Source organism: Neoarius graeffei, chromosome 14 (assembly GCF_027579695.1).
Source record: "Neoarius graeffei isolate fNeoGra1 chromosome 14, fNeoGra1.pri, whole genome shotgun sequence".
Lineage (NCBI taxonomy): Eukaryota > Metazoa > Chordata > Actinopteri > Siluriformes > Ariidae > Neoarius > Neoarius graeffei.
In genome coordinates this window covers 17,137,704-17,209,792 of record NC_083582.1, presented here as the reverse complement: position 1 = coordinate 17,209,792, position 72,089 = coordinate 17,137,704, and the positions used below count along the sequence as shown (strand labels likewise).

Genomic DNA, 72,089 nt, shown 5'->3' with positions numbered 1-72,089 from the left:
CGCCTTGCTGAGGAGGCAGTGTGTGTCAGGGTGGTGGGGCAGACTCCAGGTCAGGGTCCGTCTGAAATTTCAAACACTGAGAAGAGGGTGAGAGCCCTGCCTGTCATTTCTCTCTTTTGTACTCTCTCTTAAGTGTTTCTTCTTTCCATGCAGAAAATGCCCTCCAGTCCACTAAGAACTTAACATTATCTGCAGACTCTTCTTTTTCCTTCCGTTTCAACTTTTCTTCTAACTGTTCTATCTGCCTGGGACTAAAACTGCCCTTCTCAGGGAATCCCAAGTCCTTTACCCATATGTCAAACTGTGCCAAATAATAACCTCTCTATCCCGGTCCTCCGACGGGCCAGTTGTTCACACAGAACAAAGGGAGCAAGAGTCAATTCCTACGACTCGTTGAATGTGAATCCGTCGAAACACGCACCCGTACTTCCCCTCCTCAAGTAGGCGAGCGATTACCCAATCATCACTTAGGCGGATAATTCTCTTACACAACCCAATAAACTACTCACGGTTTATTGTCTCAAAATTGTGTTTTATCCATTTCGGCAAACATATTGATGGTACCACAGCTTAGCAGTCCTCCTGGGCTCGGACAAACTTCTGTTTATCTCTTATATTCTTTAAATACTAGGACAAATCTCTGTCCATTTCTTGTATCATTCTTTAAATACTGTTTCCACTAATTTCTTTACACAAGAATGCAAAGTTATCACTGACTGGTTCGGTGAGCCCTGATGGCCTGGTCTGTCGTCCGAGTTCTCAGCTCCGCACCGTAGCCTTGGGAGTGTTCCGTCGTCCGAGGATCAGATGCATAGGGCCCACCCAGTGACGCCAAATTGTAATGGAAATTTCTAATAAACACTTCAGAACACTTAGCAGTCATCTTTTCAGTTATTTATTATAGTAGATCATATAAAACAGATATATAAAATAGGAAAGGAAAGAGGAAGAAGAGAGAAGAAGACGACATCACTTCAATGATGCTGAGAGTATGCGCACTCTGAGTTGTGTTTTAGTGGCTGTTATCTATTATACTCTAAAGGCATTTGCTTACTGCTTGCATCTTCACATGACTGGCTCAAGATTTTCTATAAAGCTTTGTTAAAGCGTGCACCTGGCGTGCTCCAGTATGTGCAGGCGGATGCATGGAGAACTCAGGCACCCTGCTTGTCACCAAGGCCACAGAAAGGCGATTACAGCATGTGGAAAAACATCTTTCTCAGTTCACTAAGTCACTTGAGCTCAACATACAGAAACACAGAGAATAATAATGTTCATCCATTAAGTCACTTGAGCTCAGCATACAGAAGCAGAGAATAATAATGTTCATCCATTAAATTTCCCTCACACTGCAGAGTCTTGCAGCAGGACATGGTGCAGGCACCGTACGACACGGTGATGCAACTGGTCAGGATGTTCTCGATGGTGCCTCTGTAGAAATGTGTGCATGATGGGGGCCAGGACTCTTGCTCTCCTCAGTTTGCGGAGGAAGTACAGACGCTGTTGGGCTTTTTTGGCCAGTGATGCAGTGTTGTTGCTCCAGGACAAGTCTTCAGAAACTTGGTGCTGCTCACCCTCTCCACTGCAGCACCATCGATAGATAGTGGAGCATGCTGGGTGTGCGCTCTCCTGAAGTCCACAACAATCTCCATCTTCTCCACGTTCAGGTGGAGATTGTTGTCCTTGCACCACATGGCCAAGTGCCTCACCTCACTCCTGTAGATTGTCTCATTGCCATTGTTGATGAGACCCACCACAGTTGTGTCATCCACAAACTTAATGAAGAGATTAGAGCTGGATGTTGGTGTGCAGTCGTGGGTCAGCAGGGTGAGGAGGAGGGGCCTCAGCACACATCCTTGGGGGGCCCCCGTGTTCAATGTGATGGTGCTGGAGGAGTTGCTGCCAACCCATACAGCCTGTGGTCTCCCCGTCAGGAAGTCCAGCAGCCAGTTGCACAGGGAGGTGTTGAGTCCCAGCTGGTCCAGTTTATGAATGGGCTGCTGAGGAATGATTGTGTTGAATGCTGAGCTAAAGTCTATGAACAGCATTCTGACATATGAGTCTTTTGTCTCCAGGTGGGTGAGGGCTGAGTGGAGGGCAGTGGAGATGATGTCATTAGTCGAACGGTTGGACCGATATGCAAATTGGAAAGGGTCCGGGGAGGGGGGGGGCAAGGCAAGGCAAGGCAAGTTTATTTATATAGCACATTTCATACACAGTGGCAGTTCAATGTGCTTTACAGAAGTAAAAGCAGAACAGTAAACAATAGAAAATAAAATTACATAAAATAATTGGGGAAGAAAAATAAGAATTAAACAATAGTAGAAATAAAATAATAAAATGAAATAAAGTTCAAAAAAGGAATCAACCTTGAGATTAATTATTATTATGGGTTTAACTCATAAAGCGCGCTCTTCCCGTGGCTCTTCCACAAGGATCACCAAAAATCGTCCTGCAGACAAAATCTACGAGGATCACCAAATAAAATCGTCCCGCAGACAAAATCTACGAGGATCACCAAAAATCGTCCCGCTGACAAAATCTACGAGGATCACATAAAGCACGCTCTTCCCGTGGCTCTTCCACGAGGATCACCAAAAATCGTCCCGCAGACACAATCTACGAGGATCAGACTTGATATGCTGCATGACTAGCTGCTCGAAGCACTTCATGAGAATGGGAGTGAGTGCAACAGGGCGGTAGTCATTGAAGCAGGAGGGAGACAGCTTCTTCGGGACCGGGATGATGGTGGTGGCTTTGAGGCACGTGGGGACAATATCCTGGCTCAACAAGATGTTGAAGATGTCTGTAAAGACATCTGTGAGCTCCTCGGCACAGTCTCTCAGGACACGACCAGGAATGTTATCAGGACCCGGGGCTTTCCGTGCATTTGTTGTCCTGAGAGCTCTCCTCATGCTGTCTGGGGACAGCATCAACACCTGGTCGCTGGGAGGTAGTGGGGTCTTCTGTGCCGTGGTGCTGTTGTCTGCCTCAAAGCAAGCGAAGAAGTCGTTCAACTGATTCAGCAGAAACGTGGAGTTGTCACAGGTCTGCGGCGAGGGCTTGTACCGTAGTCTGTGATGGTCTGAATCCCCCGCCACAGTTTTCCTGGTGTCTCTGCTGTCGTTGAAATAGTCAGCAATGTACCTGGAATACTGTCTCTTGGCCACCCTGATGCCTCGTGACAGGTTGGCCCTAGCTGTCCTCAGGCCCACCTCGTCCCCAGCTCTGAAGGTGGCATTCCGAGCCCACAGGAGCCTGTGGACTTCCCATCAGCCAAGGTTTCTGATCGGCCCGAATGGAGATGGTTCTGGTGACTGTAACGTCATCCATGCACTTCCTCATGTAGGCAGTGACGGTCTCTGTGTACTCTTAGAGATCTGTGGAGTTGTTGTAGGTGGCTGCCTGTCTGAACATGCTCCAGTCAGTGGTGGAAAAACAGTCCTGGAGTGCCTCTGAGGACCCCTCTGGCCACACACGTATCTGCTTTGTAGCTGGTTTGGTGACTTTAACCAGCGGCCTATATGCTTGCATTAGCATAACAGTGGAGTGATCTGAGGCCCCAAGGTGGGGGGGGGGGGGGGGGGGGGGCACTAAGAGCATAAGGTACGCCAAGAAACGTTCCGAGATCGCATTTTTCAAGTGTTCGGTATATATTTTATCCGTTCCCATGCATTTCCCCATTCTTGAGTCTCTTCATTCCTACTTTAATTTCCGGGCTGTCTGGGACCGACGTGTCAATGTCAGGAAGATCATCTGGTGGTAGTATATATGGATGGTTCTCTGGGTATTCTAATTCCAGTTGGGGCTCATATGTTCGTGGACCAAAGTGTTCAGAGAAGTGATCTAGCTTGGATAGTGGTATCAGCAGCTTATTGGATCTTTCCATCAGTGTGTGTTGTTTCATTAGTCTGAATTCCTCCCCGACATTACGGTGCTTGCCAAGTTGATCTTCTCTGCCTTGGTTTTAAATTAGGCGGTTTTAAGCTGGATACAGAGTTTCTTTACGTCATTTCCAAGGGCTCTTCTTTTAATTGGGTCTTTCTCGTGACATCAACACGCCGCCACCACCACGCTTGTCAACAGGGCAGTCTTTACAAATAATATTAGTTCTGAAATTCTCCCATATGGCTATAATATTATTTGTAAAGACCGCCCTGTTGACAAGCGTGGTGGTGGCGGTGGCATGTTGATAGTTCTACGCAGCGATATTCGTTTTACAACTTTAAATATAGGAAGCTGGAGTGATCACTTGGAGATTATTGCTATTGAAGTGGAACTTATCAACTTGAAAAGGAGCCTGCTGCATGTTTGTTACCCATCTCAAAGCTGGAATCTTGACAAATGGTTGGGTTTGTTTATTTCATTCCTAGAAACCATTTCCAGCTATGACAGAATACTAATTACCAGTGACTTTAACTTCCCGAACCTGACTTGGAATTCTGAGCTTGTTCCTGTGAGGGATGCTTCCCCTGGGTCAATTGAGTTTAGAGAAAAGTGACTACGGATTTTTATTTAGAGCAAATGAATATGTACCTGACCAGACCGAATAATATTCTTGACCTTGTGTTCACCAACTCCCCTGAGGCGGTCACTAACCTGTCGTGCATACCACCTCAATCACTAGGTCTTTTTAGTGACCACAGCCTATTGTTTTTGACTGGGAAGTTTTCGTAAAGTCTCCCGCATGTGACACGTGTACAGTTTTTGATTATTGCCTCGCTGATTGGGACGGTCTGGCCGAAACCTTGTCACACGTCGACCTTTCTCCCGCAGGTATAACAAATGAAAACATGGATTCAGATTGGCAACGATGGAATGATACTTTTCTTGGTGCTGCAGCTACTCATGTTCCTTTAAAATTTTTTGAGAGAAGTAACACCCCTCCTTGGATTGACAGTGATGTCAAGTATTTCTTAAAGGGAGAGAGCCTGCCAGACACAAGGCTAAGCTTAGCCTTAGCCTGCAGGAAAAGTTTTGCAATCTCCGGCACGAATGTAAAACACTTTTTTTCCTCTCTCTCTCTCCAAAATAAGAAAGTTTACAAGTCCTTGCCACATTTGCTCAAATTCAGCCCTAAGAAGTTCTGGTCAGTTTTCAAATGTTTCCAGCCTTTCAAGTGCCCCTAATAAAATGACATGGACACAAGATGGTACTACTACACTGGCGCGTAATTTGCACGGGGGTTACACAAAAATCAGATCCAGCCAATATACCCCCCATATAATCACACACACACACACACACACACACACACACACACACACACACTTGAGTGGAAGCTGCCACAGTCTTGCTAGCTAGTGCTTAAACACTAAATTAACTACTGTGTCATTGTGGTATAAATAGTCAAGTGCACAGCTGCAACTATGTTAAGTAAATCAGAGTAAAAGTATCACAATGTATTTCTAATACAGGAATGCCAAATTAGCATAATTCCTTTTATGCAAGTAAATGATTCAATAAATAAATAAAATGAGTTTAACCCCCCCAGTGGTAGACCCAAAGTTACACCCTTGCTACTACAACAACTGATAATCCTGCCGACATCACTGCACTACTGTATAATTACTTTTATTTGGTATTCAAAAACCCCCTTTTGAGTGAGGAGTATCTACGACAGTTTCCACCTTTATCATCGGATAGGGAAACTGTTGCCAATCAATTTAGTACCATCTCCTTCTCCCCTACTGAAGTGTGAGACGTTTTACTATCATTGGATGTGAATAAAGCAACTGGCCCTGATAAGATTCCAGCCAGGCTGTTAAGGGGCTCTGCACTTTATATCTGACTCTTTATGCTCCTTGTTCAACAAATGTCTCAGCTTGGGGAAAGTCCAGTCCTCATGGAAATTGGCAAAATATCATCCCTATTCACAAGTGCGGGGCTACGAAGGAAGTGACAAATTATAGGCCTATTGCACTATTGCCAGTGGCATCAAAAGTAATGGAACAGTGTTTACAACAAAAATCAAATCATCAACCACATTGCCGCCCAACCGTACAAACTTCAGTATGGTTTTTTTTTTTTTGAAGGGGTTATCTATTTTAATGATCAGCTATTAAAAGGTTCTACATGAGATAACTTGAATTCTGGGGTCAATAAGTTGACCTGACGTAGTATACCTAAACTTTGCCAAGGCTTTTGATAGAGTCGATCACCACCTACTCCTCATGAAGCTGCGGTGGTTTGGTATTATGGGTAAACTTTTGGACTGGTTCAAGGACTACCTCTCTGATCGCTATCAGAGTGATGGTCTTGGGCAAAACGTCAGTCACTTCCAGTACTCTCTGGAGTGCCACAGGGCTCTATACTTGTGGCCCTTGTTGTTCGTCAGTGATTTACCCTGCATGGTCATGTAATCGTCTGTTGCATTATACACCGACACTGTTAGCGCACAATTAACACCTCTGAGGACAGTGCATGCCTGTAAAATGATCTTGACAGCATACGCAGTTGGTGTGATCTCTGGAGGATGGACCTCCATCTGTCTAAGTGTGGGCTTCTGTCATTCACGAGAAGCTCCAAGCCTCTGCTGTCCACGTACCAACTGAAGGATGGGCCTGTCAAAATGACTGAGGTCACAGAAGGACCTCGGTGTTACAGTCACGCCATATCTCAAGTGGAACCCTCATGTCCAATTGGTTTTAGCTAAAGCAAGTAAAATGTTGGGCTTTGTTAGAAGATCTACTTTTGAGGTTAGAGATCTCAAGGTGCAAAAGTCACTTTACATCTCTCTGGTCAGAAGTAGGGATGGCAAAAACTAAAAAAAAATCTTGACCGACCACCGAGCCTCATTAGCCGGTTAACCTACGAGTTTAAATCAGGGATGCAAACGGCGCGCCTTTTGGCGGATGCCGCCTTTTTCACGGCTGAATCGTGCAGATCCGATTTTTTTTTTTTAGGGGGGGCGTTGGAGTGTCTGAATAATTTCATCAGAGTAAATTCTGTATTAAAATTACTAAATAAGCAAATGCCGTTACAGTCCATGAAACATAGGAAGTATGAGAAGAAAACAGTAAATCAGAAAGCTGCGCACATTTGCGCAGCTTTCTGATTTACTGTTCTCATACTTATACTTCCTATGTTTCATGGACTGTAAAAGTATGAGAAGAAAACAGTAAGTCAGAAAGCTGCGCAAATGTGCGCAGCTTTCTGATTTACTGTTTTCTTCTCATACTTCCCATGTTTCATGGACTGTAACGGCATTTGCTTATTTAGTAATTTTAATACAGAATTTACTCTGATGAAATTATTCAGACACTCCAACGCCCCCCCTAAAAAAAAAACGGATCTGCATGATTCAGCCGTGAAAAAGGCGGCATCCGCCAAAAGGCGCGCCGTTTGCATCCCTGTTTAAAATTCTAGAATTGGAATTATTAGAATCTATTCTAAATCTAACCACGAGCATCCACACATTCAGTCCCAGTCGCTGCCCTCCATTACCTTTTCTACAGCGCGAAACATTTAGTCAAACGCAGCACTGATGTCGAGGGGTTTGTATTGGAGCGGAGGACAAATGGCTCCAGCTTAGAGACAGTTTCAGTTGGCCATGATGGCGTTGAAAATAAAGTCAAGTGCTAGAAGAAGTACATAATATTCAGTGATGGGAATAACGGCGTTAAAATAAAGGCTGTTATAACGCCGGGTAATCTAATTAATTAGCTACAATCGTTATAACGCCATTACCAATATCAAAACGCCATTACTGCATGGTATTGAAGTTGCTCTGAAGCCGTCACCGACTTGGCTCACAGACATAAAAGCTGCGTTTGTCACTCCCCCTCCAGACACCGCTGTCATTTAATTCTTTCCCCTTCCCTCCAAAAGTCGGCATCTGCGCCTTTAGTTTGTGTGGAGAGATATGATCTGCAATAACATGCATTGTTGGCTACAGACCGAAACATACTTTCAGAATGCACTGGCCAAGGCAGGACTAAACTCAATGTGCCTTCTAATAATAATTAAAAAAAAAAAACAGAATAGTAATTTGTAAGCTAAAAAGCCTGTGTCTACACTTTTCTTTCGCTGAGTGGCAGCTGTCTTCAACTGGGGCGGGAGGGCGGGACATGACTGAATGGGTGTTTCTGATTTGTCAGCTGTCATCCTTACACCGCATGGCATGCCCCAAGCATTTACAAACACAGAATTCCAGGTTCTCCGCTCCAAAATCGGCAGCTTCAAAACGATTGATTTTTTTTTTAACCGACAACCAAAAAAAAAAATTAACCGGTTGACGTTTATTCGGTCAACCATCGGTCAAACGGTCATCGGTTAACATCCCTAGTCAGAAGCTGTTTGGCATACTGCTCTCAGGTCTGGGCTCCGCAATCAGTTATCCTGCCCGACTCAGTTGAGAGAATCCAGAGGCGCGCAACTAAGCATATATTATTTTTTTTGTTTAGATCAGACGTTAACTACAAGGACAGAACTCCTTCCTTTGTGTTACTGGCATTTGTATCTGGATCTTGTTCATCTTTTTAAATCTATGTCAACAGACCATAATATTTCTATTAGTGTACCTAGAAGGTTTACTAGGCGATTAGATTTGTCTAGGGGAACCATGTTAAATACAACCCCGATTCCAAAAAAGTTAGGACAAAGAACAAATTGTAAATAAAAACGGAATGCAATAATTTACAAATCTCAAAAACTGATATTGTATTCACAACAAAACATAGACAACATATCAAATGTCGAAAGTGAGACATTTTGAAATTTCATGCCAAATATTGGCTCATTTGAAATTTCATGACAGCAACACATCTCAAAAAAGTTGGGACAGGGGCAATAAGAGGCTGGAAAAGTTAAAGGTACAAAAAAGGAACAGCTGGAGGAGCAAATTGCAACTCATTAGGTCAATTGGCAATAGGTCATTAACATGACTGGGTATAAAAAGAGCATCTTGGAGTTGCAGCGGCTCTCAGAAGTAAAGATGGGAAGAGGATCACCAATCCCCCTAATTCTGCGCCGACAAATAGTGGAGCAATATCAGAAAGGAGTTCGACCGTGTAAAATTGCAAAGAGTTTGAACATATCATCATCTACAGTGCATAATATCATCAAAAGATTCAGAGAATCTGGAAGAATCTCTGTGCGTAAGGGTCAAGGCCGGAAAACCATACTGGGTGCCTGTGATCTTCGGGCCCTTAGACGGCACTGCATCACATACAGGCATGCTTCTGTATTGGAAATCACAAAATGGGCTCAGGAATATTTCCAGAGAACATTATCTGTGAACACAATTCACTGTGCCATCCGCCGTTGCCAGCTAAAACTCTATAGTTCAAAGAAGAAGCCATATCTAAACATGATCCAGAAGCGCAGACGTCTTCTCTGGGCCAAGGCTCATTTAAAATGGACTGTGGCAAAGTGGAAAACTGTTCTGTGGTCAGACGAATCAAAATGTGAAGTTCTTTATGGAAATCAGGGACGCCGTGCCATTCGGACTAAAGAGGAGAAGGATGACCCAAGTTGTTATCAGCGCTCAGTTCAGAAGCCTGCATCTCTGATGGTATGGGGTTGCATTAGTGTGTGTGGCATGGGCAGCTTACACATCTGGAAAGACACCATCAATGCTGAAAGGTATATCCAGGTTCTAGAGCAACACATGCTCCCATCCAGATGACGTCTCTTTCAGGGAAGACCTTGCATTTTCCAACATAACAATGCCAAACCACATACTGCATCAATTACAGCATCATGGCTGCATAGAAGAAGGGTCCGGGTACTGAACTGGCCAGCCTGCAGTCCAGATCTTTCACCATAGAAAACATTTGGCGCATCATAAAATGGAAGATACGACAAAAAAGACCTAAGACAGTTGAGCAACTAGAATCCTACATTAGACAAGAATGGGTTAACATTCCTATCCCTAAACTTGAGCAACTTGTCTCCTCAGTCCCCAGACATTTACAGACTGTTGTAAAGAGAAAAGGGGATGTCTCACAGTGGTAAACATGGCCTTGTCCCAACTTTTTTGAGATGTGTTGTTGTCATGAAATTTAAAAATCACCTAATTTTTCCCTTTAAATGATACATTTTCTCAGTTTAAACATTTGATATGTCATCTATGTTCTATTCTGAATAAAATATGGAATTTTGAAACTTCCACATCATTGCATTCCGTTTTTATTTACAATTTGTACTTTGTCCCAACATTTTTGGAATCGGAGTTGTATACCCAAGGCTAATACTGTAACTTGTCAGACCAGTTTTTATATTCAGGGTCCTAGAATCTGGAACATTTTACCCCTGCATTTAAGGAATTTGAATCAATCACTTTCACAGTTTAAGAAGAGCCTTTTTTACATTATAGTAATTTAACTAGGCTTTATTTTGATATTGATAGACCACAGACCTTTAAATCTGCATGTGTAAAATGTTATCCATGTCGACCAGTCTCCACTCTCGGCCCCAGTTCGTGCTGCTTTTACAGTTTGTATACTTTTAGGCTGTTTTTTCCCCCTCTTCTGTTTTATTTATTGTACCATTTACATTTTTGTAATTTTGCAGGGCCTCACGTATTGGAGCTTATTGCTCTGTTGATTGATTCCCTGCTGTTTAATCGGCGAAGTTTATAAATAAAAAACATAACTTTAGCAAGAGCTCTTGATATTCTTGGTTTACCCATGGTTTTTCAGTTTGGCCCTTTTCTAATGAGGGAACTGTTTCCTTGGAGGCTTGTCTGACCATATTGATTTCCTCCACGTCATCCATGTTCCGCAAGTCTGGTTCATGCTCCATGAGTTGGTCAAGTTTGGCACTGTATGCAGCTTGTATGAATGGGTCATCTCTGAGGTATCGAATGTCCTGGTTGACTTCACATGAGGATTTATTAGAGAATATTTGCTTCGCCTTCCTTTTTGTTGGAAAACAGGCTTGCATTACGGCCACACGATGGTCAGACTCAAAAGGCTGGCTCTGCACGGGAAAGACCCTGCAGTTTTTAGGTGCCCGTTTCACATACCACTCTGCTATGATGTTGTCTAGTCTCCATTTGTAACCCAGGTTGAACACAGATGGTCATTTGTGTCAATCAGACTTTGTAGCAAACATCGTGTTTAGCAAGAACAGGTTGTTGGTTTCCGCTGTTTCTATTCTATCAAAATCATTATGTACATATGGGTTATCCTGAGATGCGCACGTACTGCCGTGACTCAGTGCATGTGCTGGCCGTGACTAGGGCGGATGGTTAGACAATTGCTCTCGATTGAAGATTACAAGTACCAAGGAAAAAGGTAAGAACAAATCTTTTGATAGATTACCCTTTTCAGTCGAATGGCATGGACATCCAGTTGGAAGACTATAAACTCTAATTTCAGCAGCATGGCCTGAAAATTACTGGTTGTATCCTCTGTGGTAGTCGCTTAGAGCTCACAGTTTCTGGTACACATTGCCATGAAACTTATAGTTGGAACTTTTCAACTAATATAAATGGCTTAATTCCTTGGTGGTAGTCGTTTGTGAGCTATCCTACTTATCTAGTACTGGAGAATAAAGTATTAAGTGAAAGACATGAAAAAAGATTTAATTTTATTTATTGAAACGCTTGAAATATTACTGTAAAAGTTCACAGGGAACACACACATCTAATTAGCCTTACATTGCTTATTTTAGAAATGTCAGAAGACGAAAGTCCTAATAACAAAAGGAAGGAATCCCTAGGCATGGAAATAAAAGCCATGATGAGCAATGTTTGCTGAGTTCAAAACTGACATTATGCAGTCAGTTACAGAAACCATGGAGATTCGTTTGAATGAATGGTATGACGAGAATGACTAGTGCAAATCATCCTAGCTTCAAACAAAGGCGAAGCTGGTACATCTGAAACTACTAAAACTGCCAACCAACCGAGTTTGACACTCTACTCACTCACAGAGTTGAATCCAGAGAAGGCTAATGGCCCACCAATATGTGAGAAGTTGGGAGTTCTGGTGAATAGCCTTTTAAAGGAAGGATTGTCTAAAGATTAGTTGACAATGAAGAAAGAATATCTGAAAGCCTGAAAACTGTCCAATGCTAGAAACTCCCAAGGTAAAACACTATGCTTTGGAATCAACTCAAACAAGAACCAAAGAATCTGGATATCAGCCTTCAAAAAGGTCAAGGACACTTGTCATATGCCTTACTTAAAGAGTGCAACCAGCTTGTAGATAAAGCTGACAGCAAGGAAATGCTAACTACGCTCACCCATGCAGTTGTACTGTCACTGTATGCAAATCGACAATTCAATCTAAACAGAAGAGAATTGTTGAGGCTGCAGCTAAACAAGAATTACCAAGCCCTGTGTAATCCAGCGGTACCCATTCCCACGAAGTTGTTTGAGGTCATTTCCAAATAAGTGGATGAATTGACCAAAAGCAAATAAGATTGGCCTCAAGGTTCAGGAAAGCAACGATACCACCTATATGGACGTGGTTCGCGTGCACGTGGCAGATACAGACAAAGCTATGGTGGGTGTGATCATGCTACAACTCCAGCAGAAGGAAAAGGGTCTTTTTTAGGCTCAGGCCAGGGAGGATACTCCCACAGACAAGCCAGATAGAAGCTGAGGTAAAAAATATTTCTAATCAACGTGTTTGTTGGGGGGCAAGTACAAAATTGTGTCTCTAAATGGAAGGAACTGACAGTAATATATAGATTTAGGCACTGCCTAAAAGTGGAGCTCCCATCTGTTTCTGGGTTGTAGAATTTATCATAGCCAGTCTCTTTTGTTTTATTTCTTTATAGAGCCCTGCACTCCCGCGGGACCCGACGCCAGGCAGTGCGGCGCGGGACAAATTTTGAAAGCTCATTGCGGGCGCAGGCGGGAGGGTGAGTGCACAATGCGGGCGTGGGCGGGAGGGTGAGTGCACAATGCAGGAGCGGGCGGGAGAGGTGATAAGCTGCAGTCCCGCTAACTAAAAACGTGTTTAAAATAAAATTTATAAATTATTAATTTATGTCTATCATATATAATTTGTGCTGGATATTTTATTTGGCATTAATAAAAACATTTTAAGATGCCTAAATTTGCGGATGTGGTCTAATCTCGCATACGTTTCCGATTGCTTTCCGCTCTTCCGTGTTTGAGATCTCCGATCATGGCAGAAGAGCAGAGCTCCTCTAGTGAAGCTCACAGTGCTTCAGAAGTAAGTGCTGCTTTAAAAAGAGGTACATTTACCGTTAAAAAAGTCGAGTATTAGTCCTAAGTATTAAAAAAGTATTAACTAGTATTAAAAAGGACTGTATCGCACAGATTGTTCAATCTAAAGCGAGAAATAGTGTATAATCTGAGGAGCTGGTTGTGGTTGCGCAACACTTCATATGAGAGGAGAATGAAATCGCTGTTGGAATCATAACGCCACAGACTCAGAAATGGGAGTGCGAGTGCACAAAGCGAGGGCTGTCAATCAAAGCGAGAGCTGTCAATCATGAGCGCATGCAGCGCTCAACTTGGAATGTGTCAGCAGAATGTCAGAGTCTAAACAATAAACTTACAATAAATGAAGGATTGGTCAGTGGAGAGCTCAGCTAAACTCAGCATGTTTAATTCCCCAAGCCAAGGACAAGAACTTTCGTGAGAAATAACGCGAACGTCTGCATCATGCAGGATTTGCGGGCGGGAGCGGGACAAAATATGGCAGGCGCGGGTGGGAGCGGGACTGAAAATCATAATTCTTTGCGGGAGCGAGACTGAAAATTCTGTCCCAATCCCAATCGGCTTTTCTTTACTGGCTAGCACTGGTCACTAGGTGGTGTGTATGACTGGTAATTACTAGCACTGACCACTAGGCGGTGTCTATGACTGGTGGTACACGTACACACCACCCAAAAAAAAAAAACCACTACTCGATGGGTTTACCATTTTTTTCTTAGGTAATGGTGCTCCGCTGGGAGCTCCGCTAATATATAGATTTAGGCACTACCTAAAAGCGGAGCCCCCATCTGTTTCTGGGTTGTAGAATTTTCTGAAATCATAGCCAGTCTCGTTTTATTTCTTTACTGGCAATTACTAACACTGGCCACTAGGTGGTGTGTATGAGTGGTGGTACACGTACACAAACAAGCCACAAAAAAAAAAAAAAAGATGTATTTACTATTTTTTCTTAGGTATGGTACTCCGCTCGCGCGGGCTGAAATTTTGGATATCTTGCACTGTCGCATTGAATTTGGTGAATTTCCCACGCAAAAACAGTCAACCGTGACCAATTTGGAAAATAAATCTTCAGATCAAGGAAAAGTTTATGGAAGCATATTAGGGCCACTTGGAGAAAATATATTTTTCAAAATTCTGAGATTAAAAGTAGGAAATTTCAAGAAAAAACTCAAAATTTTCGAGACAAAAAAGTTGAAATTTTCGAGAAAAAAAGTCGAAATTATGACATACAAAGAATGCATGCTTTAGCTGCTGCCATGGCAACGAATGGCCACTGGAAAGGGAAGTCGTGGAAAGTGGCTGCCAACCGGCCTGGCCCTGAACATGTGAACTTGGGCGACGTTGACTCTGAATGCAAGACACAAGGGATGCAGTTGAAAGGTAAGATTATCATTCTGTTCTGTTTGATGTTACATTGCATTGCGGATATGGTTAAGGGTACGTAATATCAATTAGGATCAGAAGTGACACTTGCTACCATGCAGGCTGCATGCTACAACCACAAGGCGTACTATCTCTGCTAGTTTAGAAACGCTGCACTCACAGTGATCTTACAATTACCTAAAATTTAGTTACATTATACAGATTTAGCAAAAGTGTTTGACCATTGAGTAATGCGGAGAACGTTGTTGAAACGTGTACCTCAAGCCGCTTTCAGACAGAAATTGAATACCTGATATCTCGACAATCAAACGGTAGGCTGAAAGGACGGAAAACATTTCTTACCTGGACATGACACTACCCTTAGTAGCCCATCATGTCCGAGTGCTAAACGTTTGTGCGTACAGTGAAACGACACAATTGGTGTCCGTATAATGACTGCAGAAACCCATTTCATCTAGCTAGTATTGCTAATATTATGCTAACGCCACTACAGTAGGCCTAAGGCCCCGGTCACACCGCCCGAACTTTGCTGGAGCGTTCCTTGAACGGTAGGGGGGGGGGCCGAATTTCGACAACGCTCGTCACCGTGCACAAAATGGGAAAAAAAATCAAAAACACGGGTGTTGGCTTAGCGGTGCACCGCTGAAGCCGGCGTTGCTTTAGCTTTGGTTTAGCGGTAGCGAGCGTTGGTATAGCGGCATTCTGCACATGCGGGCTTTGGCTCGGCGGGGGTATAAAGTTGGTTTAGCACCAATCATAGCAAGTCTCTCAGCATCCATGGTGATACAGTTTTACTGTAACTTTGAGCAAATTCGATATAGATGAGGTCTGAACTCAACGGCAGCTCGATTCCAAATGAGCTCCTGGTCCATTTCTCCCCATATAGCCAAATTCTGGTCCCGCTCTCTATACCTCTATACCAACGCCAAACCAAAGTTCATCGCCGCCATGGATAGCTGCTTCAATGCCCGACACCGTTCCAGCAACCCCGTGTCCGCTCGTAAAACGCTTACAACCGCTCCACCGAAGTTTGTGCAACGTTTAATCGCCGCCCAGGCAACGCTGGCAAAGCAGCGGTGGTCCAGCGTTCAAGATTTCTGCGTTGGCCTAGCGGACCCAAGCGTCCACGAACTTGCGTCTAGCAGTGCCAAACTTTGACTGGGCGTTGGTGGAGCGGGGGTGAACTTTGCCGGGGCGGAAAATTGCCCCCTCCTCACCGCTCGCAATATTTTGTGCAGCTCAAAACTTTCGGAGCGGTAGGAGGGCCCCTCGAGAAGCATCAGCGGTGGCCGAGCGTATACGGCGTTGCTTTAACGGGGGCCAACTTTTGTTAAACGGTGGTGAACGGTTACGAGCGGTGATGAATTTTTCTCACCGCTCCAGGAACGCTCCAGCAAAGTTCGGGCGGTGTGACCGGGGCCTAAGCCTCGTCTGTAGAGCAGAAGGGTTTCCAAGTCACCTCTAATATTTCAATCTAGAGACATCAAACATATAATTTGCCTCAGCAGGCTAGATGAATAATTCCACTTGTACCTACCTGAAGTGTCATGAGTCCAGGAGTTAAATTCCTATTAAAAGTTTTCTGGTGAGATTAGCCCACTGAATTGTTTTCGTTTTGGATTAATTGGCTATGAAAGTAGTTTAATCAAGGAAGATAACGTCAGCCTAAATTTGGGCTCAGCATGGGATGACTTTTGATATCATCAGGGAAACCTGTGGGGATAAGATGGAACAGGCATATCTGTCCATACAATGTGATAGTAAAATATTGTGATTTCTACAGAAAGTATCATATGTGAACGTTCTTTTATGACTTTTCTCAGTTTAACGCACTGATTTTCATATTTTCCTGTATGAAGTAGTGTTATCACACATGAAAATTAAATACATGATGTCAGAAGCACTTTGCAAATATTATCTGGTGCTACTCAAATTCTTCAGTGTTATAATTTAATGCACTTGATCTGAGAATTCATAATGTATATATTTATTGTAGATTGATTCCAGCATCATAAACCTAATGACAGATGACCAGCTAAGGGAATATCTGCCTTCCTATGGTGACCGACTGGCTGTTTTTGGATACTGCAGATGGAAGGAAAAAGAACCCAGAAGTCACAAGTCAAAGGTCTTTGAACGGCTTAAAGCAAAGATTGCAGGGAAAAAAGCTGATCGTGTCTGAGAGTGTGTCAAACCACAGCAAGAAATGCTCAGAAGAATGAGAGAAAAATTGAATTGGGATGGTTGCATTTTAGGAAAGGGGAATTTGTGCAGGTATGAACCAAAAAAGGAGGTGGAACCAGAAAAATGAGTGTTCAGAAGGAAAGTAAAAAAAATCAGACTTGATTGATAAAGCTGTGCAGTTGGTTTTTTTCCAGGTGGAAGAAATGCACAGGGATGTGATTTTTCCGCGAATTCGCGGAATTCCGCTTTTTTCACCTCAAAATTAAAAAAAAAAAAATTCCGATTTTTCGCTCAAAAATCCGCATTCATATCCTATTCGTTCCGACTTTCAGTAATTCCGTCATTGAGATGAAACGAGGTACGTGATTGGCCCATCGCTCTGTAACAACCAATGAACGCGCTTGTTAGATAGCTGTACGTAAGCTCGCTTCAAACAAAGAGTTGAAAGATGGCAGCCTCCGTGATCGAGCGTAAAGATGCACCTGATCATCAGTTTGGTGTGTGTGTGTGTGTGTGTGTGTGTGTGTGTGTGTGTGTGTGTGTGTTTTAAAGTAAATAAACATGGGAAAGAAGAAAAAACAACCCAGCTCATTTCTTTCCCCATAATCAGCCTGTGAGTGGTGATGGTGTCACTGCACGTGCGACGGAGTGACGAAGGTTGCCGTGGCAACGGGGCCTCGCGCCATCTGTTGCTTCCTGGATGCACATGCGCACGCTATGAAAGCTGTGGTGAAAAGGTTAGCATCGGAGGCTAAACCTTCTGAGGAGAAAAGAAGGGGCGGTTTTTATTTCAGTTTGTTTTAGTTACGTCCGAAGAAACAGCAGTTTAAATCACGGCTCTAGTTTACAAATCAAAATGGTTACTCAGTGAAAACAAAAGCTAGAGAGAGGGGGAGTGGTGGGAGTTTAACCCGGGAAAATGAGTCTGTGAGGCGGCAGTGATGCTTGACCCCTCCCGCCTCCTCTCACTTTACCTCAGAGTCTCTGCCAACTTCATCACAGATTATTATTTCACCTTTTTCACTCGAAGTTAGTTTTAATTTTCGCTCAAAACTTTTCCCACAGCGTGGATGTAAGGTAATTATACACAATTTTGATTTGTTTATTCAATATTAAAATGTTAGTGCAAATAATACATACTTGCCAACTTTTCAAAATTCTCAAGAGGGAGAAAAGTGCATGAAAGACATTTTCAATTGGCCGAGGGTCTGATGCCCGGTTGAAATGATAAAAACAGTGGATCCCAATTAATTGCAAACACATTTTTTGTGAATGTTGTTTAGTGAAAAAGTGATTTTTATTCTTGCATATGAAAATCCTCAAGTGAGTGAACACTGTACAGTTCTGTATATGAGTCAATTTCACAGAAAACATTTTTTTTTTTTTGTCCGGACGTGTTTTGTTTACATTTTGAGATTTCTACAACCTTTTTATGGTCTCATATGCTAAAACATTATCAGTTCTACCTTGCATTTCAAAATTTGACTACTTTGGTTCATAAATGTGCATTTTGTAGCAAATTTTAGGGTCGAAAATGAGCAAAAATGGCTGTTCCACTGAAAAGAGACTTTTTTTTTCAGACATGATTCTTAATGTTAGACAAAGGTGGAATTGAAACTTTTTCATGTTCAACGACAAGACTGTGGAAACCACAATGGACATATGATGTCACAAATTGAAAATGCCATTAAGAAAAGATATTTTTCGATTTTTTTTGTTAATTTTTGTACCTATCCCAGAGGTTTGTGTCAGTTCTGTTACTGTGATAAATCACATAACAAAAATAAATGCTCCCAAAAGCTATTATTGAAATTATTTGTTGCCAAGGATCTACATATTCTCACCTTTTATATGGATGGCAGAATGAACTGAATCTGAGAATATTTACTTTAAAATTTCAGTTTTGGTAAGTAGTCTATGCATGACTAATTTTTTTGTGTCAATCCTGTTACCCTGTCTAAACGGGGTGTGCAGTAACTTAATCAAATATTAGAAGTTGCCATACATAAGAAGCAAACCGGGAGACTACCAGGAGCAATAGAGTTTAATAAATAATGGTGGATGAATTCTTATGTTGCATCATGTTTGTTTGAAAAGGCACATTTAGGTATGTTCAACTTCTACAGTAATTGAAAGTATAAATTTTGTTTTTCCTTATACAATTTTCTATTTATTCTAATGCAGATTTAATTTAGAATGACATTTTTAGGTTTCATGTTTTGGCTTTTTGTCAGTTAAGAATCATTGAATTTACTATAGGGGCTCAGAGTTGCATGTTGACCATTAAATTGGCTTGAATTTGTTAATCATGACAAGTTTTTTCTTGTGTTTGCTTGCCATTTTAGTACAATTTTTAAGTCAGAAAACCCCAGAACCAGGGGGCTTCGCCCTCCCTTGTCCCCTCACCAGGGCACTGCCCTGGACCAGCTGGGGGCCTGCGGCCCCCAGACCCCCGGCTAAAATTTTCAGATAATTTCACCAGCCCCAAATCACATCCCTGAATGCAGAGGGGAAGCTTGATGATTTTGACTGAGTTAACTGACTTTCAGCAGCATTCACTAGATGTTAGTGTCGCCGCCTTGTTGACCACTTTTTTTTTTGTTTTTTGTTTTTGAGTTTACTTTACGGACTTTAAGTGGCATGAACTTTAAGTGGTATGCTGCAGAGAATTTTGAATACCTGTTGTGTGCTTTAAGGACAACAAAATGCCTTCTAATAATGGATTAGGCCTACTGTTGTACTGTTGTTTTGTCTGCCTGGGAAGAGTTATCAGCAGAAAATTCCAGTTATCTTTATAAATAATTTCAGATGAGATGTCATGGATTTTAGTCGGAATTACCAATGTATGACTACTTGTTTACATTTCTCATGGCAACCACTGTTTTACTCCATACAGTTGCTGTTTACAAAAAAAAAACTGTTACTTTTGAAGGCTTCCTTCTGTAAAGATTTTAAGGTGGCATTACAGTTCCAATGAAATTATATAGTTTTGCATTCTTTGTATTGTGATCTTTTAAATATCTGAATAAATAATTCAGTTAAAACTTGTTAGGATTTTGCATTTTTATTCATATTTGCAAGTGTTGAATGGTAGAACAAAATAACTTGACTGCTAATACATTTGATGTGAAAATAAGAAGCTACATCTTTTAAAGCAGGTATTACAAGTAGAGTTGCAAAATTCCGGGAATTTTCAAAGGTGGAAACTTTCCATGGGAATTAACAGGAATTTTCGGGAAAAGACTGGGAATTTTGAAAGTGGACATCAATTAAGTAAGTAGAAAAAAATATTGTAGCATAATCTTGGTTAAAAGAGGCAGATTTATGGGAATAAAAGTTGTGCATAGCACGCTGTTACTCACACACATGGACAAAACATGTTATTTTCTCAGGAGCCATTGAAGCCACACCCCTTACATGCATTTTGCATCCCTCTATCACATGCACAATAACTTCTAGAATTCTGAAGAGCTAGAACTGTTTTAAATACAAACTGCCGAGATCACACATTACAGACAAAGGACTACATGCCATCAAGTAAGTTTTGAGGATGTTTGAGGATGATTTTTTTATCTATTATGGTATTTAAGTAAAAATGAAAAAGGTATAGTAGAATAAATCTAGTGCTAATTTACTTGTAAATTAGAATTGTGCCATTTCATTGAAGTACGGTAGTGACATACTCAGAATGCTCGCCTGTCTGCCGCAGAACGGTAGGGGCCCTCGCGGTAAGCTGCGGTAAGGGTGCAGTTACAACTTGCAGCCATGGGGGAAGCATAACACTGAAGTAGGTTTTGTCAGTGGCCGCCAAAACGTGCGCCCGCCATCTCTCCCTCTCCTTTCGTTGATAATCGGCGATTTGGTGATAGCAAATTACCTCTATTGCTAACTAATAACAGAGACAATTGAACGCATACGAGTTGATAATTGCACGCCACAAACTTGAGCAGATGCGCCAATTTCTCCTCTCACCTCCTTTCCTCCATGCAGCTGTTAAAAAAAAAATTGCAATTGCACAGTTTGTTTGGCATGCCCCGTCACTTAATTTTTTGTACAGACACTGCTGTTGTTTTGTAGGTGAAGACAGTTCGTCTGGTTATGTTAGTTATTAATAAATATCCCAACTTAATTTATAACAATATTCTAGCGCATGCCGATTCAGCTGATAACGAGATCATTAAACTGCACAGTATTCTCTAGCACACTTCCAGGATTTAAGTTAGAGAGGTGAAGTGGCTGTGCGTGATTTCGGTATTTAAAATAAATGTTGTTTGTATAAACGTAGTTCGGGAGGAAGCCTGCGGAGTGATTGACAGCTGTCATTACCTGCTCCCGCCTTCCCGGAGATTTAATCAGGGGCGTGTTTAGCCTATTTTTGGGGGTGCTCAAGCACCCCCAAAAACGAGCTGAGCACCCCCTAGCTCAGCACCCTCAAAAACACTGCTTTTGGAAGTAATTTTCAGAAATAAGTGCCCTCGCGCACTGCGCAATGAATGTGTGCGCGGCAGCGCGGGCGTGTGTGTTCTTGAATTCACCTGTTACGTGATAGTTCTATGAGCAGTAAAATACCCCCCCCCTTGCGTCCCCTCTGATTGGGTTGCCTGTCCGCGCGAGTGCTTGCTACGACATGGTGTTTTTTTAAACTGGATTCCACGCCGATGAGGAACTCAAAGTAGCACCTGAGTATTACTGACATAGCGAGATGTGAAAGTACGGACTGGAGTTACAATTGTTAAACACAACACAATAATATGCATAATGCAATATTGATGTTCCCTGGTCTATGAACAGAATGATAAAAACGACATTTATCATCCATATCGAGATACTTTTGTGTAGAGCTGTACAAGTGCTACGGTGCTAGACCACCGTGTGTTAGTCAATTTTATTTAATGTAACATAGTGTTTACTAATGTAAACTAATGTAAAATCATAATAATACACACTTATTACACAATACACAATAACACATTAATTAACAATTACCACTGTTCAAAATGAATAGCTCCAACATTACAAATGCAGTAGTAGGTCTTGTTTAGTTAAAAATATAACGTAAATATTTGTGTCAGTGGTTGTAAATGTGTAGATATCATAGTTTATTGGGTCAGCTTCTGTTAAAACATTGCATAAGTCTAGTCTTGTCTTGTCTAGTCTAGTCTAGTCTTCTCATTCTCATCTCATCTCATTATCTCTAGCCGCTTTATCCTTCTACAGGGTCGCAGGCAAGCTGGAGCCTATCCCAGCTGACTACGGGCGAAAGGCGGGGTACACCCTGGACAAGTCGCCAGGTCATCACAGGGCTGACACATAGACACAGACAACCATTCACACTCACATTCACACCTACGGTCAATTTAGAGTCACCAGTTAACCTAACCTGCATGTCTTTGGACTGTGGGGGAAACCGGAGCACCCGGAGGAAACCCACGCGGACACGGGGAGAACATGCAAACTCCGCACAGAAAGGCCCTCGCCGGCCACGGGGCTCGAACCCAGGACCTTCTTGCTGTGAGGCGACAGCGCTAACCACTACACCACCGTGCCGCCCCTAGTCTAGTCTTCTTGTCTAGTTAAGTCTAGTCTAAATGCGGAATAAATGTGGAAACACTGTCGTTCAAGTCAGGTGCCTCTGTCAGCTCTGGGGGCTAAGCACCCCCAAAGATCAGATGCTAGAATCGCCCCTGGATTTAATCCCTCCTGCTCCTTTCACCTGTCATGCGCGAAGGCTTCTCGAATTGTCCCACCACCTCCCCCTTCTCCTCCATTTCACTAGAGCACCCAGCTGCAATTCCTCTATAGGGGTTGTGTGAAGCGGATCTCATCCTGTATGATCTCCGCTGAAAGCATCCAGGTACCGAGGCCAGCTGACATGCCAAACATGCTTACTGTACACCAAGCACTCAAGGGCGAACTAGTGAAACTTGGTTTATAATTTACGCTATTTTACGCATCTAATGACAAAAGTTAAGATAGGCTACTAAACTGTTGGGACGAAGGCTGAGCATTTTTGCACAAGTGGAATTTAAACACATAGCCTAGTTATCATGCAGTGACGTTTCATTTAATTTCTCAGCATTCCAGCTTAATGCGCGGCAGAAATGACACTGCATGAAAAGTGGGATTTACGGGAGCAAACGGGACTGTAGATTTCTGTGGAATTTCAGGTTTATGACAATTTACAGCAATTTGCAGGCAACACTGAAAACTGCCGTGAATTGTCGGAAATGGACGTGTAACTTGCTTTGGCAGTTGTCCCCCATGACCCCCCCTTCCCCTAAGCCTAGGGAAGGCTATACAAATGCAAATCAGGATAGCAGGGGGAGTTCCCAGGTAACATTTTACTAAAAGGTATTAACTTAATTGTAAGAATTGTAGAATTGTAAGCTTTTTAAAACTGAGTTGCTGCACACAAGTCAAGTCAAGAAGGTTTATTGTCATTTAAGCCATACATAGTACACAGTGAGATGAAAAACTTTTACTAGTACTAAAAATAACAAAGACATGAATGCAACAATAATGTGTTTCAACAGTGTACTGTGAAAGTAGCAGCCAAGGGTACCTGTATATTGCTGGAATATTGATGGAAAAGGCAGTGAGGGAATTAACACAGAGAACATTTCCAAGTATCCACACAAACTGTTTGATGCACAGAAGAAGCGATGTGATGGTGTTATCAGAAATCTTGAAGGCTGATTGCCATGACAAAAGCATCATGGCCAGAAATTTCATCAAGTCTTCTGGTTTTTCACTTCTGGACTGATCACTTCCATGCCCCTCTCCATCTTGTATGTCTGGACAGGCTTCACTCTGCTCCTCAGCAAGGCTTTCCCCCTCTTCAGTCACATACTCATCCTATGCAAATGTAAAACACACATTTAAATTCATATCCATGCAATAAATTACAATGCATGCAAATGCCCACATTCGACACCTCAAACGACCATACTCAGTGCATGAATATGTCCATGTCAGAGTGAATAGGCCATCATTAGCATGGCCATTTTAGTATGAGACCAGTCAAATGACCACAGTCAGTGCAAGAATATGTCCATGGCAGAGTGAATAGGCACCGTTCGAACTATGGGGGTACTCGGGGTATCCGAGATCCCCTGAAACAGACATGAGATCCTTTGAAAACATGATTTGGGAAATGTTGGGGGGGTCTCTAAAATATTGGCAAAATGATGTTTATTGACATAGCAATCGTGTGTAACGGGAAGCATTTGCATATCCGAAGTGTTGTGTTCACATCAAAGATAAAATAAACCGATATGACAACGACTGCTGCTGCCAGGTTGGGGACACAAACTAGTAGAAAGGAAGTGTGCCAACAGTGCCAACACACTTCCTTTCTACTAGTTTGTGTCCCCAGAATTTTCCCATTGTTACCATTGGTAATGTTCCCGTTGATATCATTGTTGATGCGAGGTTGTTTTTTGAACATGCCAATGCGGACATGATTTCCCCTGATGAGTTATGACTTCAGACGCGATGCGTGTGTGGAGGTGTGGAGTCCGCGTGATATGTGCGTAAGATAGGCTTCTCATGTGTTTGGAGAGCCGCACTCTGAGACAAGCGCAAGGGAAAAAAGGGACCCCCCGAAAATATCGGCATAGTTTGAACACTGTGAATAGGCCATCGTTAACATGACCATTTGAGTATGAAAAGATTGTGAAAGTATAGTTTAAAAAAATCATATGCATCTCAAACTGCTGTTAAAAGAAGCCTAATCTGTGGCCTCTGTGTTTATTTCAGGGGAATCTTGAAATTACTTATAATTGAATTATTTAATTCAGTCAGTAAGCAGGAACTTCATACTTCTATATTCAAAAATATCCAAAATGGTTTATATCACAAACATGCGAGCATGTACCATATAACAATAACCTCGCATGTGATTGGACCAGGACCAGGCGGTCATGGGCGTGGCTCATACAGTATAAACAGGTGTACCGTAGCTTACCAGGTACCGTAGTTTTCATGTGCTCTGGAACTTTCTCTTGGTTTCTGGGATTTTTGCTGCTTGGTGATCTTCAATGGCTGGACGGCGCCTCGCGTTCTACTCTCCGTCGACTCCTGTCTGGACGCGATGGACCTGTGTCGGGAAGTCCGCAGATCGATGAGAGAAAACTGCTGTCTGCTCTCAGTGGGTTGTCTCGTCAGATTGCAGAGCTGACTACGTTCGTAACCGACAGATTCCACTCTATGGACGACAGATTCAACACCGTGGAAGACAGATTGACTGCTTTGGAGGGATGTAACTGGGGAAAACGCAAACTCCAGGAAGAAAAGACGGGTGCAGAGTCCCATGATTGCGGTAAGAATTTGTCCGGTGTCTGCTAGCTAAGCTAAATAGCCTAAAAGTAAGCATAGCAGCTAGCCCAAGCTAAAAGTAGCCAGTAGCTAGCTATGAGGGACAAGTGACTTAAAAACGTTGTTTTGTTCTTTTCATAGGAAACAGTACGCCGTCTTCACAACTCGGAGACAAACACTAGGCGATACGAGCCGGCGCAAGGGTAAGATTTAAAGAATATGCTTTCATTCTGTATGAGATACGTTAATAGATGCAGATCCTAGCCTGATCCTAACTGTAGCCATCTTGTTTTCACAGACTAACTTTGCCTCATAACGAAGCCGTGACAAGCTATTTAGTGCGGGCTTTGTCGACAAATCCAAATCTTCATGATGCTGACAAAGACAACATTGTGTGTAAGTAACAACTATTTCACTAAATATTATGGTAGCCTATACTGTCCTTTCTCTGCTGTCTACACTTCCCTTCTTCCTTTCCCTTATTAAGCTTAGCCTACTGCTACGTTGTTAATCGTACTCTCATTTGTTTTTCTAGCTGCCTGCAAGACGTATTACGAAACCTTACGCAGGAGCTACAGATACCAGCAGCCTGATCTTTCGTTGCAGGCGGAAGCAATGAAGTAGCCGGCTCGTAGTCGCTCCAGAAGAAAGAGGGTAAGATTTCAGTTTTGGTCAATGTGACTTTTTTTTTCAGTGTTTTTCATGTGTTGTGTCCATACGCAGTGCATTGCTCAGTACTTATTCTCTTTATCGATCGTTTTTACAGCTGTTTGACGCGAGACGAGGTGTCCTTGCTATGGATGAGATGGATGTATGGCAGTGTGCTACCGTAGACCTGATGTCGGATGAGGAAAATGGGGTGGTGGATGTGGTGTCTGGGTGGATCGTTAAGCCTCCGCCGTCCCGTAACCCGGAGCTCAGCGAACTATTGCCGCTTTTCCACTACAAACGCGGCTGAGCCATGCTGTGCTGAGTTGGGCTGAGTCGAGCTGAGCGGGGCTGTTGGAGTTGCATTTCGACTACAACCGTGCTGAACCGTGCTGGCTGGAAGTGGGTGGACACATTGGGTGGAGTTAGCGAAAGTGGGTGGACGTCACGTGATGTCGTTAAGCGGCGCAAACAGTGACATCAGTGATCTTTTAAGCGGTAGTCTCACAGCCCGGATAGTAAACAATAAACATGGAGGACATGGTGTTGTTAGTGTTGCTGGTCTTGGTGCTGTGGCTTGTTGTCACCGACAACGCCAACAGATACTGGCAAGAGCATATAGATGAGACGAGGCGCATAAGGCTTCAGAAATTCTCGTAATTTGTAATTCTCCTTCTTCCGGGTTTACAGATCTCAGCGTGCTCGCGGGGCGTGTGAGGACACTCCTCCTCACCAATCAGTGCACAGGGGAGTGTCTGCTCACGCCCCCAGCCTCACTCAGCTCGGTTTGGCTCGCTTCAGCCCCACTCCAAAACCGTGCGAGTTTTGGGGGCTAAGCAGGGCTGAAGCGAGCTGAGTCGTGCTGTTTTAAGGTAGTCGAAACGCGAGCCGTGTCGGGCTGAAGTGAGCTGAAAAAGGGTAGTGGAAAAGGGCCATATGTGCTACCGGTACGCTGCAATCAAGGCTTGAGGCAGATCCAAAGTACAGGGCAACCCACCACAGACGACTGCATGTCGGTCCGATGCCGCCTGCTCCCCACAGCTCAGAGACCGCAAGCATGCACTTCATGGAGCTGTAGGACTAAAATACGGTGCTTATTTGCTTTTGTTTAGTTTTGTATCCTGCACATCTCTCTTGCACTAGAGAATGTATAGGCAACTACTGTTTGTCTTTGACTGAATGCTGCCATTTTGTTTATTTTTTAACGTCTTGTACTTACTCTGATTTTGAAAATAAAGCTCTTGTTTGATACAACGTTCCTTGCAAATTTTCCTTCCTCAATAAATGTGTGTCATTGATAGGATAACAATGACATGAATATACAGCATCATAGCTAATCATAACCACAACAGATATATATACCGTATATATATATATATTATATAGGTTGTGGTTATGATGACCCAGGGTAACCAATAGCCTAGGCCTAGTGGCATCTGCCAACCAATCACGAGTGATTTCTTTGGTTTAAAAGTAGTGTTTTCATCCAATACTGAGTGAGGAAATTCGAGGCAAGCCAGGCAATTCTCGGACCACGCGCGGTTTCGCTGCTATTCATATGCAAATAGGCTACCCATTGATGCAGCAGTTTCGCTGCTATTCATATGCAAATAGGCTACCCCGTGAGTAGAGGGGGGCCGGAGGATTTTGCGATCTGGGGCGAGTGCTCCCAAGTGCTACCTGGTGGTCGTTTGGGTACATTGCAGCTCAGTTCAAAACAGATGCGGTACGTACCGCGTCGATACCGCGTGCTTGCCGCGTCAATGCGGGCACATTGGCCTGCCCCCGACGGTAGTTAGCTTGTGATGCTAGTTACAGCAAATTGTGCTAGCTTAATGGGAAACCAGATAAGCTAAATGAAAGCTTCCTATGAACATTTCATGTAAGAAAACTAAATTTAATGCTAGCTTACTGGTAAAAATAAATGTAAATGTAAGATAATTAGAACATTTCATTGAATAAATTCTCATGCTAGCTAGCTAGCTACAGCAAAATGTGTTAGTGCTAGTTTAATGGGACATCAGATGTGCTAAAATGTTAACTGTGTAAATGTTTAGTCATCTTATTTCACAGAAAAATGCCACGCGTGCTATCCAATGTGTGGAGGCATTTCACACCTGTGACGGTAGACAGGAAATCTTTGTTCATGTGCAAATATTGTGCCAAGAAATATGTTAAGAATGCTACGAAAATGCAGAATCATATTTTGCAATGCTCCAAATGTCCAAAGGCAACAACAAATGCAGCAGGTGAAAATTCATCTATTGCATCAGATTCTTCTGATACCGTTTCATCGGTTCCTGGACCCTCAGGCCTCAGAAGGTATTTTGACTCCATGGATGAGCAAAGTCAGAGAAATGCTGATGAATGTTTAGCTCGAGCGATCTATGCAACATCCTCACCTCTGATGATGTCTGCCAATGTCTACTGGAAGAGATTTTTTAATGTAATCCGACCAGCATTTCACTCCCCCAACCAGACATGCACTATCCACTCATTTGCTGGATGAAGAGTACAACAGAGTGCAAACAAAGGTTAAACAAACCATCGACAATGCAGACTGCATTTCCATCATCTCTGATGGATGGCCAAATATTCGGGGACAAGGAATTATAAGTACATTGTCACCACCCCTCAACCCGTGTTGTACAAGAGCACAGACACAAAGGACAACCGACGCACAGGTGCCTACATTGCGGATGAGCTGAAAGCAGTCATTAATGACCTTGGGGCAGAGAAGGTGTTTGCACTGGTTACTGACAATGCAGCAAATATGAAGGCGGCCTGGGCACATGTTGAGGAAACATACCCCCATATAATGCCAACTGGATGTGCTGCACACACAATCTCCTTAAGGACATCATGGCACTGAAAACGATGGACACACTACACAAGAGGGCAAAGCAAGTTGTCAAGTATGTGAAGGGCAAACAAGTAGCTTCTGCAATATACCTCTCAAAACAAAAAGAAAAAAACAAGAGTACCACACTGAAGCTCCCAAGCCCCACACGCTGGGCTGGGGTTGTCATCATGTATGACAGTCTACTGGAGGGAAAGGAGTCCCTCCAAGAGATGGCCATATCCCCAACAGTAGCCATTGAATCTGAGATCAAGAAAATTCTTTTGATGTTTTTTGAGAGAGACTGACCAGCAGTCTGACTATCCTCAAACCAATAGCTGCCGCAATCACAAAAATTGAGGCTGATGATGCCCTACTATCAGATGTTCAGTGTCTTTTTGCTGGAATTAAACAAGCAATCCTGACAGCTCTGCCCACTTCGCTACTACTAAGAACAGAAGAAACGGCAGCAGTGAAATTATTGGAGAAACGCCAGGAGTTCTGCGTGAAGCCAGTGCATGCAGCAGCATACATGCTGGACCCAAAATACGGCCAAAGCATGCTGTCTGGAGAGGAGATTAACAGTGCCTACAGTGTCATCACTGCCTTAGCTAACCACCTGAGTCTTGATGCAGGTAAAGTTCTTGGCAGTTTGGCAAAATACCGCACAAAACAAGGCCTTTGGCAAGGAGATGGGATCTGGCAGTCAAGCAAACATATTTCTCCATCCACCTGGTGGAAGGGGCTTTGTGGATCTGAAATTTCGGAACAGGCTCCCCAATGAAAGAGTGGCGAAATTAGTGGCCATACGAGCAAACCTCAGGCTCTTTGAGCCTGACACAGAGCCATCCTCAACAAGACTGGACACAGATACAGATACTGAAGTAGAAGAGGATTCAGATATTGAGGAAGTGAACACTGAGGATATTGAGGTTCAGGAAGAAGCTTGAAAGAATTTGGAAAAATGGAGAACATGCAAAAATAAGGCTTGAGAAACTTTGTGTAAATGCATTGATATGCAAGACTTTGACATTCAAGACTTTTTTTCGAAGGGGAAAACATTTTTCATTTTGAATTTGCGTTTTTGAGTCAGAAAGAGAGTTACATTCGGTCTGTTCTGTCCCATAAGTGGGAGCTGTAAGCAACATATTGGCAAACGTTCATGTTTTGTTCAATAAAAGAAATAAGCATTGATAAAGTTCTTCTTACAAATAAATCAGTCATGTGTTTTAATTGTCTCCATTTTGCAATAATGTCTGCTGATGACAAAATAAAATGTTTATTTGTTTGTTTATGACAAATAATTAAATACATTTTATTTATATTTTATATATAAATAAAATAATTAAATAATTCCCCTAAATTACCGTAATTCCAGTGCTTTTTTTTTTTGAAAATTCCCAACATTCCCGTACCAAAGTTTCCATGGAAACTTTCCGGAAATTTTCCGCCCCTTTGCAACCCTAATTACAAGTTTAAAAAAAAAAAAAAAAAAATTTTAATTGGCAATCAGTTAAACTGCAATATTTCAAATTGTGAATAAAATGGGCAAAGGAAAAAACAAAAAAAAGACATCTCTGAAATGGCCTGTGCCTGTTGAGGTGTCCACAACCATGGCAACCTTGACATCATGTATATGTGTATCTTGTTGTGGATGTTACGGGATGCTTGAATACAGTACTCTCATCTTACAACAGGTGACACAAGACCGGGTCCAATAAAATTAATGATTTACACCAAGATCATTGTTTATCAGCTGTCTGAGTGTGAGATACAGGTTAACTGTTTCAAACACATCATTTGTTAATGACCGATTATGCTCTGACATTAGGTCCACACAAATGTGAAACACATCCTCATCACATGGAAAGTCTTTGAACATACACTCAAGGCAGACTTCAACTTTCTCCAGGTCCACATTCTGCAAATAGTCTCTGCCTCCATACAGCTGAGGGACTGCATGTAATATGGAGGGACGTCCATGAGGTGAACGAGAGCTGTGGACTTGACAGACTCTGTGGTCATTCCAAGTCGATACAACCCCATCAACTTCTTCCTAGAGACCAGACATAATATTCAGTATATAAATTCTGTATTACAGTTTCAGTAACAGTATCCTGATTATTTAAGATGGAGTGGTTGAAATGGTTTCATTTGGGTGAGAGAGGGGGTGGGCCCAATACCAACAAACCAGGAGTAGGGGTGTTGAAGTGGGAGGCAAAGTGGGATTCATTATCCAGGACCCAGTAGTAGGGGCCCTGGACTAGAGATGGGACGTTTTTTTAGGCCTAGGCACTATTGTGTAATGCCATGTGTAACAAAGCGCTTATTTGATAAAGGACAAGGCCTCTATAAGGGTAGTGTGTATAGACTTGGGCTACTCTCTGGATTCTCCGTGATAAGCTATATGGCAGCACCCAAAATTTGTGAATTTGATGACTTCAAGATTGCACATGCCTAGTGAATTTGGCTTAATATTCATGGGAAAAGCTGTGACAGTCAATGCTGTGTCTATTTTAGTAGTCAGTCATATTAAATTATAACACTGAAGAATTTGAGTAGCACCAGATAATATTTGCAAAGTGCTTCTGACATGTATTTAATGTGTGATAACACTACTTCATACAGGAAAATATGAAAATCAGTGCGTTAAACTGAGAAAAGTCATTAAAGAACGTTCACATGATACTTTCTGTAGAAATCACAATATTTTACTATCACATTGTATGGACAGATATGCCTGTTCCATCTTATCCCCAGAGGTTTCCCTGATAACATCAAAAGTCATCCCATGCTGAGCCCAAATTTAGGCTAACGTTATCTTCCTTGATTAAACTACTTTCATAGCCAATTAATCCAAAACGAAAACAATTCAGTGGGCTAATCTCACCAGAAAATGTTTAATAGTAATTTAACTCCTGGACTCATGACACTTCAGGTAGGTACAAGTGGAATTATTCATCTAGCCTGCCGAGGCAAATTATATGTTTGTCTCTAGATTGAAATATTAGAGGTGACTTGGAAACCCTTCTGCTCTACAGACGAGGCTTAAGGCCAAGGCTGACAACCCAGTCCTCGCAGATGGTGTCGCAGATGGCATCTGCGAAGCCCCCCCCCCCCCCCTTCGCAGACGCTCTGCGCACACCTCCCAAAAATTGTGACCACCGCAGACAGCGTCGCAGACAAGAGGGCTCTGATTGGTCCACTCTACATCCGCTTCCCTACTTTCCCGGTTTGGTTTGTTTTCACGACCGCCATTTTTAAAAACACGAGCGAAGATGGAGCAGCACAAAGAGCGGTTGATCGAGGAAGTACGTCCATCTATACGACTCCAGTTCTAGTCATTATAAGTAACCGGAGGATAAACGCTCCACTAACCACACCCACCAACTACTCCTAGCGATTTCGCGCCCCCTTGCATTGTGGCGGTGAATAACATCGCGCACGCCTATTACTCCCCGCTCAACGATAAATTACAACTGTCTGCGAAAAGCTATCTGCGAAAGCCTTGTCGCAAGAGCATGCAGAGGCCTTTAGGCCTACTGTAGTGGCGTTAGCATAATATTAGCAATACTAGCTAGATGAAATGGGTTTCTGCAGTCATTATACGGACACCAATTGTGTCGTTTCACCGTACGCACAAACGTTTAGCACTCGGACATGATAGGCTACTAACGGTAGTGTCATGTCCAGGTAAGAAATGTTTTCCATCCTTTCAGCCTACCGTTTGATTGTCGAGAGATATCAGATATTCAATTTCTGTCTGAAAGCGGCTTGAGGTACACGTTTCAACAACGTTCTTCGCATTACTCAAATGGTCAGAACACTTTTGCTAAATCTGTATAATGTAACTAAATTTTAGGTAATTGTAAGATCACTGTGAGTGCAGCGTTTCTAAACTAGCAGAGATAGTACGCCTTGTGGTTGTAGCATGCAGCCTGCATGGTAGCAAATGTCACTTCTGATCCTAATTGATATTACGTACCCATAACCATATCCGCAATGCAATGTAACATCAAACAGAACAGAATGATAATCTTACCTTTCAACTGCATCCCTTGTGTCTTGCATTCAGAGTCAACGTCGCCCAAGTTCACATGTTCAGGGCCAGGCCGGTTGGCAGCCACTTTCCATGACTTCCCTTTCCAGTGGCCATTTGTTGCCATGGCAGCAGTTAGAGCATGTGTTCTTTGTATGTCATAATTTCGACTTTTTTGTCTCGAAAATTTCCGACTTTTAATCTCAGAATTTTGAAAAATGTATTTTCTCCAAGTGGCCCTAATACGCTTCCGTAAAAGTTAGATGCTCAAGTTGCAGAATTTCTTAGCAAGGGTATTATAAGCTATTCTGAATTCCAAGATGACCAAATTATCATCTCGCCCATATTTTTGAGACCGAAAGCTGATGGGACTTATGTTCTCTTCAGTTAAAAAGCTCTTAATGACTGGGGTTTATCATTTCAAATTGGACACTCTAGAAACCACACTCCCATTTATTACCCCCAGGTGCTACATGACATCCCTGGATTCGAAAAACGTGTATTACTCAATTCCTATTGCCCCCGAACATCGTTTTTTGAAATTTATATGGAAAGGGATCCTTTGTCAATTTGTGTGTCTCCCAAAGGGTTTGACATCTCCTTGAATATTTACAAAAAAAAGGTACTAAAGCCCGTCTTTGCCTTTTTGAGAGAACAATGTGGAATCTCGCGCGTAGACTATATTGATGACTCGTTATACATAGGCGACACTTATAACGCATGTTTAAGGAATACATTAACAGCAGTGGGCGGCACGGTGGTGTAGTGGTTAGCGCTGTCGCCTCACAGCAAGAAGGTCCTGGGTTCGAGCCCCAGGGCCGGCGAGGGCCTTTCTGTGTGGAGTTTGCATGTTCTCCCCGTGTCCGCGTGGGTTTTCTCCGGGTGCTCCGGTTTCCCCCACAGTCCAAAGACATGCAGGTTAGGTTAACTGGTGACTCTAAATTGACCGTAGGTGTGAGTGTGAATGGTTGTCTGTGTCTATGTGTCAGCCCTGTGATGACCTGGCGACTTGTCCAGGGTGTACCCCGCCTTTCGCCCGTAGTCAGCTGGGATAGGCTCCAGCTTGCCTGCGACCCTGTAGAAGGATAAAGCGGCTAGAGATAATGAGATGAGATGAGATTAACAGCAGTCCAATTATTCATATCCCTGGGTTTCTAAGTAGACCCAAAAAAAGTTTATAGTTATGCCCACCCAAAAAATAGAATACTTGGGATTTGTATTGTCTATCGACATGACTGAGACTGACCGACAAAAAAAAAAAAGTTTGCGCAATTGTTAAGCATTGTCGAGAATGTGTGTGTAAACAAGAAACATCCCATATGAGGAGGTAGCATCCCTTGTTGGAACATTATTGTCCACTTTTCTGGGGGTCCAGTTTGATCCATTGCATTACTGTTCCCTCAAACGAGACAAAATGGAAGCGTTGAAACGTAGTGGGGGTGATTATGAAGCAAAAATGGTACTCCTCAGAGTGTTTAGGAGAACTGTCCTGGTGGATCACCCATGTGAGGAAAAATCACGCATGAAGAACCTCATTCTACCCTTGAAACTGACATCCCTAAACAGGGTGGGGTGTGAAATGGGGCAAGAAGAAAACCCAAGGGGTCTGGTCCAGAAGTGAAAATGACCAGCGCATCAATGGCCTTGAAGTACTTTTCAATCTGTTGGGGCTTGAAGTCTCTGCAACACTGAACATGATACCTATGTACATATGAGTGACAATGTAACAGCCATAAGTTATATCAATGCTATGGGGGGGGGGGGGGGGGATACAAAGCCAACAGCTGTAAGTCACATTACTTATGAAATTTGGCAATGGCCAATAGAAAGGAACATTCGGTTGCCTGTGGCACATACCCCCAGGATAGAGAATTGTGAGGCTGATCAATTATCAAGAAACCTAAATCCCAATCTTGAATGGAGCATCACGGACAAAGTATTCAATCAGATGCTAAAAAAAGTGTTTCCCCTTAGACCTACCGTTGATTTGTTTGCATGGCGAGTGACTGCAAAATCGCCAGCTTATGTATCCTGGAAAGTTGATCCAGTCGCTCAGTGTGTGGATGCATTTACTCTTAACTGGGCTGTGCATCCATTTTATGCATTGCCCCAGTTTGTTCTTGTGGGTCACTGTATGCAAAAAAAATCCAGGATGATGGGGCTACTGGGCTTTTGATTGTCCCTATGTGGCCTACTCAAAGTTGTTTTGGTTCTTTATTAAGCATACTGGTGGACACACCATGTTACTTCAAAGCAACTCACCCACTCAAGGTCACCTTAAAATGGTATGCAGAGTCAGGCAAGTCCTCGTTGAGTGTGGAATTGACGCGAGTTGCCAACATAATCATGCCCTCGTGAAGAAAGAGCACAGTTAAGCAGCACAAATGTGTTCAAGAAATGGTCCAAGTTTTGCTTGTTAAGGCAAAGTCACTTCATGTGTGCCTGTTTAATTTTGGAAATTCATGATTTACCAAAGGTTACAGTTATTCATCCTTAAACACTGCAACGTCAGCTCTCTCAGCATTATACAGCAATAGTAATACAGACATCAGCCAAAATATAGGGAAACGCCCATTAATCTGCCAGTTTCTGAAAGGTGTGTAATAAAATCCCTCCGACTCCAAAACTTCAGGAAGTTTGGCCTGTGGAGCAAGTACTTGACTATTTGGAACAATTAACACCCCTTCATTAAAGCTGAAAGACCTTATGATGAAATTGGTCATGCTTATTGCATTAGTCACTGGACAGAGGTGTCAAACCTCCTTAAGTTATTTGGATATTTCAGAGGAATATGGAAAAAAAAAAAAAAAAAAAAAAAACTTTAGTTTTTCTTTATCAGGACACCTTAAGCAAGACAAACCACGTCAGATGTTTGGAAATGTCCACCTGTTTCAGTACCTGAACAAAGTATGTTTACAGTACACTTGAGCATTATATTGAACAGTCCCCCCAGGATTTCACAGGCCGTTTTTGAGATTGTTGGGGGCTAAAATGTCTGATGGTGTTTTTTAGGTTTTTGTTGCGATTACATTGCAGGAGGAAGTGAAAGTTGCGAGAAGTTGTTGCGATTTTCTCTTTGTAATTAAAATTGAGTGATGTTAAATATTAAGTTACTACCGAAAAACTATTGATTAAAAACACAGACACTGAGAAATGGTCCTATAAACATCTTTACCAATATAAAAGATTACTAGGACTACAAAAATGTAGAAAAATAGGCTTTACTTATCCAAATGCACCTGTTGGTTAACAAAAGGTGAAGTGCAGAGAACCTCACAGCACAACATGAAATTACCTTAAGATATAATATAAATGCCTCAGCTTTCATGCAAGAAAAAAAAAAAAAAAAAAAACAACTTAATACTAGTACTGTGTGCAGGCAGTCTCTCCTGAAGACTAAATTAAACAATTATAAACTAATAAGTGGCTCAGGCTTCATAGAGGGAAAAAAAAAAAAAAAAACCAATTTGAACAGAATCTCAGTATGATGCTGAAGCTGCCTAAACAAGGCAAGTTTATTTATATAGCACATTTCATACACAGTGGCAGTTCAATGTGCTTTATAGAAGTAAAAGCAAAACAGTAAACAATAGAAAATAAAATTACATAAAATAAATGGGGAAGAAAATTAATAAGAATTAAATAGTAGAAATAAAATAGAAATTCAATTAAAAAAACAGCAGAATAAAATAGAATAAAAGTTAAGTAAAATTTAAAACATGTAGAGATGGCAATATTAATAATTTAGCAGAAAGCATCTGAAAACAGCTTGGTCTTTAACCTAGATTTGAAGCTGCCAACAGCAGGAGCATTTTTGATGTCCTCTGGCAGTTGGTTCCATAGCTGTACTGCATAGTAGCTAAAAGCTGCTTCACCACACTTTGTTTTAACAACTGGTTTTAACAGTAAATTTTTCTGCTGCGATCTGGTAGATCTGATTGGGTTAGGCCGCTGTAACATAGAGAGGTAATTGGGCCCTGTACCATTTAGAGATTTGTACACCAGCAGCAATGCTTTAAAGTCAATTCTGTAGCTTACTGGAAGCCAGTGAAGGGACCTTAGAATTGGAGTAATGTGCTCTGTTTTTTGTTCGTGTGAGAACCCTAGCTGCTGGATTTTGAGCCAGCTGAAGTCGTTTGACGGGTTTTTTTTGGCAGGCCTGTGAAAAGGCCATTGCAGTAATCAACCCTACTAGAGATGAAGGCATGTATAAGTTTTTCCAGATCATTTTTTGACACAAGTCCTCTTAGTTTGGAAATGTTTTTTAGGTGATAAAATGCCGTTTTAGTGATTGCTTTCTGTCAATGAAAACACCAAGATTTTTAGCCATTTCTTTTGTTTTAATCCCCTTTGTATCAAGAATAGTGGTAATCCTGAGTCTTTCATCTTTTTTTCCCCCAAATAGAATTACTTCTGTTTTATCTGTGTTCAGCTGAAGAAAATTGTGACACATCCAGTTGTTGATTTGATCGATACACTGGTAGAGACATTCAAGGGGGGCATAATCATTAGGTGATAGAGCAAGATAAATTTGGGTGTCATCTGCATAGCAGTGATATAAAATTGAGTTGTTCTTGATAATTTGCCCAAGTGGGAGCATATAAAAGATTGAATAGTAATGGTCCAAGAATTGACCCCTGGGGGACACCACAGGTCAAGGACATTGAGGTACAATTTCCCATGGTAACAAAGAAGCTTCTCTCTTTTGTATGAATTTAACCAATTGATAACTTTACCAGTCAACCCAACCCAGTGTTCAAGTCGATATAGCAGTATGTTGTGATCAACAGTATCAAAAGCTGCACTGAGGTCCAGTAATACCAGGACCAATGTTTTGCCTGCATCAGTATTAAGACGCATGTCATTTATAACTTTAATCAGCGCTGTTTCAGTGCTATGATTGGCACGAAATCCTGATTGAAAGTTATCAAAACAGCTGTTTGATATCAAGAAGGCAGTTAATGGATTGAACACAATTTTTTCAAGGATTTTCCTGATGAATGGTAGATTTGATATTGGCCTGTAGTTATTTAATACTGAAGCATCCAGATTATTCTTTAAGTAGGGGCTTTACAACGGCTTTTTTTCAAGGACACAGGAACAATGCCAGTCTCTAGGGATGTATTTATGATTTGAAGCACATCTGTAATTATAAGATGTAGAACAGACTTAAAAAAAGTTGGTGGGCAGAATGTCCAATTCAGATGTTGAGGAACTAAGATTTTGTACAGTTTTTTCAAGAGTCTCAATCAATTAAACAAAATTCTGACATTGTGTTGAAGTCTGTCACTGGTGATTGCAGTTTTTCAATTATTTGCAACTGAGATTATGAGCAATATTATGTCGTATTTTATCAATTTTACCTTTAAAAAAAGGATGCAAACTCATTGCATTTATTAACAGAGAAGTTCAGGTGCTAATTGTGGTGGGGGATTTGTTAGCTTCTCTACTGTTGAAAATAGCACACAGGCATTGTTCATATTCCTGCTGATGTTGGAGAAGAAAGCCTGTCTTGCTTTACGAATTTCATAATTATATTTACAAAGCATCTCGTTATGGATTTGATAATGGATGTGAAGTTTAGTTTTGCGCCATTTTCTTTCAGTCTTTCTACATTCTTTAACAGTTCAACAGCTGGGAATTGCTTCCATGGTGCTTTCTGCTTATCATGGAATCTTTTGATTGGAGCAATATCATCCATAATTTAGGTCATATTTAAATTAAAAATTTCCAGTAAATCATCTACAGAGTCTGACATTTTGGTTGAGATCCGAGAGAGAGCTTGCTCAAAGAGAACACGTGTTGTCGTTTATGACTCTCCTACCCATAGTCATTGAGCTGTTCTGAATGTGAGGAGACATAGAAACATCAGAGAAAACACAAAAATGATCAGATAAGGCCAGGTCAACAACAGTAGTAGAAACAGTAAGACCCTTTGTGATGACGAGGTCAAGGGTATGACCACGAGAGTGGGTCGGCCCCTGTACATGTTGTACTAGGTTGAAGTTGTCAATAAGTGCAAGTAGTTCATTGGCATAAGTGTTTTCAGGATTATCTACCTGCAAGTTAAAATCCCCAGATATAATAAGACAGTCAAACTCTAAGCAAATGACTGACAACAGTCCACCAAACTCTTCCAGGAAAACTTTGGCTGAATGTCTCAGAGGCCTGTAAATAGTTGTTAATAATAATAATAATAATAATAATAATAATGTTAGGAGAGCATGTAACAAGTGCACATAAGTGTTCAAAGGATGTAAAATCACCAAGTGAGGATTGTTTACATTGAAAAGAGAATTTGAATATATTTGCAATCCCTCCACCTTTCCCCTGTCGGGTAACATTCATAAAATTAAAATTTGGGGGAGTTGCTTCAATAAGGGTGGTAGCACTATTTGCTTGATCCAGCCAAGTTTCAGTCAGAAGCAAAAAAATCAATTTATCTGCAAATTATGTTTGCAGATAAGACCATTAATTAAAAATGACTTGTTTGAAAGTGATCTAACATTCAGAAGAGCTAGCTTTACAGAAAGTCTAGAAGTAATATCCGCTTGGGCACTCAGTTTTGAAACAGGAAGGAGACTAGACTGGTTTACGCCCTGGGTTAAATATGCTCTACGTTTTCTATTTCTTATCAACACAGAAATAGAGAATGGCATAGGCATACTGGGTCCCAGCTTGTTTTCAAAACTACACCCAATGCAGGGACCCCCAGCACATCATACTAGACTTTATGTTCCATTTTGTTTGAGATTGAGACGATTGGAGAGGTCATCTATCTTTTAGATGGTGAAAAAGATTGGTAGCCAGCTGAAAGTCCTGGGCGAACACAGTTCAGTCTGTTGGTTGATTTTTGATGAACTGGGTACACAGCTTGTCGCGACAGATTTGGGCTGGAAAGAGTGAGTGTGTAGCCATTGGCAGCAGTCTTTGCATACTATTAGGGAAATCCATGCAAGGGGGAGACGGAGATGGTACGATAAAATCAGAAGAGCGAGACTTTGAGGCCTTTGCAAGTGTCTCCATGGACACTGTCTCACTGATTGTCTCTGTGATAGTTGCGTGGGGTCGAGAAGTGGACGAAGCAACCTTGACATGGTTATCTTTAGTCAGGTCCTTTATCTGGATGGAATCGCATGCTCACATTTTCCGTGTGATTGTTGTCCTTGGCAGTCTGCCTCAGATGGCTGTGTGTCCTTGGTGAAGACTTGCATAGATGATTTTAGCATTGCAGAGGTATTGTTTATATTTGTAACTGGGTCAGTCTGCGACATCTTATCAACCGTTCTCTTCAATGTTGACTGAGAGAAAATTGCAAGTCTATAATGATCTGCTAAAACTTTGGTCTCAATCCAGCTGAGTTCAGTGCTGTTTGGCTTGAATTCTCTGCGATTCCAGAAAAGGTTAAAATTGTCTATAAAAGTTCATACCAGATGAAAAACAAGTTTTTCCAAGCCAGGTGTTAAGACTGAAAAGTCAACTAAATGCAAAGCTTTCCCTTGCAGGGAGTAGGCCACTGATAAAAGATTGTATTCCAGTCTTATAGAGATGAGAAGAGTTTTTTTTAAAATCCTCTTGGACAAACAGCTGTTCTCTGAAAACAATGGAAAATAAAATACCATTTTGGAAAAAAAAAAAAAGTGTTGGCATCCATTAATTTCTTGTATTAAGTGTAAAGTGCACACAGTCCTTCACTGTAAACAACACTTTCAGTAACAATTTAAGCCTATATAAACACTGACTCATACTGCTTCTCTTGAATGTATACACGGAAGTAAGGCAGAAGGTAGTTTGTCAACGTCACCTCAAGACGACGCCAACGATTCGTCAAATTTGCGGGAAAGTTGCGGTGATTGGATATAATTGCAACACCACCCTGAATTTGCGGGGATTGGTTGAATTTGCGTTGTTGCAAATTGCAACATTGCGAAATCCTGGAGGGCCTGATTGAAGTTATGCAATCACTACGAAAAAGTCTTCCAAGTTACTGACATCATACGTTAAGCCTCATAATGAAGGGGGGGGGGGGGGGGGGGGGGGGGGCAGGACTACACCCAACACACCAAATGTGAGGGTTGGATTAGGTTGGCCACCCTCACACACTATGCAAGACAGTTTTAAACACCATTAGATCCCAGCACAAAGCAAACAACCAACATGGAGCTAAATAACTTGGGGGGGGGGGGGGGGGGGGGGGGGGGGGGAGAGCGAGAACTGGTTCCCCCCAGTGTATCAAGAAAAGTCCTCCCAGCCAACAAGTTGAATCCCTCACTCTGTTTAAGAAAATTAAGGCAATTTTAGAATACTTTAATTTTTGGAATTGCATTTATTTTTTTTTTTGCATTTTGTAGATGCTATACAACAGTGCTTAAATATCACTTCAGAAATTAAAGATGCAATAAATAAAAGTTGCAGTGCTTGAAATGTACAGTACAAGTGTGGAAATGAATCTTTTTTTTGGGGGGGGGGGGGGGGGGGGTACCACACCACAACTCATTGCATCCCCCCCCCCCTTAAGGAAGAACCCAGAAAGCCTTTATGAAACTTTAATCCATCCTGATTTTTTTTTCCACTGAGCTGAATCTCCCCCATGGATATTTATGCAAGTGTGGGTTTAACTTCAGAACAACGGATACATGGATAATCACCAGCTGCTGTCAGCAGAAGTTTGCTGATGAGGAATAAGGAGTTTCAGAACGGCTTTTAAATAAAACCACCCACCAAAAAAAAAAAAAAAAAAAGCCATCTCAGGAACCTACAGCCAGATAGCCAGCTGAAGACCTGAAAAGGAAGAGTAGAATTTTACAAAAAAACCCACACTTTCCAAACTTGCATGAGATTTAAAAAGGTAGACTGCCCTTCAGATTTTTCAAGTGTACAGTAGGTCATAAGAATCCCCCCCACCACACACATTTTAGTCCACTAAACAATGAATGAATTTAGGGCCATATGGCCCCAAATTCTCAATCATGACCCAATTCAATATACTACATCACATGGTGGGCTTCCCTCATTTGTGCAAGGAATTGTGGGATACAAATTTGAAATGGGAGAGGAAAATGGAGGACACGAATGAAACGTGAAAGGCCAACTACATTAATGGAAAGTGAGAAGACCAGGTTCCAAAGGAAAGGAAACCCAGGACCAAACAATATCCGTCAACAAGCACCTCAGTGTGATCCAGTGGCGGCTGGTAGTCTTTCAAACAGGGGAGGCTGGTTGGTTATGATTTCCAGATTTTAATAAAAAAATAAAAAATAAGAAAAAGACACCACACACACACCACATCAACTTTGCCCATACTCTTGCCTCTGATCTGGCTGATTGTTGGCAGGGTCACAAACTATGAAACAGGTTCTTTTGGCCCATTAACCTACTGTCCAATATACATGGTGGTGGTGTTGGGGGGGGGTATGTTTTAACATTTTAAAAATTGTGGCATGTTGTTTAAAAATTGATTATTGAAAGCAGCTCTTTGTCAGGAACCTCAGCAGTACCAGCAGAGTGTTCTTGGAATAGGCACGAGCACTGACCTTGGGGAGCCAAACAGAGCTGGGTGCCACATTTCATTCAATGACACTTTCCTTATATTTTACTTATTTTGACAATTTTGATAACCCTTCACTTTTAATCCAGGTCTGTAGTGTGAAACGTTCTCAGCTGTGTTTTTGTTTAAAAAGGTTTTCCAAATTGTAGCTGTGTTTAATTCATATCCAGAAAAAAAAAAAATTGTATTTATTTATATATATATATATATATATATATATATATATATTTATATATATATATATATATATATATATATATATATATATATATATATATATATATATATATATATAAAATATACTCAGCAAAAACATTTTAAATATGGTAGATTCTATATTTTTGGTCCATCCATGACATTACTAAAGTAGCCTATTTACTGTTGATGTGGGTCACTTGCTGTTAGCCAATTCACTTTCTCGTACCAGGACAGCTGAAAGGAACGAGCATTATTCCCTACCTTTTTCACCAAGTCAATTTGGGGCGTTGGTCTACCCTGCACTTTAATTTTTTCCCCGAAAGGAAGACTGGCAAATGGCTTCGCCAAAATTAAATCAGCAATGCTTGGCATCCGTGCGCAGCTTTCTTGCTAGCTGACTAGCCCCATCAAGTTCAGTCACTCAAATTACATTTCTGGAACTAAGATAGCAAACTTGACACTATATTTACACTTTATTTACAACGAACTATACAAACTAAAAAAAAGCTGGTAGAAACCATATGTAATGAATGAAATCAAAATGTAAGCTGATCTCTTACAATACACCACAGCACTTGCAAATCCACATGGGACTGAACTGAAGTTCACCGCTGCCTGTCTATAGTTGAAACGAGCGGTCAAAGAAAATATCCGGCCGCTTTCACCAAATCACCAGTCTCCTCGCGGAAACTGCCATGTCCCTCCCACTGTGAGGCTCGGAGTCCGTAGGCGGGCATTTTCGCAGTATTTGTCCTATAGAGGGCTCCGAGATGATGCTAAAAATAGTAACACTGCGCGTGCGCGGCCATCTTGGAAGTCACTCACGCCAGAGCGCTCAATAGAGTACACATTCACCGATTCGTTTCTGCGTTAGAGGGCTTAGAAGCTTGGATTTAAGAATTTAGACATCTGAAGTGATGGAGCACTACTGTGAAAGTTTGGATAAGCAGGCATGGGAGTGTTATGCTGAGAAGGTACGTTTCATTAGGAATGTAGATCCATACACTTAGTGAGAAGGAATGGAAAGCTGACCCCAGCTTGTTGCCACATTTAACATACATAGAGCTTGTGAACTCTAGTGGTTCACCCAAGTCCATTTTGTGAACTAAAGGATTTCCAGAACAAGAGCATGGAAGCATATGATAGATTTGTGTCCGGTTGGGTCCACGATGTGTCGTGTTTACTGCTGAAGACAGAGAGACAAAAAAGTGATCAGAGGGAAAGTGTTACACTCGCAGAGACTATCCCAGCCTAGTCTACACCCCTGGATAATAGTTGACAAGAGACATGCCATTTTGTGTGCACATTGCAACTGCATTGCTGGACTTGGGGAATGTTGCTCCCATGTTGCTTCCCTGTTTTATGTTGAAGCGGCCACGAGACTGAGGGAAAGAACGACGGTCACACAACAGCCGACATACTGGATGCTACCGGTAACTATGAAATTAAAATAACCATTTTAGTAACTATGAAATTCAAGACAATATTAACCTACCTGTCACAAAGTGATCAGAACAAATCCGGATACAGTCAAGTTGGTAGCCAGCCACTGTCGTCTCCTCCGCTCGCTTTTCTTCTGTGCTGCAATTCCCTGGTTAATCACGACTTTAGGGAGTCTGTGGAAGCTTTTGCCACCCTTTTCCCCTCGGTTACTACAGCCAACAATGACGCACGTATTCGGCACGGTCACCCCTTTTTACTTCGCTGGACAACAATGCACTGACCGCGTGCTTTGACTTCCAATATGGCCGCCGCTGGGTTTGCACTGACCTCGAAGCACTCTATAATAGTCTTGCATTTAGATTGAAAAGCGCATAGCTCCCAAATGCCATTGAAGTGCACTGAGGCTGGGCTGCATCACGCTGTCACGAAGGGGAAAAACTCACGCGCACATTAGGCGAACTGGGGAAAGTTATAACGGGATGATTTCGCACTGTAGTTGGGTTGAGCACACATTATGATTCTGGATCTGAAATAGCAGTGTTATAACATTGCTATTTTAGATCCAGAATTTTTAGAGTAGGCTGAGCCTTCCTCATTGTCTTAGAGCAATCGCCTGTGGTGTGATCAGTTGTTCACTTGGCAACAGAATGATGTAACCATCAGTGCACAGTCAAGGTAAACCTGTAGATTGCAGCTAAAGCCCTGCACTCCCGCGGGACCCGACGTAAAGCAGTGCGGCGCGGGACAAATTTTGAAAGCTCTGTGGGCACGGGCAGGAGTGCACAATGCAGGCACGAGAGGTGATAAGCTGCAGTCCCGCTAACTAAAAACGTGTTTAAAATAAAATTTATAAGTTATTAATTTGTGTCTATTGTATATAACTTGTGCTGGATATTTTATTTGGCATTAATAAAAACATTTTAAGATGCTAAATTTGCAGCTGTGGTCTAATCTCGCATACGTTTCCGATTCCTTTCCACTCTTCCGTGTTTGAGATCTCCGATCATGGCAGAAGAGCAGAGCTCCTCTAGTGAAGCTCAGTGCTTCAGAAGTAAGTGCTGCTTTAAAAAGAGGTACATTTACCGTTAAAAAGTCAAGAGTATTAGTCCCAAGTATTAACTAGTATTTATAAAAAAAAAACACACAAAAAAAAAACAAAAAAAAACAAACAGTATCGCACAGATTATTTCTAGCTTTAAATTGAACAGACAGTGTATAATCTGAGGAGCTGGTTGTGCAGCACTTCATGAGAGAATGAAATCACAGTTGGAATCATAACGCCACAGACTTGGAAGTGGGAGTGTGAGTGCGCAAAGCGAGAGCTGTCAATCATGAGCACATGCAGCGGTCAACTTGGAATGTGTCAGCAGAATGTCAGAGTCTAAACAAACTTACAATAAATGAAGGATTGGTCAGTGGAGAGCTCAGCTAAGCTCAGCATGTTTAATTCCCCAAGCCAATGACAAGAACTTTGAGAAATAATGCGAACGTCTGCATCATGCGGGATTTGCGGGCGGGACTGAAAATCATAATTCTTTGCGGGAGCGGGCCTGCACAATGCGGGAGCAGGACTGAATTCTGTCCTGCACAGACCTCCAATTGCAGCTGCTGTAAAACCCAAAAGAAGCAGGTAAACCTCTGCATGCACACACCGGACTTCCTCGGTCTACTTGACTGCGTGAAGTGAGCAATTTCATGCATATTATTTGCTAGGGAATCCCCTCAAATTAAGTTAACTTCCTAGCTACAGAATGGCCTGTTTTGAGAGATTACAGAAATAAACATCACAATGACATTTCAGGGGGAACCCAGTTTCACCAATTTTATGAACTTGAAAGGCCATATAGCTTTACATAAGTGCACAGTGATGTAAGATGAAGAATTGAACACTTCTTGTGAGCTGAGAAACTTCCCAAATGGCACAAGGCCTATATTTTGTTAGAATCCCCACAAGAGTGCATTAAGATTTTAACACAGGAATAGACTTACTCCATGTTGTTTTTGAGCTGCTGGACAGTGTGTTTGTCCAAATAGCGGCAGAACAGCGTGAGCAGGTTGGAGGGTAAGCAGAGTGGCTCAATGAGGGATGAGCGGGACAGCTGCCGTGCCACATGGAAAACAGTGTCCGTCCTAGCAGAAAGAAAAAAGTTAAACGTGGCAGCACATCTAAATGATGAAATGACTAACTGAACTGTCAAAGCCTCTTTCACACATTCAAACTCCAGAAGGAAGGGACACCCCCACCCACAGCATTACCAGCTCTCAAAGTCACCAATGCTTGGCTCCATGGGAACATCAGAGGTCAGGAGTCTCTCACCATGTGAAAGCAATGCATACAGCAAGGACAGACCAAACTATTTAAAAAAAAAAAAAAAAAAAAAGAAGACATGATCACATTTGTCTAAATCTATTCAGTTGCATCCCAGCAGCTCCAACAGTCCTACAGGTTCAAATTACTGTATTCATTTTCTATAGTAACAAGATCCTTTATTCAAGACCGTGAGAAAGTTGTGGGGTTTTTTTTGTTGTTTGAAAAAGCACAACTACAGAGCAGACTGAATTCCTGCTAAAATAAGGATTAAGAGAAGAAACAAACCTTATTCTGGCAGGCCAGTGTTAAGCGCAAGTCTGTGGAGTCAGGTAAGGCCATAGTGAAGTTCTGAAGAATGCTGACCAGCTGAGTGAAGTTCAATGTGCCAATTACAGCTCGGAGAGATGGGTAGAGGACAGGAAGAGCCTGAGGGAAGGAAGAGCAACATGATCAGGTTTAGAAGACGACACTAGTCCATCCTTTGGGTATTTTCATATGGTACAGTTCAGTTTGTTTTGTTCATTAATCAGGAAATTCATCTGAATTGCTGTCCTTTTGCCAACATCTGTTCATTGGCAAAAACAGATTCATACACCATTCAAACACTTGTAAAATATGCTCGATACCATACAAGTAAAAGAGCATGGTACAGTTGGATTTATGCATCCCCTGTTCATCCCAGGAGCGCATTAAAAGAAACCAAAGCACCAAGCTCAGTGTTATACAGTTGGTCAAACATTTACATACACAGACAGGAATGTCATGGCAGCATTGGGCTTTCAATTATTTCTTTGAGCTGTTCTTTTTCTGCAGTACAGTGATTTGTACAACCTGTATCTTTAATAGAAAAAAGTTGTGCACGAGGTTCCCCCCCCCCAGGAGAAAGAGGGGGGAAAAAAAAAAAGTTAGATACACCCACTTCCATTAATTCAGTGGTGCTGAAAGTTCCAAATGTCTTAACTTGCCAAGGCCTCTTAACTTCTAGTTAGTGATGACTGACTGCAACTGGTAGCTTCTCTGTGCAAAAAAAAGCATCAGAGCTCTCACTAGATTGACCAACACACAGAACAATGGGAAAGTCCACAGAGCTCAGCATGGATCATAGATTTACACCACTCAGGAATGACTCTTGTAGCCATTTCTAAAACAACTGCTGATTTAAAGTTCCAACAGTTGTCTGCAAGTACAAGTTATTGGCAGATGTAGCCACTTTGCTGGAAGACGACCCAAACTGTCAGCCTCAGCTGAAAGGAAATTAGTTCAGAGTCAGGAACAACCAAGGCACAGGTCTGCCATGAACTGGAAGCTGCTGGAACACTAAAACGTGCTTGACTAGACACCACAGACCAAGAGGCTGCTGTCCAAGAAAGAAGCCCCTGCTCCAAAATCAACACCTTCAAGCTTGACTAAGTCTGCAGCTAACCACATGGACAAAGTCTTCTGGAGGAAAGTTATTCAAGATGAGAAAAATTGAGTTGTTTGGCCAAAATAACCAGAGGTACACTATACCAACTTAAGCATGGAGGTAGTAGCCTCATGCTCTGGGGCTGGCACATTGCACAAAGTGGCTCGAATAATGGAGGAGACTACCTCAATTCTTCAGCATAACCTCAAACTATCAAACTTGTAATTGGGTGTTCCATCAGGACAACGACCCCAAATACATCCCTCAAAGCTGGTGGTGGAGGATGAAGCAGCTTAAAACAAGTCCTGACCGCAACCCTGTTAAACATGGACAGGGTGTTTAAAAGTAGGGTCTGTGCCAGGAAACATGCAAATTTAATTGAATTATACCAATTCAAGAAGAGTAGTCAAGCATCCAAACAGAATACTGCAAGAAGCTTAATGGCTACCAAAAGCATTTAATCAAGGTTAAACTTACTAAGGGCCTTTTAACCAAATGTGTTCTGTCTGTATACTTGGCACTGTTAATTTCAGAAAACCCAAAATAAAAGGAGCTTTTCTGTTAAAAACACACTATACAGCCATTCTACCACAGAAAAGGTGGATTAGTTCAAAGAGATTGTAGGTAAACTGACCATAACCATATCACTGCAGAACTATTTCAGATAACCACAAACCAGAATTAACAGACCTCATCTACATCTCGGCTCATCAGTGCTGGCAGCTGTGTTGAGATCACTCTCAGAACCTGTAGAGATGAATCATGGGATAGAAATGGGAGGAGCCTCGCCAGCAGCTTTTTCCCTTTTGAAACCAAGAGGCATGGTAGAAACGCTTCTTCAGACTCCCTTTTTAAAATAAAAGAGGGGGAGGGGAGACAAAAGGTATAAGAATTCTATTTAAAAAAAAAAGGGGGCAGAAAAATGTAAGGAATCCAAGCCATGCGTCTGCCCTACAAAGAATTGGGGTTGCATAGCTGACTGCTGATCTGCTCCACTCCTCTCTGAATGGTCTCTAGCCTTCTCTGCTTCTCCTCTTCATCCGAAATACTTGCCTTTGCTTGCTCAGCTTCCTCCACCCCCAACAAAATGATGTAGCACTGAGAGCAGGGCAGATGGAGGAGCAGAATTACACATCCTGAAAACCAACACACCTGAACAAAGGTGTTGGAGCTACTCAGTAACCCCACCACGACCTGGAGAGGCCCTGCAGGCCAGCAGACTGGAGGTGAAAAATGTTGATTTGAGAGAGTTTTGCACTTTAAAGGAGATACGCAGAGCCGTTATTTTTAAATAAATGAGTGAATAGCATCTCTATCCTTGACTTGTATGCTACATAAATGGAAATAAAAATATTTGAGTTAAAATCTACCACAAAGTCAGCATTTGAGCTGCCCCACTGAGCCAGCCATGCCTGAGGTCACTGCAGCAAGTGGTTTTAAGGCAGAGGCCTTTTACAGCTATAAACTGAAGTCATAATTTACGGTGAAAGTAAGAAATACCATGACCAACTTGCTCAGCTAAGACTGATTTTGACTTCATGGATTGTGGGTTGACTCATTAAAACAGGATAGGTGTTATAACTTATGCAACATACATGTACATGCATTTTCACTGAAAATGTAAAAGGCTAATTAAATAAGTCAGATAAACTGACAGTCACAATCTGAAGCAAATTAAGTAATCTTATACCGGTAAAAAAAACACCTAAATGCAGAAACTTTTTAATCCAAATGAGAGAGTCAAAGCTTACCCATCTGCGTTCTCACTTCTTGAAGGTTGATCTTGTGGCCAATTGCTTTGAAACAATCCAGTTTAGAAACAAGACTGCTGCTCCACTCATTCTCTCTCTTGTCTACATGGAGTACCCCACCATTACTGCTCAGCTCAGGCAATTACTAAAACCTGGGATGGACCGTCACTAGTTTTAGCAACAACCACAGGGAGGTCACTGCCCAAGCGATAGGTCATGTCCCATTCCATCCCAGGTTTTAGCAACAACCCTTGGCTCACTCTGGGAGGACTGGTGCAACTGAACTTTGCTTTTTCAAAAAAAAAGCCACACCCACTACTTTCCTTTTCTTGTTTTTGTTGGTACTGCACCCTCTTTCAACATTGGCTTATAGCCAACACTCAACAGATTAGAGGTTTCGTACGAGTCTTCAGTAAAATGTGCAGAGTAGAGACCACTTCATAGGCACCCAATGTGCCTGTGAACTTCTTGCAAAACAAGTCCAAATCTTTGCAGTTTGAACATTCTTGGACCATGAATGCACCGTAAACCCACCTTGTTATACTGCTGGCAGGTGCAGCAACAGCTACAGGGTATGGTAATAAGTTAGCTCAAAATGAAGGATTGGAGTTGCAGTCAGCTCTGTTTTAGTATAGCGGAAATGGCAAGGAGACCAATAGATTTCCTGCTGTGACGTTACAGACATCAAGATCATTCACTGACTGCTACCTATATAAAAATCACTTTAATCATAAAAAAAGTTACTACATTAGATTTGTTAACACTTGAAACTATTCCTGTGCCATTCTTGAAGTCTCAAGGCATTCATAAACAAAAATGGCTGTGAGTCTTCAGTAAAATGTGCTTTAAATACAAGGGTTTTTTTTTCCCTATCAAGTTAGAAAGAATGGCTTTTGTAATGGTCAAACAGTAAATCCAAATAATTCAAGAGCCAATCTTCCAGTACAGAGGATTCAATGTTGTCCAAATTCACCATCTACCCATTTTCAGATTCCATTCAACAGCATTTGCTACACAGGGGGCAGGGGGACCTTTTTAAACAAAAGCACCAATTTGTAGAGATTATACAGTAGACTATACATTTGGAGAAACAAACAAACAAAAAAAACCCTCCTCACATTCTCAATGGTGTTCAGCACCTCAAGTCTCTGCTGTCTGTCTTTCTGTTCCTTGTAAACAAAAAGCAAAATGAGGAATTAATCAATCAATTTTAACATTTTATATAAAAAGACTGAATTTTCATTGAGGTCTCCCTCACTTCCACACTGTGACCATGGACAGCATCGATGGCTCGACGTGGTGAGTAACACGTAGAAACTGCAACTTGACCCAGCGAGCCCTCAATATGAACCACTAGAACACAACAAATCTGTAGTTTAGCCTCACCATTTCCATTCCTTGCATTTGTACACCGAGTAGGGAGCCACTGGATATGGCACTCTAACCTGGAGTGTATGAGACAGTTTTGCTGACGTATGGTGTTGTGAGTTTGGGTGGTTCCCTCTTAGAGCGGTCACCCAGCATTTCCTCCTCAGCCAATTTTGCCTCCAGTCTCCGATAGTATTCCTAATTGGGGGACATACATTTACCCTTCCATTTCCACACTTCAATCAAATTTGACAAGAATAAAATGTGCATTCCCCCAGAAAGTAGTAAGCGTCTGTCCATGCCATAAGAATTATTTACCAAGATATTTTCCACCAATATTTCCCCCCCACCAATTCTCCTGAACTGATCTTGCCCCAGGACCCACACTCACCCTTCAAGTTATGATGCAAAAAGCAGTACATCTTTCCTAACGTCAAAATTTGTGGTGGAGTAGTTTGTGTACTTGGGTGAACTTCAAGGTTGCATCACACATCAATGAACAGCTTTGAGGTGAGAGGTCAGAAAGAGCAATCTCTCAGACAGACAAAAGCACAAAACATTTAAGTGTACCCTTCTCCAATTAGCATTACCAGTACAGGCTTGGGGGTAGTGTCCACAGGCTGGGGCCACCCACACAACTGTCAGGCTCAAACAGAAATGGACAAGCGAAGCCATCTTGTGGGATCACCACCTGCAAGTGTGGCTCAGATGGATTAGACCTTGCCAATGGAAACTTGAAGGGAGAGCCTGGAGGTGGTTCCTTTTTCCTCTGTGGCCTTCAGCCTGGTACTTTTGCCACATTCACCTATGGAAACTATAGTTGATTTGTTTTTCTCCAGTTAACAAGAGGGTCGCCTCAGACACGCCAAGTCTTGGAGAGGAAAACAGTTGGCAAAGGTAAGGTAGATGCTCAAAAGGACAACTGTGACACTTAAAGGATATGGGACATGGATTTTTACCTGGGCATAATTATGTATAAAGGACATAAGAAATGCCATCTAAATCACTGCAGGGTGTCAAAAATGTGAAAACCACCACATTATTCAATTTTTATATACATCAGCATAAAACAAGGATTCGTTAATGAGCTAGGTGGTCACATGACCCGTGACGTCACAAAAACTTTCCAAGGAGCCAGCGCTTGGGAATCTAATGTAAACAGGTTACCGAAATGGACACCATCGACAGTGATATTCCCGATGTTTCACAGAGATCGGAAGTTAGACCCTATCAATTCGAACCGATAGCTGGAAATTCACATGAACATAGATCTTGTCTTTACTCTGACGGGTCAGATGATTCTGAGTGTGAGTTCATTCAGCCCTCATGAAACTGAAAGTGGTCGGCTGGATAACACTTTCTGGTAAGTTAAAAACAATTCTGCTCAAAGGCTAATGATCTGTTGAAAGAAGTATTATTTTTGTATCATACATTGAAAGTTCATCATAGATCTAGCTAAAGTCCGTTGCAAGCTAGTTTTTTTTTGCTGATTTTTTTGAAATTGAGATACAATGCTTCCAGAGTCCGAGATGAAAACATTCAAAATGGCGAAACGAGTCAGAATTATGATAATCAATAACTGATACACCCAAAATTATAATACTAATCCTTACCTCGGCTTTCAGTCGCTTAGCGCAGAGGTCTTCGGGGGGGGGGGGGGGGGCCGCGAAATCGCACCGGACCACTCATATCAACAAAGATATTCCTGCCCTGTCCCCTGGCCTCCGTGCAGGGATGCAAACAGCACGCCTTTCGGCAGATGCCGCCTTTTTCACGGCTGAATCGCGCAGATCCGATTTAAAAAAAATAAATTAATTCATGAAACATAAGGATGAGAAACAGTTTAAATCGGGAAGCTGCGCACATTTGTGCAGCCTGGCGCAAATGCGCGCAGATTCCTGATTTAAACTTCTCATCCTTATACTTCCTGTTTCATGAATGAATATCGCTCAGTACCTGAGTATTAATGTTGAAAGAATCCTCAGTGAAATGGTCCGAACACAGTTTGTGGGAAACAGTAGGTGCAAAGTTTTTTCAACAGGTGTTCTGTAAAGTTATCCTACCTCTTGGATTTGTCCTACCAAGCCTACTGCGCATGCGCAGGTAAGCCCACACTTTCCTCAGCTTCGGGTCCTTGGGGAATGCAAAAAAAAAAACCCACTTACTCCAGGGCATTTCCCATTGGAATTATTGCAACCATAAGCAGCACAATACACCATGATGTCCAATGTACTTTAAAGACTATAAAAATTCTCGTCATCCACTTCTCCATTCATCTACCCGCTTGTGCTGTGCCCGAAAGTTTTTGTGACTTATGATCACGTGACAGCGGCTCTTCCGGTTGCAAAAAATGCATATCGGAAGTCGAGCAGAAATGCCATATAATCACGAATATAACGATTTTGCTGAATTTAATAGATGATTTTGTATTTGTTGATGCAATTAATTCATATTTTTAATGGAAAGAAACTGATATAGCGTGCTTATGTTTCATGTCCCATATCCTTTAAGAGTCAACTAATCACTGAGAACCTGCAATCATTACATAGAGGAGCAGATGGGAGGTCTGGAAGGGGTAAAGGATTTAACAGCCATCCTTTTAAAGTCACATGAACAAGAATTTTAAATCGGAATGAAGTTTTGCTGGTTGCGAGTGTCCATTATGGCCAGAGCATCCAGGACATACAAAAGGACAAGCTTCTGGCAAACCATTTAGCAGCTCAGGAGGGGCAAGTGAAACCTTGTGCAATCAGTGCTAGGCAAGTACAGTACACACAAGCATTTACCTCTGAATAGTGCAAAAAGCATGTGAAGGAATTACCTTCACTGTAATTGCTATTAATTGAAAGGAGCCAGCTAAGGCTCAGACACCTAATATAGATGCCCACTGGCTGCACCCTAATAGAGCTGTTCCAGGCATGGCTGCACTGACCCTGGGGAGATCAGACCTCATGTTTGGCTTGGAAATGCCTGAAGATCTCCCAAAAATGTGACCAGAGATGAAGTCTGGACTAACCTTTTGAGCATGTAGCCACTCTGCCAGACTGGAGGGAGGGAAGTGAAGGAATGAGTAATGGGGAAGCAGCTTGTCAATAGAACCAGCTGTACTATAATCTTCAGTCATGGGAAAGACAAATCATCCATCAGACTGCTAATAATTCACCAAAGCCCACCAGTTGAGAGCCACTGGTTAATATTGATTAAATGCATTTTTATATTTAGGAAAAAAGACGACAAGGTGGAACAAAACTGCAGAAAACTTAAAAAAAAGGCTAACAAAGAATTCGGACAAGCAGAGAGACAAGGAAAGCAGGTAGTTATACAGAGAGAGACGAGACAGAAGGCAAAAAAGGGCAGTAGTGAAGGCAAAAGCTTCTTACCAGGAGTTGTACAAAAGACTGGAGACCAAAGGAGAGAAAGACCAGCTAGGCAGAGAAACAGGGAAGTGAGGGATGTACAGCAGGTAAGAGTGATGAGATATAAATGGAAATGTGATAACAGTATTAAGAAGGTGGAAAGAGTACTTTGAGGATTTATTAAATGAGAATCCAAGAGAGAAAAGGTTAGGTTTGTTGGAGACAGCAAATCAGGAAGTAGAGTTGGTTAGTAAGGATGACGCAAGGGCAGCCATGAAAAGAATGAAGACTGGGAAAGCAGTCAGACCCAATGGTATCCCGAATGAGACTTGGAGATGTTTGGGTGAGACTGCTGTGGCATTCCTAACAAGATTGTTTAAGATCCTAGAGAATGAGAAGATGCCAAATGAATGGAGAAAGAGTGCGCTAGTCCCAATATACAAGAATAAGGGAGATGTACAGAGCTGCAGTAATTAGAGGATTTAAAAAAGAAAAAACCCACAGTAAGCCACACCATGAAGTTATGGGAAAGGGTATTTGAGGCGAGCTTGAGAAGAGGTAGCAATCTGAACAGCAGTATGGGTTTATGCCAAGGAAGAGCACATCGGATGCAAGAATGTTAATGGAGAAGTACAGGGAAGGCCAGAGAAAGCTACATTGTGTGTTTATAGACCTGGAGAAGGCATACAATAGAGTGCTGAGAGAGGAGTTATGGCATTGTATAAAAGTATGGAGTGAATGAGAAGTATATATTAAAGTGGTGCAAGACATGCATGAGAACAGTGAAACAGCAGTGAGGTGTGCAGTTGGAACAACTGAATGGTTCAAGGTGAAGGTGGGACTCCAAGGATATGCTTTGAGTCCTTTCTTTGCCATAGTGATGGATAACTTGACAGATGAAGTGAGGCAAGAGTCACCATGGAACATGTTTGCAGATGATATTGTGATATGTGGTGAAAGTAGGTGGAGTTGGGTTTGGAGAGATTGAGGTATGCATTGGAACAAAGAGGAATGAAGGTGAGCAGTAGTAAAACAATACATGTGCATCAGTGAGAATGGGGATGAGTGTAGTGAAGATGCAAGGAGCAGACAAAGAAAGTTGGTGAATTCAAGTACCTGGGGTCAAATGGGGCTGAGGAAACCCAGGGGATGCAAAGCTGGAGCTAAGCTAAAGGCTAGGCTAGCAGACAACCAGCAGCACTACAAACCATCCATTCCCTCCATTATCATGGGGAATGTGAACTCGCTGCCGAATGAAGTGATGAGCTTTCCGCTCTGAGCAACCAGGAGAGTTACCAGGACAGCAGCTTATTTATCTTTACAGAGACATGGCTAACACACCTTGTACCAGATGCTAACATGGACCTGTGGGGATTTACTGCTGTGAGAGCCAACAGACACCAACATGCAGGAAAAGCAAAGGTGGGGGACTCATTTATGTCAACGACCACTGGTGTAACCCGGGACATCTCTCTGTAAAGACACTTATGTTGCCTGGACTTGGAACTGCTAGCCGTTAGCCTGCGGCCATATTATCTGCTGAGGGAGTTCAGTCACGTGATCATCTGTGTTTACATCCCTCCAAAGGCAGACAGCCACTGCATGTGAGAGGATTCACTCTGTCACAGCAAGGCTGCAGACACAGCACCCTGAGGCATTTATGATCATTTCTGGGGACTTTAATCATGCTACTTTGGACTCTACTTTGACTGCTTTTTACCAGGCTGTAGATTGTCCAACAACGAACAGGACAATTGACTTGCTGTATGCTAATGCAAGGGATGCATACAGAGCCACACCCCTCCCCCCACTAGGGAAGTCTGACCACAACCTGGTTCGTCTACAGCCGAAGTACACTCCCCTGGTCCAAAGGCAGCCTGCAACAACCAGCTCCATCAGGAGGTGGTCCCCTGAAATGGAAGATGCCCTCAGAGACTGCTATGACATCACGGACTGGGATGCGCTGCTTAGCCCACACTGAGGACATAGAGGGGCTGACACACCATGACAGATTACCTCAACTTCTGTGCAGACATGGTCTCCCCTGCTAAGACTGTACGGTGTTGCCCTAATAAGCCATGGGTAACAGGAAGTCAAAGCTGTCCTCAACAGGAAGGCTACCTTCAGGAGCAGGGATAGGGAGGCGATGAAAGCAGCACAGCAGGAGGCGAAACACTGCATGAGGGAAGCCAAGGACCACTACAGGAGAAAGGTGGAGCAGAAGAACAGCATGAGGGGAGGTCTGGGAAGGTGTGAAAACCATCACCGGCCACAACACAAAGACCAGAGTTGAGGGGACAGTGGTGAGGGCTAACGAGTTGAATGACTTCTTCAATCAGTTCAACCAGCCCATGTCCCCCCCCACCCTCTCCCTCACTGCAGCCATCCCTCCTTCCCTCAACACACCTCCCCCCAGTCATCACAGAAGCCCCTTCCTCACAGACTCCTATGCATTACTGCAGACCAGGTCAGAGGTCAACTGAGGAAGCTTCACCCCAGGAAAGCAGCAGGCCCAGACAAGGTGTCCATGGCTACTGAAGACCTGTGCTGCTGAACTGGGTGAACCACTCCAACGCATCCAGGCTGGACAAACTGATCAGAGGCGCTGGCTCTGTGGTTGGCATGAAGCTGGAGACTCTGGTGACTGTGGCAGAGAAGGTCTATGGACAAACTATTGATCATCATGGACAATGCCAGTCACCCTCTGCACACAGTCATCAGCAGCCAGAGGAGCCTGTTCAGTGACCGAATGCTCCTTCAAGTGCAGGACGAACAAACTCAAACTCCTTTGTCCCTCAGGCCATCAGACAGTACTACCCCCCCCTCCCCCAGAGAGGAGTTGTAACAGGAGGACAGAGGACAGGAAAGAGCAGTAGCCTAGCAATAAGCAATACCGGACAATGTGCAATACAAGGTCCAATATAAAGTGAAATATCTTTCCTGCTTCCCCACACACAACCCTACTTCTCCCCCCTTCCCCCATATCTTTTATATTTGTATATGTAAATATTTTAACAAACTTCTAGATAATTCTCCATTTCTTTTCTCTTTATCTGTAATGATGCTGCTGGAATCTTAATTTCCCTGAGGGAACCCTCCCAAAGGGATCAATAAAGTTTTATCTAATCAATAGTGGAGGTGAGAGTGTGTGCAGGCAGGGTGGAGCAGTTGGAGAAGGATTTCGGGAGTCATTTGCGATCAGAAAGTCCCAGCAAAAGAGAAAGGTAAGTTGTATAAGACAGTAGTGAGACCAGCTGTGAGGTATGGATTGGAGACAGTACCCTTAAGAGACAGGAGGCAAAGTTGGAGGTGGAGTTGAGGATGTTTAGGTTTGCAATGGGAGTGACAAGGTTGGACAGGATAAGGACAAGCATATCAGAGGGACAGCACATGCACAGAGCTTGGAAATTAAACCAAGAGAGATGAGACTGAGGTGGTATGGGCACATCCTGAGAAGAAATGCAGAGCATGTTGGAAGGAGAATCTTGATGGAGCTGCCAGGCACACAAAAACGAGGAAGGCCAAAGAGGAGATGCATGATGTGGTGAGACAGAGGACATGAAAGTGGCAGGTGTGGTAGAGGATGTGGAAGACAGGGAGCAATGGAGACAAAAGATCTGCTGTGGCAACCCCTAACTGGGAGCAGAAAAGAAATGCATTTTTATATTTAATCTGAAGAGGTAATCCTGAGCAAAATGGTACACATTGGTGAATAGAACACTTACAGTAATGGCTAGTTCTACATTATGTTGGGGCTCTGTACCTGGTAGTAGTAATCATCCTGATGTGGGTTCTCACTTTGTAGCTGGATCATCTGCAATTTAATGATCCACTCCTTCTCCTTGGCCGACATAAACTCAGCATAATGATCCCAATACTTTGGCTTTCTATTAAACAATTAAGCAAAGTCACTAGCAAAACAATTATGGTGGCAACACAGACTTCATATTGTGCTGAATGTGGCAGTTAGTGTTTAATCTGCTAACAGCAATCATTAACACACACATGCGTGTTAGTATGGTCAAGTCTAAAAGTAACATTCTACCTCCGAAAGCCTTGAGGACGCTGACTCAACAGTCTCTTGTGCTGTGGATGGAATTGGGTTGCCAAGACTGGGAACCTAAATATCAAAAAGATCAAACTCCTTAATTTCAGGGATATTGTAGTATTAAAGATTCAAGAGGTTTACAATAATTAAGAGCCTGCCCAGGCAGCTAACCTGAACCTCTGAGGGAGGGGGCTGGGTAAAGGGCTGAAGCAGGGGCCAGGCCGGGGTGAGTTTGGTCCAAACTGCAGTGGCATCATTTTGGGAGAACGGAAGTGTGGAGCAGAGGGCGAAAGATAAATGCCTGGCTAAAGAACAAAAAAAAAAAAAAAAAAAAAAAAAAAAAACACCACACACACACACAACACAGGAGTAAGCTTACACACTTGCAGATACCCTAGTGGGGATACCAAGAATAAAATGGTAAAGCTCATTCAGGACAAGTCACAACTTGTAAATCACTTTAAACATACATATGCTCCATTCAATTCATAGACAGTGAATATTTCTCAATTTCTTGGCTCATATCCTCATCAGGGTTGTATTTAAGGTTCTCTGAAGTGTTCCTGATCCAATCCAAATTGGTTAGAAATGCATCATTTCATAACATCAGGGCTCCAGACCAACTTCTTCCACTAGTAGCATTGGTGCTCCTCATTACATTTTAGGAGCACCCCCCCCAAAAAAAAAAAAGTTAGGGGCCCCACTTAAATCAGCATGCAATCAACTCATTTTCAAGCTACATGTAGCCTTTAGCATATGCCATCTTTGCCAGGACCCTTTTTATTACTCCCACCTCTCTAGAGAGCACCAGATCATATCAAACACCAAGTTAATTGGTTCTCTTTTGCATGAATTTGGGAATTCACCATTTAGATTTCACTTGCTTTGGCAAATTAGCTCCTATTGGTCTGGTCAGCGTGAAGTCATACCCAGCAATGGCTTGACAATTCACCAAAAACATGGTTTGTGTAAATACAGTTGGTGGGTGGAGAAAACCATGTTGATCATGGGGGTTTTTTTGCACGATAAATACAAGTCACAGTTCCTGAACACCTATTTAAACACCATTATCTGCAAGTAGATCTGCACTAACTGATTTTAAATAAAACATAAAATTTTAGCCATTATAGGGCTTGTGGAAGTTAGCTGGAGCCAATGAAATTTGCATAGAACATGTTATTTAGCAAGCTAGTGATTGTTCATGTTAGGTAACCAAGTAAGCCAAGTAGCTCATTAGCATGGTGGTGGTAATGAGCTTGAAGTACTCCAATTATGCATCACACTGTCTCCCACCATTCAATATTTGTCTCTTACCTGCTAAGCCTTGCCCAGTCACATGTCTTGTCACTATATTCATGGAGAATGAAGCATCAGCCAAGCTCTAGCAACATGCTTATCTTTCATATCACCCCCATGTAAATGGGGAAATACTTTCTGTAGTTTGACAGTTGTTGCCTTGTAACACCATAGCACAACTTGGGGTTATTCACCAACCAGTATGAAAGCAAAAGTGACATCCACTAGAGTGGAAATGTACCATTAGCTCTCCACTCTCTTACACCATGAGAATGTCCTTCACTAAACTTTAACCAATTAGCTAGGTGCCTACTAGCCAGACATCTAGCATTCACTAGCCTGATACTTTTGGCTCATGAACACCTCCAAGAGCCACCTGCTCTCACAGACAGGGGTAATTCAACAAGCATCTCTGGTGAACAATCAGACCTTTCATAGAAGTTTATGCAAGATGGTCATTTATCCAGTGGTAAAACCTTCATACAAGCTCCTAATCCCTGGACTGCAGATCTTGCTCCCTAAAGCTCACCATGTTACCTTGTTCAAAAGGGCATTCCAAGTGGAAACTGGCACACAAGTGTAGAAAGCCAGTCAGATTGCAACAATCAAGATCTTGAGGTCAGATGGGCAACTACCAAGCTACCAACAAAAACTCTTGATATTTGGCACCATTGCAAAGCCACTGGTGTAATCAATTATGTTCTGCATAAAACTACCACTATTAGACTCATTTTGTATTACTTAAAAGGCATATTCTGGACCAATTTCTTCTTTTAATATATGAAAGTATGTCCCTTTACACACTCATCCAGAAGGGTAATTTTGCACAAGGCCATCTGTCTACAGCAGAAAATAAAAAATAAGACACATCTGGAAAAATCCCAAGGGAGTCTGGAGCCAGATTTGTGACGTTATCTGCGGAAGCACGAGCAGGCTGCACAAGCTTTGCATGGTTTAAGTGCACAGCCTGTGTAAACCAAGCACTCCCATTTCTCTCTCATTGTCCAGTCTTTTGGGAAACGATGAGTACTAATCCCATCAAGATTGGTGTTGCTACACCCTCCTATGATACATCTGTTAACCATTTTAATAATTACATGATAACATTGAAGAAACTTGCAGAAAACCACCAGGTCATTTTCTCATAAACCAGCACTGACATACCAGTAGGATTCAGAGGGAGGCGTCCCGCAGATGTCACAAAAAAAAATAAATGTTTCCCAGGAAATCCAAATGCCAAATTTTCAGAGGCAGACCAATTCACCTCAAATGGTTTGATTTCAACTGAATTTCTGGTATTGTGCAAGGTTTTTAAAAAAAAAAAAAAAAAAAAAAAAAAAGCAGAATGTTAGATATTTGACCCAAGTATAATATAAAATAGAATTACATTGATCTTGCTCCTGAATTTACCTGTGATATGCCCTTTAATGTCCTATTTTACTTCCATTTTCACTCCCCCACCCTAATCACTCAACCAAGATTTAATCTAAAAACATTAGCTTTAAAATGAATTTTAGATTTGACAAAATAAAAAATAAAAAAAAAAAAGTTTAGGATCCACTGAACCCCCCCCCCCCCAATCATGAAACATTTGTGATATAGATTTGTCATGAAGATATGTGCATTGCTTAAAGATAAGCAAAGTCACCTGGTTGTACTGCTGTTTAATTGAGAATGGACTCCGAGGGCATATTGGAGATCTAGGCATCACTGGACACGCAGGTGTCTGCTGAGGGAGAGGCCTCTGTACTGGCGATTGCAAGTTAGGGGACATGAACGGCAACCTACCACGAGATGACCTGTCGATCACTTGCACAATGGCTTTGTCCTATTCAGAGCAATTAGAAAATGAGTGACCAAGGGAACAGAAAGTAACAAAGAAACTGCATCATTCATAGAGGGCACCAAGCATTCATACTTGTAAGAGAGGTGTTTGTCTCACTGGGCTGTAAGGTGATGACATCATCCACTGCATGAAACAAGTACAAGCTTTTACCAGCAATGTTATCACTTTCAAAAGATATAAACCTATGGTTTGTACCCTTCACAGGAACACCACTTCCCCAACATTTATTTCTTAACAAGTGTGTTTGATCATAGGTCATACTGGTCTATAGTGGAGAAAGAGGCTACACAGTTGTTAAGAGGAACCTTTTGAATGACATGTTGCAAAAGCAAGAAATATTCACAGAGAATCAAAATCACAAGTATCTCAACTGTAGGTGTGCACGTTTCAAGCTCCATCCATCTACATGACACTTTAAACAAAAAGCAAGCAGCTAACCATGTTTGCGTTGAGATCCCCCCAGCCTGAACTGCGTCCACAGTCCACAATAGCGCTGTCCAAACTCTGAACCATAAAGCAAGCACAAAACATGTGTAAAACAGTTATAGCACAAAATCAGTGTGTTTGAGGACCTTAAATGAAGGTTCATTTACTAACAATTGCCCATCCTTGGTGTTGGTTAAAACAATGCATTTTGGAAAACAGAAGTCCTTATACATTGCCTTAAAATTTGGGAAAACATGGCATATCCTGATTGATTCTGCCAAAGAACTGAAACCGTACCATTAGAAAGGGTGCGGGGGGGGGGGGGGGGGGGGGCAGAATTTAACATTGTTGTGTAAACAGATTTAACCTCGTCCCAGAAAGACAAACCCAGATGTGCAGGAATGATAGGAGAATCTCATGTCCATCATAACACCCATGCACACCTAAAATAACTTCCTGCTGTTAACAGAAAAGAGCCGAGCCAAACCTTGAGACTGGGTGGACCTTCCACAGTCCTCATCACAGCTGGATCATCAAGCAGCTGCCCCTTACCGACTCGCTCCCTTCGGCTGCAGGACCTTTCGCTCAGGCCTGCAGGAGCCTGGGGCTTGATTTCAGCTTCAGGGCTGGGAGGAGAGGACTCGTGTGGTGATGGATGAGGGGGTGAGGAAGGCTGGTTTCCTTCCATTAACAGAAGATCAACAGGATCTGCCTCCAAGTCTTCAACACTTAGGTCTGCAGAAGAAAAGTCAAGAAAGTTAAAAAGGCCATACATTTTTTTAAGCTACATCATGCATTGTCTAGCTTCACAGCAACAACTGAATACCTGATGACATCTTGGTGGCTACACAATACTAATAATGCACCAGATTAGACATACACTGCCCACAGCTAACAAGGGCCTCAAGATGAAGACTGCAAGTCTCATATGCCCTTTTCACAGTCCTGACCTAATCCCACCTGACTTCTCAGCAAAACCATCTCAGAAGTTGGTTGAGATGCTACTTTAGATAAACACTAACAGCCAAGGTTGGATGTTGAACAATCAAAGCAGTTGCTAAGAACAAGAGAGATGCCATTTGACCTAATCCGAAGGTCTCTTCATTGTACAGGTCAATCTCCTCATCCTCTTCCACCATTTCTTGAATGAGCACAGATTCTTCCATTTCTCCTCCATCACTCCACTGATCTCCATTTTCAGGCCAGCAGGCCTCAGGAACAGTCTCACCCTTGTCTTTCTGTAAAGCACAAAACAACTACACCTTGGTAAAGAATTGAAATTTGGCCCAAACCCACAATGGAGTGTCACCCTCATCAGACTAACCGTCTTGGTGAAATTTGAGTGTCTCCATTTCCCATAAAAAAAAAAAAAAAAAAAAAAAAAAACACACTAGATAGAGATTGTGGTTCTGCAGCTGCTTTCAGTTTTCATCTAATAGCCTTGTGGATATCAGGCACATTACCTCAAGAGTAAAAGTTGAAATTGATAGACTAGCCAGGGCTTGATTTAAATAAATAAAGGGGGGGGGGGCTGAAAATTGATTTGATGCACACCCTATCTAGCAACAATCTAATTAAAAAAAAATAGATTACCACCAAGCTTTTTGGTTCAAATTTAACCAGCCACCCAACAAGATAGCATCTAGATCTTTCTTGTGCGTCCTTCACAAAGAGTCGGTTCTCGGCGTTCATCCGAAAGAGCCGACTCACTTTGTAAACGACATGTATACACAAACATAGCATTTCTTTCCCCACTTTAGCAGATGTATGCGATGCCATTTCTCTTCTAGCGTACTAATTTCAAAGATATTTTCACAGAACCATCATTTAATGTTAGTGTGAATTCAGATTGAGCCAGAGCTTTATCCAGGTAAAGGTGACGTCTTGCTTAATGTTTTATGAATTTACAAGTTGAGTTCTCTTCACTTGTCTAAACAGATACAGGGCTGAAACATGTGGCGTATATCAGCGGCATCATTTTTTCGAGAAACCGTCTTTTCGAAACTGAAGGCGTCGACTCTTATGCATGAACTGAGTCAATTGATCTGACTCACTGAAAAGAACCGAAATTCCCATCACTAACAGAAACAAACCTAACTGGAAGTGATACGTAAAACGGACTAGGCTTGCTACACTGTAAAAGTAAACCAAACACAGCTTACCGGTTTCTCAGAGTCACTCATTTGGCTTGACTGTAAAGTAACACTGCTAAATTCCCCGACTACTAACACTTCTTTTCTTCCCCTACCGACATGTTTAAAAAAAACTCATTAACGTCTTTATAAATACACACACCTGCTGGGGGCGGGGCTTCGTGCCATGCCACCTTCACGCGCTTCCTGGAAATACCTGTAAGCCAGCTCTGAGAAGTGAAATGCTCTGAGCTTTTTTTTATGATACAACATTTGTAGTTTGTGATCATGGGTGCAGATCCCGGGGGGGACATGACCCCCCCAATTTCTGAAAAACATGAATTGTCCCCCCAATAAAAATCCCCTAAATTATTCAAAATTGTACAAACAAATGTATTTTCAGACAAATTATTCCCTGTGCAGTACTTTTTGAATGATGTGGCGAGCCGCTACGAAGTTGTGATTTATGGTTGTGTAGTAGTGTTAAGAATAAAAATGTTTCTCCAGTAGTGAACTTCCCAAAATCGGTGCTGTGTAAATATTTTAAGTTCCCTTGTTGCATTTTCTGGTGGGGCGATAATTAGTGTGACACACCTGGGAACTTCCTCACACTTTGGAAGCCTGGGAAGGGGAATGCCAGCTTTCCCCTCATTCCCCCGTGTATGTAAATTGTCTGCCCCATCTGTCTTTTCAGACAATAAATACTGACTGATCGAGACCCCGCCTGCTGTACTTCACTTCTGCATCAGCCAAAAGACTGTTTTGTTATGTTTAATGTAGCTGACCAGTTCAAGTCGGTTACATAAACTGGTGCCGTGACCCGGATGGAGGATTCTCCTGATCAGCCACAGCTGATCTCCGGGGTCCAGCTGCCTGCAGAGTGGAGATTTGCGCGGAGGAGCCGGTCTTCATCAGCGACACAGACGCTTCTTTCAGTTTATTAAGGTTTTTGGCAGAAGCCCATACAGTCTCTTTTTATTTTTTTATTTTCTTGCTAAAATATTGAAGTAGCCTAATTTGCAATTTCTATTTTGATGGATGATTATATGTCTAAGGACAGCCTTTACTCTCACACACCTGTAGCTGGGGCGGGTAGAGGCGGGGGTCTTTATTTACTGAGGGGTGGAGGAGTTAAAAAGTTAACTTTCACTGACACAGTGGGGGAGGGTGGTTCTATGCATACACACCCAGTGGGGTCTACTTATGTCGTACAAACACCACAGCCACATATCAGTGATGGGGAGGGGGATTCACCAGCTCATGCATGTGAGGTAGGAGCATCCACGGTAGGGCCCACTTCATCCACGCCCATTTTACCTCCCAGTAATAATGACCCCTCAGCTGAGCTCCGTGATCTAATTACTGAATTGGGGAACAGGATTGGAGATTCAATAGCCAGTCGGCTGTTCACATCTACTCAGCCTATCTCAGAGTCATGTGACCCAGTCTCTCCAGTGGTGCCAGACAGGCATGAACAATCCGGTAACATCAGTGGCACTCTTGATCTCACCAAAGTCAATGTGGTAGTCAAGCCAGATGTTCATGAGCCTGCTGTGTTCAGAGGGGAGGGGTCTGATAAATGCACAGTACAGGAATGGATAGAGCTGATGGAAGTGTATTTACGAAAAAAGAATTGTCCTGCCTCAGATCAAGTTGACGAGATCCTGAGTCATCTGATGGGAAAGGCCAAGAAAATAGTGAAGGTGGGGATGAAAAGTAGCTCGACCCCAGACCACGCAGTCCAGCCAGACATGATCTATGATATCCTGCGGCGATATTTCAGTGAGTCCCCCGCATCATGCTTGCCGTTGGCTGACTTTTATGCCACCCAGCCCAGTGTGGGTGAGAATCCAGTGGATTATTGGGTGCAGTTGAATACGGCGGCGGAGCAGGCAGATCGTCTCCTGAAAAGGCAGGGCAGGAAATTGGAGAACATGAGTGCTGAAATATCCATGATGTTCATTAGGAACTGCAATGATCCTGAGTTGTCCAGTGTGTTCAAGAGCAAGCCTATGAGCAAATGGTCTTCTACAGAGGTGCAGGAAGCGATCGATGAGTATCAGAGGGAGTTCTTGTCCAAGAGAAAGTCAGGTGAAGTTAAACCATCTAAAGTGACTGCGGCTGTTGCTTACTCCATGCCAGATATTAAAGAGGAGGTGAGTGCTCGTGAGCCTAGTTCGCCTAGCCCATCCAGACCCAGCGAGTCCTCCAGTGCGGAGGGGGGTGCGTTCGAGCGTGTCCTGTGTATGCTAGAGAGGGTGCTGGAGAAGACAAACCAGGCTACTCCACTGGGTGTCACACAACCAGCCCAGTGGGTTCGAGTCACTCCCTGCCACGTCTGTGGTGACAGCGCTCACTCTACAAGATCGCACTGCATGAGAGAAAAGAGATGCCTTGCTTGCTTCAAAAGTGGACATCAAAAAAAGGACTGCACAAAGCGCAGGACAGCTATGCCCAACACCACTGCGCCTGCTCAGGGAAACTAAGCCACCCACATGTGGGAGGGGACAATGTGGGTGCATTTAGTCAGTCCCTCAGTTTTGGAGATGATGTGCTATCTACTTATGAAGAAAAATGCAAGTGTGCTCCTGCTGGAAATAAGATTGTGTACCAAAATGTGCATAAATTAGCTAAATCTGGTAGTCTCTTTTATACTGATGTTTCAGTGAAGAATCAAGTTCTGTTACATGCATTGATTGACAGTGGGTCTATGGCCTGCACAATGAATGAAGAGGCCGAACAGAAACTGCAGAGTGTGGGCTTATGTGCTGAGAGCATCACTTTAGACACAGACATGGTACTGGTGGGGTGTGGTGGGGTACAAGTTAAGCCGAAATGCATTTATCAGTTGGAAATGAATGTGTATGGCCAAGAAGTGAGTGTTCCTACACTGGTCGTGCCAGGACAGTGTGATCAATTGATTCTGGGTTCCAATGTGATAAAGCACTTGATTCACCACCTCAAACAAAACTCCAGTTACTGGCGAGTGATGGAGAAGCCTGAATCAACAAATGACCCAGCAATTGAACATTTTCTGAATATGTTATCTGGAATTAACAGATGGAGGGGGAGTGTGATTCCTGACATAATAGGCACAGCTAAGCTGACACAAGCCGTAACACTGCTGCCACGTCATGAACACCTTGTGTGGGGAAGGCTCCCAGCCAACTCACCTGTTTCGGCAGGGAGTGCCATTCTCATTGACGCTCTGAGTTCTCACACACACAAGAAGGATATCATGGTGGGGAGGGCTGTGGCTACGATGTCAGGGGACAGATGGGTGCCAGTCAAAGTCATCAATCCAAGTGACAAGCAGATTACATTGAGGCGGAACACCAAGTTGGCTGATGTTTTCCCATGTGTTGCGTTGGAAGACTTGGATGTGCCTGCCCCCCATTCCCCCTCAAACGATCTTCTGGTGAACAGCCAGAGCCTGCATGATGCTGACTCACCCCCCTCTATCCCCAACTTCAATGAGGCTCTGAATGGACTCGGATTGAGTGACCTGGACATCGATTCATGTGATGTTTCAAGCTATTGGAAAGGCCAGTTGTTCAACTTGATACAGAAGTATGAGAGCCTGTTTTCCAGGAACAAGTTGGACTGCGGTGAGGCCACCGGTTTTGTTCATTGGATCCACCTGACTGATCCTTGGCCATTCAGACTCCCGTATTGACGTGTCCCACCTGGTCACTACCAAAAGCTGAGACAGGTGCTGTCTGAGATGGAGGAAAAAGACATCATCCGGAAGTCTTCCAGTGAGTGGGCGTCACCCCTGGTACTCGTATGGAAGAAGAACGGTGATCTGAGAGTTTGTGTGGATTACAGATGGCTGAATTCCAGGACTGTCAAGGATGCTCACCCGCTGCCACATTAGGCGGATTGCCTGGCTGCTCTTGGGGGAAGCGCACTCTTCAGTACCATGGACTTAACATCAGGATACTATAACATCCCCATGTGTGAGGAGGACAAGAAACTAACTGCCTTTACTATGCCCATGGGGCTGCATGAGTTCAGTCGCATGCCTCAGGGGCTATGTAATGGTCCAGCTAGCTTTATGCACCTCATGACTAACATCTTCGGCGACCAGAATTTTTTGACACTATTGTGTTATTTAGATGACCTACTGGTCTTTGCACCCGATGAAGGCGAGGCACTGAAGCGGCTCGATGTAGTGTTCAGCAGGCTGAGTGCACACGGATTAAAGCTTGCACCCAAAAAGTGCCATTTTCTTCAGCGCAGTGTAAAGTTTCTTGGCCATGTTGTTGATGAGAGTGGCGTGGTGACTGATCCAGAGAAAGTGCAAGCAATTGCTGCCATGACTGAACAAGCGCTAATGCAAGATGATGGTATCACCCCATCCCCGAGAAAAATAAAGTCTTTTTTGGGCATGGTAATGTACTATCAGCGCTTCATTCAGAATTGCTCTAGCATTGCTAAGCCCCTCTTTGCCCTGACAGCGACACCAAAGAAGAGCAAAGGCCAGACTAGGGGTGTGGCTACCTTTAAGAAACTCAAGCCAAGTGACTGGACAAGTGACCAACAAAAATCTTTTGAGCAACTGAAGTCGGCCCTACTTGAGTCAGTGGTCTTAGCTCATCCAGATTTCAGCCGTCCCTTTATCCTGTCCACTGATGTGTCATTAGATGGGTTAGGGGCAGTCATCTCTCAAGTCCCAGAAGGGGAGAGCAAGGCCCGTCCGATTGCCTTCGCAAGCAAGTCTCTGACGCATGCCCAGACCAAGTACCCAGCACACCGGCTGGAGTTCTTAGCTCTTAAGTGGGCAGTCTGTGACAAATTTAGTCATTGGTTAAAGGGCCATGAGTTTATTGTCTGGACGGATAATAACCCATTAACATACATACTGACCAAGCCGAAGCTGGACGCATGAGAACAGAGATGGGTTGCAAAGTTAGCCCCGTACAACTTCAGTATCAAGTATATTCCTGGCAAGAAAAACATTGTGGTGGACGCTCTCAGCAGGCAGCCTTTCGTTCAGAGCTGTGTCAGTAAGAGGCTGGTGTCTGAGCCGTACGGAGCGCTGCTTGAAGAAGCACAGCAGATTAAGGAAAACATGATACAGGAGGTCTTTAGACTGAGCGCCAATCACCAGGGGGTCAGTTGTCTCTCACAAATCTTCAGGCTGGAGCATTCCTCACTCGACAGCGAAAAAGTGAAGGCCATGTTCGAGGGTCATGCTGAGTGGGAGATGGGAACAGCTGAGAGAGCCATCTCCTGGCTTGTCCAGGACGTGCAGCAGCTGGCTACCAGTGGTCAGAGCCCCTTGCCTGTGTTTTCCATCCGGGAGCTGCAAGACAGACAGCAGCAAGACGCCTGCCTTTCCAGAGTCCTCTCTTTTGTGATACGTGGGAGACGACCATCACGAAGGGAAAGGGCTCACGAAACAGATGACGTCTTGAGAGTGTTGAAGCAGTGGGACAAGCTGAAGATGTTGGATGGGCTACTGTACAGGGTGAGCAAAGACCCACTGACTGGCAAGAAAAGACACCAGTATGTTGTTCCTGCTTCACTGGCTAAGCAAGTGCTACAAGGCATCCATGATGACACAGGCCACCAGGGCCAGCAGAGGACCTTATACCTGGCGAGGCAGAGGTTCTTCTGGAGTGATATGGAGCGGGATGTCCGAGAATATGTGAAAACATGCAAGCGTTGCATAGTCAGCAAGACTCCTGAACCAGAAGGTAGAGCACCTCTCGAAAGCATTAAGACTACAAGCCCGTTGGAACTTGTGTGTATTGATTTTTGGTCCGTGGAGGACTTGAATGGAAAAAGCGTGGATGTGCTAGTGGTCACTGACCATTTTACTAAAATGGCCCATGCCTACCCCTGCCGCGACCAATCTGCAAAACAAGTTGCCCGCCAGCTCTGGGACAAATACTTTTGCCTGTATGGGTTCCCTGAAAGAATTCATTCGGACCAGGGTGCCAATTTTGAAAGTGAACTGATCCGAGAATTGTTACAAGTTGCTGGGGTCAAAAAGTCCAGAACCATGGCATACCACCCCATGGGTAATGGGAATGTTGAACGGTTCAATAGGACTTTGGGCAGCATGATAAGAACCCTTCCCCCTAGAACAAAGCAGAAATGGCCACAAATGTTACAGACCCTAGCGTTCGCTTACAACTGCACTGCACACGAATCGACTGGTTACACACCATTCTATTTAATGTATGGCAGAGTACCATGTCTACCAGTGGATGTTATGTTTCAAAATGCTGGAAGGGACTGCGACACTGTGGACTATGACCAGTATGTTGCTAGGATGAGGCAAGATCTGAAGGAGGCTCTGTCAGCTGCTCAGGCCAACGCTCTCACAAGCCAAGAGCGCCAAGCAGACTTGTACAATAGGGAAACAAAAGGACGTGACATTGTTGAAGGTGACCGAGTCTTGTTGGCCAACAAGGGTGAACGGGGACGCAGGAAGTTAGCAGACAAGTGGGGGTCCACCCCGTATATCGTCATCTCTGCCGACCCCAGGTGCCATACTTACCGTGTCAGGAACACAAGCAATGGACAAGAAAGGGTTGTTCACCACAATCTACTTCTCTTGGTCAACTTTCTGCCAATTGAAATGGACAGTGTTGCTCATGAAATGACCCTGAGTGAGACATGTGAATCAAGTGATGACCTGGAGTCGCATGTTGCTGAATCAGAGATCGACAGGACAGCTTGGACAGCCAGTTGGGTGGCAGGGGCCTCTGCCTCCAATCAGCTACAAGAGGCTTCATGCACACAGGGTTCTGACCTGGCCATGCAGTTGAACGTAGGGGAGAGTGATCAGTTGAATGATGCTCTCTCAGAAGAACCCTGTGTACCTGCCAGCTGTAGTGCTGACCAAAGATCCGAAGTGTCTGTGCAGCCTTCCAGTATTGGGAGCCCCCCTAGTAGTACAGTGGGCGTAGTGAGAACCAGGGTGGGAAGGATAGTTAAACCAGTGAATCGACTGATTCAGAACATGGCCCAGCAGTACGCTCAACACACAAACAGCTCAGTTCGTAGTTTGGCTAGGGCACTAATGTCATGAAGGAACACACACACACACACACACACACACAGATATACTCAGACCACTAACATAGGCCTACTGTCCAGTTAGAGAGTGACAGATTTCTTCCTTTTTTGTTTTGTTTTGTTTTTCTCTCTCTCTATTTCATGCCAAGTCAACAGGCGGTTTTTAGTCTGGTATGGTATGGGTGGTGTATAAGGCACCCCTGTAGCAAGTACACTATGGGGGGTCTGCGCAGCCCTCTGTAGTTGCTTTCCCTTTGAGTTGGGTAACATGCATGTTGCAGTATACTGTGAGATATACTTATCCAGTAGCTTTTTAGTGGTTGACTTGTGGGTGATATTTTGGTGAAGTTCAGAGGGGAGTATGTAGTAGTGTTAAGAATAAAAATGTTTCTCCAGTAGTGAACTTCCCAAAATCGGTGCTGTGTAAATATTTTAAGTTCCCTTGTTGCATTTTCTGGTGGGGCGATAATTAGTGTGACACACCTGGGAACTTCCTCACACTTTGGAAGCCTGGGAAGGGGAATGCCAGCTTTCCCCTCATTCCCCCGTGTATGTAAATTGTCTGCCCCATCTGTCTTTTCAGACAATAAATACTGACTGATCGAGACCCCGCCTGCTGTACTTCACTTCTGCATCAGCCAAAAGACTGTTTTGTTATTTTTAATGTAGCTGACCAGTTCAAGTCGGTTACAGTTGCATGGTATGAGTTGCATACGGGCAAAAAAAAAAAAATCACTTTTGTGTCCCCCCCCAATCCTGACATCAGATCTGCACCCCTGTTTGTGATTATAAGAGAAAAATACATATAAAACACAACACATAAGAATTACTTTAATGTGAAACCTAGAGGTTTGCTTTTCCCATTATGTATTATCATTTTCATTATACACGCACTGGACACTTTAAAGGTAGACTGCCTTTCAAATTTTTCAAGTTTAGGTCATTAAAATAATTTTCCATGACGCCCAATTATTTTTGTTTAGCGGACCCAAAGCTACTGAATTTGAATCACAGACTTCCAATTTTATTAGTTTTTTAAATAGAACAATTAATGAATTTAGGGTCATGTGGCCCTAAATTCTCTGCAATTTTTTCTTGCTTCACCATGACCCAATTCAAGATACTACATCATGCATCCCATGGTGGGCCTTCCCCGTTCACGCAAGGCATTGTGGGATACAAATTTGAAACGGGAGGAAAATGGAGGGCACAAATGAAACATGAAAGACTGACTACAGTAACGGAAAGCGAGAAGAAAAGGCATTATGTTGCAAAGGAAAGGAAATGCAGGACCAAACTAATAAACTGTAGGTGCTAAAGAAGGCAACTAGACTTGCTTGAAATTCTTGAAGACGTTTCACCTCTCATCCGAAAGGCTTC

The 72,089-nt window shown here is 42.8% G+C and overlaps 1 protein-coding gene and 1 long non-coding RNA gene across 2 annotated transcripts; one reads left to right on the top strand and one right to left on the bottom strand.

Moving 5' to 3' along the window:
- The first annotated feature begins 24,982 nt into the window (after positions 1 to 24,982).
- Positions 24,983 to 25,809, top strand: LOC132897497 (uncharacterized). The gene is made up of 5 exons (XR_009656331.1): positions 24,983 to 25,028; positions 25,166 to 25,227; positions 25,323 to 25,420; positions 25,560 to 25,678; positions 25,791 to 25,809. It is a non-coding gene; the product is annotated as an uncharacterized LOC132897497 (long non-coding RNA).
- Positions 25,810 to 41,297: 15,488 nt separating this feature from the next.
- patl2 (PAT1 homolog 2) lies at positions 41,298 to 63,728 on the bottom strand. The gene is made up of 18 exons (XM_060938767.1): positions 63,708 to 63,728; positions 62,630 to 62,783; positions 62,033 to 62,280; positions 61,558 to 61,623; positions 61,192 to 61,242; positions 60,922 to 61,101; positions 58,149 to 58,282; positions 57,975 to 58,049; positions 57,693 to 57,816; positions 50,651 to 50,771; positions 50,464 to 50,558; positions 50,324 to 50,374; positions 48,410 to 48,552; positions 48,145 to 48,301; positions 46,335 to 46,475; positions 45,995 to 46,092; positions 45,728 to 45,868; positions 41,298 to 41,331 (listed from the first exon to the last, which is right to left on the bottom strand). The coding sequence occupies exons 1-18, from the start codon at positions 63,726 to 63,728 to the stop codon at positions 41,298 to 41,300; spliced, it is 2,034 nt and encodes a 677-aa protein (XP_060794750.1).
- Positions 63,729 to 72,089: the final 8,361 nt, after the last annotated feature.

What these genes read in the sequence shown, in the direction of transcription:
- patl2 (XM_060938767.1), bottom strand. Translation starts at nt 63,728, where the DNA reads ATGAGTGACTCTGAGAAACCG. An exon ending in TGAAGAGACCTTCGGATTAG is followed by an intron (nt 62,281 to 62,629) that starts GTCAAATGGCAT and finishes TTTCTTCTGCAG; the next exon opens with ACCTAAGTGTTGAAGACTTG. An exon ending in GACAAACACCTCTCTTACAA is followed by an intron (nt 61,102 to 61,191) that starts GTATGAATGCTT and finishes TGCTCTGAATAG; the next exon opens with GACAAAGCCATTGTGCAAGT.